General features: G+C 37.2%; 1 protein-coding gene across 4 annotated transcripts; it reads right to left on the reverse strand.

Annotated features, from left to right (window-relative positions):
- Positions 1-2,182: 2,182 nt before the first annotated feature.
- Positions 2,183-58,840, reverse strand: LOC131063386 (small ribosomal subunit protein bS16m/bS16c). Of its 4 annotated transcripts, XM_057997189.2 has the most exons (5): positions 58,692-58,840; positions 58,370-58,557; positions 58,239-58,284; positions 28,116-28,238; positions 2,183-2,888 (listed from the first exon to the last, which is right to left on the reverse strand). In XM_057997189.2, exons 2-5 carry the CDS (start codon positions 58,503-58,505, stop codon positions 2,666-2,668), a joined length of 528 nt encoding a protein of 175 aa, XP_057853172.1. In that variant the 5' UTR covers positions 58,506-58,557; positions 58,692-58,840; the 3' UTR covers positions 2,183-2,665. The 4 variants fall into 4 exon arrangements, with proteins under 4 accessions (XP_057853172.1, XP_057853173.1, XP_057853171.1 ...); XM_057997190.2 differs by lacking the exon at positions 28,116-28,238 and having other exon boundaries at positions 58,692-58,834; XM_057997188.2 differs by lacking the exon at positions 58,692-58,840 and having other exon boundaries at positions 58,370-58,684.
- Between the last annotated feature and the right edge of the window lie 13,249 nt (positions 58,841-72,089).

Genomic DNA, 72,089 nt, shown 5'->3' on the forward strand with positions numbered 1-72,089 from the left:
CCTTATTATTAAGATGCCAGTTAGACCTGTGGTGGTTGTGTGGATGTGTTTTCTGGATGTCTGTTGATCTTATATGAATATAGGCTGAGTATTTCTAACACTACATTTTCAGTTGATCCAAAAAATGCTGCAAACCTGCAAATTATGTTCTACTCTAAAACATCTATGCAGAAGTGATCAGGTGTGTGAGGTTCAAATAGTAAGGAGATTGATGAAAGAACAGAACTAAAAAGATACCTGGATGTAATTGGATTGAAGACCATAAAATAGTACATGCCTTTTGTGTAGGAAACGGGCCTAATATTTTGTGAAAAGGCTTTAGAAACTTTCAAGCAAATGCAATTGGCAGGTGTAAAGCCAAATTCTACAAACTTTGCCAACATCCTCCCTGCTTGTGTTAAAATGGTAGCTTTGAAAACAGGGTATGGACATCCAACAAAGCAGAGACAAAACATGGCCGTATTCCTGAAATAAATGTGGTCTCATGGCTTGCAATGATTGCAGGATATGCACGAAAAGGATTTGTTGAAAAAGTTTTAGAAACTTTCAAGCAAATGCAATTAACAGTTGTAAAGCCAGATTCAACAAGCTTTGCCAGCATCCTCTCTACCTGTGATAAAATGGGAGCTTTGGAACAGGGCATGGGCATCCATCAAAGCATAATGAAGGTGGATTTTTGTCGAATAATATGGTTCGAAATGCTCTAGTAGACATGCATGCAAAATGTGGAATCATAGACAGCACATGTGAAATGTTTGACAGAATGCCTCAAAGAGATGTCATGTCAAGGAATGAAATGAAATGATTGCAGAATGTGCACAAAATAGATTTTGCAAGGAAGCTCTCAAAATGTTTGAATTAATGAAGCATTCTCAAACACATTCTAACATTGTAAGCTTTGTATGTGTTCTCACTAGTTGATGAGGGATGTACATACTTCAATCACATCAGTAACCCAATAGGTGTTTGTAAGCTTTGTTTGTGTTCCTGTTAGTGGATGAGGGATGTACATACTTCAATCACATCAGTAACCCAATAGGTGTTTGTAAGCTTTGTTTGTGTTCCTGTTAGTGGATGAGGGCTGTACATACTTCAATCACATGAGTAACCCTTATTGCATTACACAGTTGATCAATAGGTGTCCATGGTTGACCTTCATACCCATGCTGGCTATCTTGGGACACCCTAAACCTTATCATTAGGTGTTTGTAAGCTTTGTTTGTGTTCTCGTTAGTGGATGAGAGCTGTACATACTTCAATCACATGAGTAACCCTTATTGCATTACACAGTTGATCAATAGGTGTCCATGATTGACCTTCATGCCCATGCTGGCTATCTTGAGGACACCCTAAACCTTATCATTAAGATGCCAATTAGACCTATGGTGGTTGTGTGGACATGTTTTCTTGGTGCCTGTAGATCATATATAAATATTGGCAGAGTATTTCCAACACTACATTTTCAATTGGATCCCAAAAATGCTGCAAGCCTGCAATTTATGTTCCACTCTAAAACATCTATGCAGAAGTGGTTAGGTGTGTGAGATTCAAATAGTAAGCAGATAGATGAAAGAGCATAACTAAAAAGATACCTGGATGTAGTTAGATTGATGACCATAAAATAGTACATTCTTTTTGTGTAGGAGACAGATCACATCCACAGACACAAGGGATCTATTGACGGATGAAAGAGTGGAGTTTTTTCCCAGGTAAAAATGTTTTCTTGAGAATACACGGCTTTTCAAGGGCTATGAGTTCAATCCAATGATGTTTTTGAACTGTGCTGCCTCATAGGGCAATGGAGGATGCCAATGGGAGTGGTGGAGGATGTGGTGGAGGATGACTGTCTAAAGGAGCAATGAAGGATAGCGGTGGAGGATGCTAACTGCCCAAAAAACTTTCCGATAACCTTTCTGGCGTGAGACATCATCAAACTTCCAGTGGGGGGGTCCCCACCCTAAATAGCCTATCGACTAATTATAATTTTTGTGGAGTTTGACCTTTGTGATGACACCATGACTAGTCATTTACTCTAACAACATTAAGGCAAGAAACCCCACTTAGCATATGAGCACCTATAAGAAACTTGATTGCAAATATAAAGCAAAGATCAATCCCAAAAACAAGATTCACATGTAAAGTATGATTGATGTTATCCTAGAAAACAAATAAATGAAAAAAATTTAAAAGGTTTCTTACAATCTTGTGCTAAAAGCTCATTAGTTTTGTCTTGGCAAGGAAATTTTAGTGTCAGTAAATTCTGCGTAAACAGAAATTTCGACTATTAAATGTAGAATTATTGAACAGCCATTTATAGGCTAGCCAACCAAATAAAATATACTTCAAATTACAAACTCCTCACCTATAAAGATCCATAATTAGCCTGTAATTTGACAAAATTATTTTCTTATGCATCATTACCTACCAGGGAAAACAAAATTTCCCATCCTCAGCATATTCATAATTTACACATTTTGCTGATTCGCTAGCCACCCACTTTGAAACAGTATATATAGCCCGGCCTTCGCTATGGTAGTCTACTAACCATATGCAAACTGGATAAACAAATACTGGGTGGACCAATTTTTCAGTTTACATGGACAATAAACTAACAATTTCTATGTCAACAGCAATTTCATAAAATCAGCTAAAACTATAGCAACATTTAAAGCTCTTCTGAAATGGTAGTGTCATCCTTTATATCAGAAATCTGCTTTATATCTTCCTCAGGGACTATTGGACGGCCTGTCAAAGGATCAACTGGGCGTTCATCACGAGGGCCACCTTTCCGCCGCATTACTAACATTGGAGGGGGTGGCAATAGTCCTGCTCTGAAAAGAAGGCATTGAACTGGATCTGAAGGTTGAGCACCAACTGACAGCCAGTACCTGCCAAGAAATCCAAACATTTATAAATAAACTTTCAAAGAATTAAATCCTATTACTGAAAAATATTTGCATGTAAAGTATAATATTAAAATGGATACAAACGACGCTACTACTGCGAAGGATGCAAACTATATGATTGAATTAAACTATAAATGGGCAACCCAAATGCAGTAGTGCTAGTTTCATATATATGCAAGGAATCCAGTACAAAACCACTTTAGGTTTTTCACCTCTAGTCTCTTATCCCATGCCCTGGCCTCAGAATTCCAACCAACGGGATTAATCCAATTACAAACCAATCATATAAACTCCATTACATATTTAAGACTTTCAAAGGCATCTTTGAGGTCATATTAGGATGACGTCAATGACTATAGCCATTTACACTAATGGTATTTACATGAAATGGGGACCCACTTAACACACAAGCACCTCTAAACATTTGTTAGTAGCAACGAGAAATGCCATCCACTACTTAGGGCTATTTACCCTCTAGCCTCTTTTCCCATTGGTTAAATTTTGAAGCATGTAAAGCCTTATTAAGTTGCACTTGCCTCACAATTTTAACCGAGGTGTGATTTACCCAAATACAATCCAATTATGTAGTATTGAAATCTTCCACAAACATTTTCTAGTTAGAACTTAACTTTTGTAGGATTTGTGTAATGTCCCTTTGAGGGAAAATCCTGATTCTTGCCTTAAAACAATAATATATACTCAAAATTGATAACAGTTTCATCAAAGGTTAAGGATTTATGATAATATTCAGATCAATAAATCATAGTACAATACTTAGAACTAATCAAATTGTGAATTCTCCTGAAATGCTTATAAATCTGCTGAATTAGAGGTTTTCATCCCTAACTCAACAGTGACAATACCAAGGGTTTCGTCCCTAGCTTGCCAAAAAGCATGAAAGGATTTCCTTCCAACTCTTAGCCTACCTTGGAGGGTTTTCGTCTTCCTCAACCAATATTTGGGTTTTCATCCAGGCTACGTAAGAGCATGAAAGGGTTTTCGTCCTTCCAATTCTTGTGGACTTGGAAGGAATTTTATCTTTTCTATTTGCAAGACATTACCTTGAATTCAAAACTGATAACTTGATGTATTTGCTAGACTATTGCTGATTTAATGCTTTTTATGAATTGTCACTTGAATGAATTTCTGGTTTTATTTATTGCTGAATGAATTTCTCACTTGATACTTGAAAAAATGAGTTTGTAAGTTGATTGAGTTTGAATAATTTATGTCTGAATGATTGATGTTTTGCTGCTTGCTGGTATGTTTTGATTGAATGATGGATTGATTTGCTTCATTGCTTGTCAATGAACTGATTTGCCCTTTATACCCAATTCTTGAAGTAGACACCACCTTTCAAAAGAAATGAATCGCCACCCTTCATTTCTGCCTTTTGAGAACAATAATTTATCTCCAAATTGATTCCTTCATTCCCAATTGACTACTCAATGATGATGATCCATGGATGTCCTTCTCAAATGAAATGATCTCCCTTTTATATCTAATGTTTGAGGGAGTCACAACTCTTCATTTCATGCTTTTTGAACATTCATTAAACTTAATTAAATTTTAGTTATATTATATTTGTTTTTAATTTATTACTATATTATTTATTATTAAAACCCATTTCAAAAATGGGGCACTACAATTTGACAAATTTATTTCAAGTTATCTAGAATCGTGAAATTTCTCCTTTGGTTAAATTACAAGGCAAAGTGATCCACTGGCCATGCAAGCACCTCTATGGATTCATTAATTGAGGCAACAAATACTAACTGTAATCAACCACTTTGGAATTCTCTCCCTATAGTCTTATTAAACTATAAAAATGCCTACAGACTATAGATTTTGGTAATCGTGTGGGCTAGCAGAGAATTTTATTATTAAGTTTTATCTGGCTTGAGATACTGGGGGAAATATTGGTGATTTGCAGAATAAAAATATATGAGGGTATATTCTAGTGACTAATGGGTAGAAAAAATAAATGGATTATCTAATATGAGGTTTTTGACAAAGCCAAGGAGGCTATCCAACATTTTTATGGGTCCAACAAAATGAATCCCTTTGGTAGACAATTGATCGCAAGTGTAACAGACAACACATGCATATTGTTACCTATTCCTTGAATCTTAATACTTTTTCTTTGATTCCTTCAGGGCTGATGATGGTGTTATAGATGGCTTCAACACATGCATAGAGAAGACACTGGAGGTTTACAAGGCAAAGGGGAGAATGCTTTTTTTCTGCTGTATGCATTTGAAAGAGAATGACTTAGCAGCCAGGTGAAAAATCAAATCAATAATTATCTATAACTATATTTGTAGAGGTTAAGTGTAATGTCCCCATTTTTACACCATCTTGTTCTATGAGCATTAGCTAGTTTCCTGTGTTTTCCTTAAGTTCCCAGGTATGCGGGAAGTGTTCCAATGTTCTTGGAGAGCTCGGGTTTCAGTTTCTTTGTTTCCAACAGCACTCTAGGTGTTCAACTGGTGTCTTCTTGGTGGCAACGCTCTTTATATCATTTTGGGCCTTCTAGATTGTTCTCCACTAAGTTTGGAGAACACTATTATTTTAAGTGATGTTTTTGGCGCTAGGCAATCTTTCTTCAACTTCAGTGTGAATTGGTTTCCATTTCCAGTGCCTTAGCAATTTTTCCTAAGGTGGTTGGAATTATTTTAATATTTGCACTAAGTAATAAAGTGACATTATATCATTCAATTAAGTGTTTCACTATTTTTTTTAAAAATGAATGTCCCCCAAGTAAACACCAAGGAGAGATAAGTGGGGCCTTTGCATATGAAATGTTTTTAATGTTTCAAAAAAAGTCTTTTTGAGCAGATAGTTGTTCTTTCAAAAAGCAACAAAAAGCAAAAAGTGATTTTTCAAAAAAGTAGTGAAAAAGCAAACAATGCTTTTTCAAAAAAGTGGTGAAAATACAAAAAAAAGTGCTTTTGAAGAAGCAATGAAAGAGCAAAAGCTTTTTCAAACGAAAACGAAAATGCTTTTTCCTAAAATAGCTCTCAAAAAGTTATTAAAGGAGGATTGATGCTCTCATTTGGATTATTCAAAGTTGCACACTTAAGGAGATATTGTCCGAATGAACAGAAGGGTTCTTGCAGGTATTGTTGAGAACGAAAACCCTCTGCAATCTTGCTGGTCATGGTGGTGAGAGACCCACCTTAGCTGGTCTAGTTCCTTCATACAAGAAACATAGTGGTTTTGATAAAGTTTTTGGATTTGGGTTTGCACGAGTATGAAGATCTTAAAGGTATTTTGAACACAAATTTTGAGTATTTCTGTTTTGGAGTGTTTGCAAGGATTTTCGGTGGTTTTGGTGTGGTTTTCAAGTTGGTTCCAAGTTTTCTGAACTTAGTTGTACACTTTCCCTTGTTGGCTTGAACCTCACCTTTTTTATTGTTGTGCTAAATGGAGGAAAGCAATGGAGATGGATATTTTTGCTGAGTGATACTTAACCCTAGGTGACCCTTTGGCATGTATTTTTCATGGGTTTTCAGCCCACATTAATTTTCTAGAGCAGATCACCCTATTTGGTAGGCCATGCAAGTGAAAGAGGGATATTTTGGAGTTGGGTCAGACTTTTGAGGGTGTTAGGGAACTGGTAACTTTCCTAAATTGGACGCCAAAATCTGCGAAAGTGTAAGCAATCAGTAGAAGTCAGCTTTAGAAGGTTAGTCTAAAGTTTGGAAATTTTAAATCAAATTCCCCCTGTTGGACCAGCACCTCTTTTTCTATTGCAGAAGTTTTGGGTTGATTTTCAAACCTCAGAGAGGGTCTTCTTCATGGAAAAAGGTCAGTTTGTTCATCTGAGAGCTAAGGAAGTGAATTTAGCGTGCTTGAGGGCATTCTAGACCTTATTGCTGCACTTGGGAGACTTGTCCATTGGCTAAGGAATGAATATTTTAGTGGGCTGTTGACTGTCCTCAAACTGAATATGCTACTACAGTTCTGAAAGGGTTTGATAGTGCTCCATTCTAAAGTATTTTAGTCAGTTGAACAGTTGGTTGACTTGTATCAACATTTCATGTTGTCAAACTTGCTATGAATGTCAAATATTCAATATTACTGTATCAGTAAAATGAATAAACATTGAATGATCCAAATCAGAATTTTTTCTTATTAGCAAAACTCTCTGTTTTTCATTTGTTATGTTATCTCTCTATTGGCAAAAGTTTTCAAAAAATATCAGAGGTGCATATTACAGTGGTATCAGATCTTTTTTTCATGCAATCTTGTTGGGTTGTGGTTGCTTGTTCTGGTCTTCAATTGCATGTCAGAGTTTTAGTAATTCTTTGTCGGTTCAATGGCTTTATTTCAGAACCTCTCTTGAAAGTTGCTAGAACAGAGTTGAAAAGATGTACAAAATTGATAAATCCTTGTGTGAGATGATACAAGGATTGCTTAATCTGATTGAAGGGCCCAAACATTAAAAGGGAGTATCTAAAGATAGTTGCAGAATCGAAAAAAGTTGAACCAAAAACAAATGATGATGAAGCTGAAATTTCAAAAGCAGCTGTAAATTAAGACTACATGAGCCCTCCTAAAGAGAATAATATAGCACATCCTTGTGAAGAAGAGTTAGATCATGGGAAAGATTGGCCCAAACAAGATGCTGAAAGCAACCTTCAAATTTATGACAAATCACTCTTTGAGATGAAAGAAAAGATATCATTTTAACCCACTTTATAAGGTAGAATTCCAGGATGATCTTGTCGAGAGTCAAGTGGAGGAGAAAGATGCCTCACTTAACACTAATGAAGGTTTGTAGCATGCTGAAATTTTCAAATCAGCAAGTGTTGATGAGCTTTCTTGAGCAAAATGTTGGCTTTGAGCTTATTGCAATTTCAGACCAACAGCTGAAGGTAAGCAAATTAATCATTTTCTATATTATAACCCAAGGCATGAAGGTAATCATGAGTGTTAAAGTTTAGATCAGATTGAAAGCAAATAAACAAAACAACACAAAGAACACAGAGAACACCAAAGTATCCTGGGAAAACCTTCCTCTTGAAGGTGAAAAAACCCAGCAATGAATTCTCAGATCATATTAGACAAGAACAACCATGTTTTTACATGTATGTTTCAACTCTTGAAGCTATATAAGCAGACTATACACAGCTGAACATGAAACAGAACTGCTAGGGCATCAATCAGCCTTCAATATGATTCGCACATCCTTCAATCTGTTGTGACAGGATTCGCTTGTAGAGGAATGACTTGGCTAGACTGTTCGCAGTCCAAGAAATGAGTTCTCTGCCACAAGGAAGGGATTCAAAGCTCTAGGATCAATTCGCTGTTCTAGGATCAATTCGCTAGACGAGGATGGATTCGCTGCTGATGAATTCACTACAGAATGAGGTGGTTTGCTGAATGGTCTCTTGCTCTGCTCTGTGAAGAAGTTCACTGAATACTTGATTGATTATGTTCCAAGTGCATCTCATATATATATGTGAGAGGCACTCATTTACAATGAGTCGCCCTCAAGAAGAAACAATAATAATAATATAATTGCAATTTACAATATAAAGTGGCGGACATATAGGGTCGGCCCTATATAGGATATTCATTGCAATTTACAAAATCACTTATAACATTGATGAATGTAAGAGTCCATAACTTGGACCCATAATTGTCTACGGTCGATTAGGCCAATTAGACAATTATGTAAGCTGTGTCGGCCCACACAAGGATCCAACCATAGCTACAACGTCAACAATGAGAGCAGAGGATTGATGCTTTGTACTTTGCCATTACAAAGTTGTTTTCATCAAAGGATGCATCATAACAAAGGTGAAAGAATCTATGCATGTCTACACAAGAGTATGGGATCTGGGGGCTCTATTAAGATGTTGGGCATCAACAATAAAGGGCTGTCTACCACAGAAGAATCGCAGTTTGCAAGTTAAAACAATAGCATATCTCTCATCTTGTCATGGCATTGAGTTCACTTTGGTTCAGTCATGCATGAAGTATGATGTTGCATCTTGTATAAATGAAATCACTAGAAACATAGGTCCAAAGAAACCTTATAACAGCAAGATCGTGAAGAAATCTTTCCACCTGATTGTGAAGAATTTTCAGGGGTTGAATCATTTCAGCGGTGCATTGTTTGTTAAGAAGGTATCTATACTCGAGGCTTTTACAAAATTCAAGTTTGATTACATTATGCTAGATATTGCTTTTGAGGGAATGATATTTGTCATGCTTCACATCTTTGGGGCTGCCATTAATAATGTTCATATCAAAAAAATTATAACCTCCATACACTCCATAATGTCATAAATTTTGAATGAATATGAAATTTTCACATGGGCTATTATGATGCATGAAGACTTCATCGTCTTGAAGACACCACCACTAGATGACACATGAGATGATACCATGATATGCAATATGATGGATTAAGCTACTTCATTGTGGAGCATTGATGCAAAGGTTCACCAGCTAGGTATATTGGAGTTTTAAAATGACAGAGGGACTATTCTATGGAGGCCTATGGGATCAAATTTCAGATTTGATGCAGCTGTCACCTTTTCAATCAGCCATTACATATTTTAGTTGCTTGCATATAGGTGGATTTGCAGGTTTTTCCAGTCAAGGAATGAAGGATTTATTGGTTAAGTTTAGTGATCAAGGAATTTCCTGTCTTTGGAGGAGTGTTTTCAATATTTCTACGCTCACATCTCCCATGCATATTAGAATTATTCATTATTGCAGCTACTGTCCCAACTTTTCATTACTGATTTTGATGAAATCAGCCACTGAGTTGATTTCTTTTGAGGACTTACAAGTAATATGGCAGAAATTGGTGGACAAGGTAAGGTTCACATCTCATAAGGTGATTGATGAGTTCTTTTATTATGCATTAGGAGGCATGATCTTATTGATATTTTAGTTTTCATAACCAGACATGAGATGGTGTTTGTGGATTCGCCACAAGGAGTGGAGTAATCTTATGACTTTGGTGGAGCCACTTTGGAGAGTATCGATGAGCACACAGTTATACCGAGAGAGGGGGCGGAGGTGTAGGGGGCGTTGAATCAGTATAATGACAAACTTTTGCTTCTTCAACTTAATATCATAAGCATATAACTTAATCTCAAAGCAGATGCATTGCATATTAACATTCACATGAGATCTAACTATCATATAACACAAATGGAAAATAGAATATACATGGAAACCCTAACAGGAGAAAACCACGACAAATTAATGCTTTTATGTAAATTGTTCTTTTACAAAGTTTGTAGGCACAACCTTCTAGAGGCACCAACCCCTCATTCAACTTTCCACCTTATCAATGTTGTTTCTACAACGGATGATGGATAACCTTTTCTTCCACAAACTCTCTTCTTCAAACTGCTATTATGGTAATAATAAATCTGCCACTAGACTGATTACAATCTCCTCATAGAACTTTTCTAAATCTGCTATATTATTTCTCACATAACTTTCTTAAATATGCTTCATGATGCTGCTCCAAACTCTTCTTTATCTCTGCATAAAACCCTCCTAAAAGTCTCATAAACTCTTCACAATTACACTTATGGAATCTTCATAAATCTGCTTATAAAACTGATCATAAATCTGCAAATTATCTTCACTAATGGCTACTTATCAATCTTGTGTATATGCTTCATTCTCTTCCTTATTCGCCACTCACTCTTCCCAAGATCTTACTCTCTTTAATATCTTAATACCTTCATGGAAGGATGCAACTCTTCAAATGGATACACCCATTTGAATGATCATGTCTTTAACATATCTGTCTTAATTCCTTACAAATATCAGCAAATGATCTTTAAACTTTTATCTTCATAATACACTTCACTTTTGATCATCAAATCAGATTCTCCATGATCTGCTTAATGATGCTCCACAACTTCTACCTTTTCATATGATATTATACTTAGGAATTGTTTCAATCGCTCCCTCATCTCTCTACACAATTCCCATTACATATCTTCATATTCCTAATAGAGGGATGCATCTCTTTTAAATGATGATGTCCTTTCCTCAATCGTACCCCTTGAACACAAGTTACTTGTTTAATAAACAAATCGCACTTAATTATTACTGATGGTGTCTTTTCTTTTTAACAAACCAAACACACTTCGCACCCTTTGCAAACTTGAGGTTAAACACTGAGATGTTCATTAATAATCTTTATAAACATAGGTGTACCGCGTAACTAATGCTTATATCATCGCTTCTTTTTAAAGATTATTTAGTCGCTGCATAAGACTTTTAATAGTTGCAAACCACTGCATATATGTTTTCCATCTTAGCATAAACATGTTATCCACTTGATGTTTATTAACATATTGTCTTAGTTGGTCACCTTTCCTTGATGTGTGATATCACTGTATCTTTAACAAGTCTTCTATTTGAGTGATTCTTTTCATATCGACTTCATGCTGCATATTATTTGCAGAATATATGGTGCTTTCTTTATTCTCCTTCTTGTGCCCTGTTCAAGTCAACTTCACTTTGACTTTAACCTAGTGGCTTATTCCTCTCCTTTTGCGGTCAATGATGTTATGTGTTTGTGGTCTATGTAATGGCTCAAAGATAGTCATTGTCTTTTAAGTTCCACTTGACAATAGTATACTCCATGATTGTTGCAGCTACAGCTAACCTCCCACAGAATTTGTCCTTAGAGTTTTTTCACTTAAACGATGTCCACAAATTTCATCTTAGCAATGGTAATTCAGTTGCCTTTGACTTCATTTCTAGTCCTTTTGAATCTTTGGTATTTCTTTTGACATTAATGACTGGCAATTATCTTTATACTTTTGGCATAGATCTCATTTGTCATCAATGATGATGATGACAACTATTTCATCTTCTATGAACTCATTGACAACCTCATACAATCTTATCAATGACAAACTTTTGACAATCTTAATTGAGTGTCCTTGACATCAATGACAATATTTCCAACAAGTATCTATATCCAGAATCATATGCATGGGTTGTTGGGAATTAAAGATGATGGGAAAGGCATACCATGGGAGATTATGGATCAAGATGGTGAAAGAAGCGTAGTTGTTACCTCTCTTTACACTCATCTTATGAGTCCATTTCTGTTCATACAAAAGGATTGGAGGGAGATTTTGAGTAAAATATGGTACACTACTGAGTTAGTGACTCTTGGGAAGGCATTTTTAGCCAAAGGAATGATCAAAAACTTCATTTTGGCTAATGATTTTCAGTGTTGCAGCAATTGTTCTTTTCTGGGTGATGGAATTTGAAGAATCAGACTTGAACAACAGCAGAACTAAGCATTTTCAGACTATTCAACCTCTTAACAAGGCTAGTTTTTGGTTTCACATTGAAGGAATACTTGTTGTAGCTAACCAGGTTAAGTGTTGGATGGGAGTTTATGCATCAAATAGTGGTTGTTTCTTGTTTTCCGCTTGCACTTACGGCTGGGACAGCAGATTACTTTCAGTGACAGCCATTAAGTTGGAGTGCAAGGTGTCAACAATCAGGAAGTTAACTTTCTCGAGTTTTTTTCCTATGCTGCCATGGATTTGTAATTATGGAAAGCAATTTGCTAAGGAGTTGACTAAGATCTTGCAGTGTTTGGTTGCTCTTCTTGCAAGAGGATTTCAGAAGATCACTTGTGCAGATGCCTAGCAGTACAGTGTTGTGAGCAGATGGAGCTACAAGCCTCCTATTGTGACCTATTTCACACATCGCCCCATTGCAAATGGGGACCCCAAGTAGTTTGTTTTTTAGGGTTTTTGTCTTAGCTCTGCAGTTTCATAAATCTTTCTTTTTCGAGAGTTTAGAATTAAATTTTTGAGAGGTCATCTGAGCCAAATAGAGAATTCTTGCCCTGATCAGCATCTAGACATCATCAAAGAACTCAGAAGGCCCAAAGGACGAAGATCGCAATTGCTTTGAGTCAATTTTGACACCTTCCTATTTTTTTTAAATTCTGCTTTTTTTTTTGCTTTTTTTTTTGGCACTTTGGGACCAATCCGGGAAGCAACTTTTTTGGCTTGCTTTTTGCCTTTTTGTTTTTTTTTTTTTTGCTTTTTTCTGTTTTTTTGAAAGTAGACCTAGGGTTGGGTCCCACAGGTCATGGCATCAGTGCCCATGTCTTCAGAATCGAAAAATTCTCTCTAAGTGTAAAAAGCAAGGAAAAATCTCAGGGCTAGGGTTTGTTATAGAAGATCAAACATGGCAGATCAAAACTTGAACATGGCAATGGAATAAAGGTGGCACATGAACCTATGGCAAAACTTTCTCCAAGTCTGCCCAAGAGGTAGCATGGCTTGATAACCTTGAAATCTGCCTAAGGCTTATATGGCAATGACCAATCAACATCAAAATCTGCCCTAGCAATGGCCAAACAGCAGCAAACTCCACCCTAGCATATTCATGGCATGAAGGTCAAAAGGAAAGCATAGCTTAAGGTTGCTAAAGTCTGCCCTAGAAAAACAACTTCAAAGTCCACCTAAGAAAGGATGGCATCAAGGTGGAGAGTATGGCCAATAAGCAGTCAAGTCTACCCTATGAAGGATGTCTATTAAGTCTTCAAGTCCGCCCAGCAGATCAAGCTTAAAGTCCACCTTGGAGAAGATCTAACATGATGTCAAGTCCGCCCAGCACTAAGGCTAACATGTCCAAGAGCACCTCAAGTCCGCCTAGGCCAAAGAGGAAGATGTCCAAAAGCAAAGTCCGCCCAGCCCAAGAAACAATGTCCAATCAGCTGTGAAGTCCGCCCAGCACTTGATGGCATAAAGGTTATAAAGTCCGCCTAAGAGGAATGAAGGGATGGCGAGACATGTCTAAAGTCCGCCCAAGCATATTGGCTAATCACCAATGAAGTCTGCCCCATCTTGTCATAAGAAGCCCCAAGTCCACCCAAGACATAAAGACATAACCAATAGAGGGGTAAAGTCCACCCAAGGTTAGAAAGATGCTATGGCAAAACAAGTTGGAAATCCGCCTAGACATGAGAAGAAGAAAGAAAGGCATGGAAAGCTTGTCCAATGAAAAGGTTAAGTCCGCTAAGCATATGAAAGAGATCGTCCAAAGCCTATCCAAGTCCGCCTTGAACATTGGAAGTTGGCAAGACACACTACAAAGTCCGCCTAGGGAGATTAAGAAGTATGTCTAACCAAGATGAAAGTTCGCTTATGGCTTAAAGATTAGACATGAAGATGATAATGTTCACCATGACAAAGAAAAGGAGAGAAAACGACTAAACAAACAGACAATTTTGATAAGAAACACGTGAAATTCACTATTAGAAGATCGACCAAGATTGAAGAGGTTGGAAAAAAAAATTCAAACACTCGGAATATTATTATATTTTTCCAACACTTAAAATTATTTTCGAAGGGAAAATAAGTTCAACACTTAGAGAAATTTTCGAAAAGTTCAACAAAAATTTTCGAAGGGAAAATAAGTTCAACACTTAGAGAAATTTTCGAAAAGTTCAACAAAAATTTTGAAATTCGAGAGAAGAGTCTAGAAGATTCTATGCCAACTCGCCTTAGGTGAGGAATAAAAGTTTCCATTTCGAGAAAATAAAACAAGGCTAAGTTTGATGAACCTAAGGAAAATCTAAAAAACGAAAAAAACAAAAAAACACGAAGCTCCTAAAAATTGAACTTCTCAACTCTATATCTATTCAACTTGTCACTTTCAAATTCGTTATCAAGTTTGGAGCTTAGAGATTTGATTTTTGGAAGAAGTTTTCTATCGAGGTTGCAAAAAAATTGGTTTTGAGGAAGAATTTTGAAGAAGACAAATTTTCTAAGTAGAAGACAAAATTTTCAAGAGAATAAGGTGCTTTTTCTGAGTTTAAGACAGAATTTTCAGAGTTAAAGACAATTTTTTTACCAAAATCAGTCAAAGAAAATTCCAGAGATTCAAAAAAATTCATAGTTTTGACTGATTTCTTCTATCTTAACCACTTATTTCTCAAAATCTGCTAAATACTTGGCCAATTTTCTTCCACTTTTAGTCTGATTTTTCACAGAATTATAACCATTTGACAAGCTGAAAGTGAAATTTCAAGTTAGAGTTCCAAAATCAGGGTTAAAATCTTCAATTTTCACCAAAATAATGTTAAATTTTTATGTCTTTTGCAGGTTAATGACTACCAAGGGAGTACCTTCGAGAAAAGCCCAGATGAAGATCGTCAGTAAATAGTTACAGCCAGAGTCAAAAATCATTTCCAAATGGAAAAATGTCACAGACACCAACCTCGGACATGTAGACTTCAAAGAATTTAGAAAGAGAATGTACGGGCTAGATGGATTTTTGCCAACACCCATTGCTCGTCGAATGATGAGAAATGGCATCGTTTAGGCAGCTGGATTTCCACCGGCCATGGAATGTGCAGAACTGATGGTTGAATGCGCCATACACTACAACTCATATGAGAGAGAAATTGTTGCACTAGATGGAAGAATCTTGGCTCGTCTCGGAGAATTGGCCATTCAGGAAGCATTCGAGATTCCGAGCTACAACAGAAATTCCTATAAAACTAAGGAGCAAACTAAAAGACTTTATGAAGATCAACCTGAACTATGCATAACAAATATCAATAAATTGTGGTTAGAAAAGCCAAGACCTGGTCTCAAGAAGGTGCCAAAGAGGTTATTCCGCACTGATTTCAAAGAAGACTATGGCGATCTCATCTTACTGATAACAGAGTAATGGGCAGCCCTCAAGGTGCACCATTCGAGACATGCATGTATTATTTCATTGATGAGATCACTTCCGGAGTCAAGATGTTCAATTGATCCAGAATAATCAGTGACAACCTGGACTAATAGTTGAGGAATTTGGAATGAACAAAGTCCTTTTATATGAGCTCTTACATCGTCTACTTGTTGGCAAGAGACTATAGATATACAAGACTGATTTGCAAAGGCATGGTAGGCAATGTCGAAAATGAGTTCAAGTCTTATGACTGTTACCCGTAGCTGCAGCTGAGCGAGAAGGCCCACTTCAGACGGGATGATGCTTTCTTGATGTATATCACCAGATCGCTGCAAGGAGGAACCCACCAGAGGCTTACTCCAGAGGCCAAAAGTCTAATAAGCAAGTATGGTTCCTAGTTTATCCAGTTTCCTAGATTCACATACATAAGAATCCAGGGGTTCACCGGATGTCCTTATCAGCTTCCGATTTATCCCACCACTAGAATGGTCTTACTGGAAGTCCTTAGGCAGTTGGAGACATATCAGGGCTTCCAAATATCCAAGACAGCTATTTCCTTTCCATTTTTCATCGGAAATATGCTGGAGACTTGTCATACAGCGCAAACAGCTAAAAGTGTCAGATTAGAAATGCAGTGGTACCCGTTCACACTCTATCAATCTCGAGCTGATTTTGATCCTCATAACCACATTGGATCAATAAATGGAGAAAAGTACAAACACAGAATTGACTTAGAAGATTTTTGGGCAAATGTTGCAGATGAGTTCTAAGTTAGGAAAAGACTGTGGTCCAAACTCCCAGTAAGCTTGATCAAAACAACTGAACTCTTCTGAGTGCCTGAACAATTGGAGGACGATGGAGAATACACTCAGTCGCGCTTTGATGAAAATTGGCCTCTCCCTCCTGTGCGATGGTCAGAACCAAAACTCGTTGATCTAACCACCTTGATGCAACCAGTTTTCAAATATTCACAGTGGTGGGTTGACTAGCAAGTCCAAGGGTAGAAGCGAAGAGGTGTGACTCTCACGTATAACCTGATGGGTGCCATGGAACCATACTCTTCCAATGAAGAAAGTGCCAGGCCAGTTGAAAGCATCAATTCAAGAAAGAGGAAGGAAGCAGTTGATGACTGTTCAAGGTCAAAAGGGAAGGAAGTCATGCATGAGGAAATTGCTCAAAAGAAGCAGAGGTCAGAGCCACCCCATTTTGCTACATCTAGGAATTTGGAAAGCCTAATGATTATAGAGGATCAGCCACTTGATAAAATAGAAATTCCCTCTCCAATCCATGGGGGAAATGTGATGACAGTCCAACAAGAAGATGAAGAACCTCCATCTCCTACAAGCATAGAAATATTGGAGTCAGATAATGAAATGGATATTCTGGGCAATGAATTTCAGGACGGAATGATTTCCGCTCTTCGAGGAGGCCAGAATATGCCATGTGAAGAGAATGATTAGGAAGAGGAAGGCATTGAGCAACCTGCGATTCCTGATTGGTTGAAAGAAACTCTGAAAATTAAAGCACCAGTGGAAGTCTAGGAAGAAGAAGATGACATTGCCGATTTCTTGGCTAGATTAGGTGAAGTTGCTGCTAAGAAGCCTGCCAGGAAGTTTTCCACAATCCAGAGAGATGAGACAGGCTACCGTATAGTTCAAATTGTTGTACCAAAGGTTAACAAGTCAAAAGAAGACATAACTCATCATGAATACATTACCACTTTTGACTTGGGACCAACTACCAAAGGTCAAGAGGTGGAAGACTTAGACAATTCAGTCGCTTCCATGAAGGCAAGAATAGACAAAGAAGTAGGAAAGAAGAGAGAGTACAAAAGGGAGATTGAGCGCCTGAAGGAATACATTCAGCACTTGACCAAGCCACTTAACCAAGGCGATGCAGCAACTCCTCCACTTTTGAAATCCTCGCAAGAAACAATTGAAAATTTTGAAGAAGAAAAGATGACAGCCAAAGAAGCTAAAGAATGGATGGCAAGCAATAGAGAAGAAGCAGCCACATTCGTGGACAAATTGATGCTGACATATGGACAGACTTCCTTCTTGCTCTCCAGAATTGCGAGCATAGCAGAAGCATGGGCCGACCTCCGGGATATTCAGGACAGAGTTATCCCGTGCCTTAAGAGTGTTGAAGGGTATGCCTAAGCAGGAACTAATTGATGGAAAGATAGTTGCAGCAGGGACCGCATATCACTTCACCATCGCAGGACTAGTCCTAAAGCAAAATTTGACCAAGGCATCAAAATTTTTGTCCATCCGAGATGCCTTCCAAAAACAGGAGCTAGAATGGGAGATTGTTTTTGCTACTTGTGCAGGCGACTTGGATGGATGGGAATACAGGATCAATATGCTGTCACATATCACCATGGAAGAGGTCAACTCAATTGTGTCCATATTCATTGAACACACTACTGCTCGTCAGGATAAGGATGTGCCCTCCTAAAAGATAGCTCTTCACGCCACTTGTCTGGCATGCACTTGTCTTTGGTTTTATTTTGGGAAACTCTATCTAGGGTTGTGTTGTCTTAATCTCAGTCATTGATCTTAGATCGATCTCGGCCTTTCATTCATTTTTCAGATTTCTATATAAACTCTCATTCTCCCATTTCATTGTGTTGTGGAGAGATTTATGAAATTATTGCTTACAGCTACTTGAATAATAAAAAGTTTGCAGATTTTGCTTTGAAGTCTTATTGTTATTAAGTGGTTGCATGGTTGCATATCTTTCTTCAACAATAGAATAGATTTGTTTAGAGTAAATTTGCTTTCAAAAGTTGTTAGATGAATGAAGGATTTGATAGTTTAGATTGGTGAAACTCTTGCTCATACTTTCTTTGGATGGATGATTTTTGTTCAATGTGTAAAGTTAGCCTGAGCTTGTGATGTGGATGCTTTAACTTCTGCTTTGAGTAAATAATGTTCGATTGATGGTATTATTCACAAGCATGAAAATCTTAAGCACAATCCTAGAAGATTGCACCCACTTTGCATAGTTGTCCTAGTGTGGCAAAACAAAGTGTTGTTATTAGTATCACCCACTCTTTACCGTCTCTTGAGTTCGTAGGAATAGTATAGAACTTCTAAACCCTTATCCTTTTTATCCTTTTTTTGAAGAAGTTCAAAACTGAAAATCCAAAAAAAAAAAACAGAGCAGCTATTGTTAAATCCATCTAAGTCCTAACTTGTGAATGATTCTAGTTTAAGTGTAACTATTGTTAAATCCATCTAAGTCCTAACTTGTGAATGATTCTAGTTTAAGTGTAAGTCCCCCTTGTATTTCAGCATACATCACCAAGGAAGCTATCCAACATAAGGTCGCCCGTTCACACATATAGACCTTGGAGTCGCTGTGTGGTCTTTCTCGCAATCTTGGCACATGTAGTGATTTTGTTGAGGAGAGGGTAGAGTATCCTTCGATATTTTATTCTAATGTTCATTATATGATAAAACGTACACCAACACCTCCTAGACTTAATTGGGATATTTGAGTCTCATTGGGTTTTATTTAAGATCAATCAGTTTATGAGCTAGTATTGCTTGAGGACGGGTAATCCTTGGGGAGGGAGAATTGTAATGTCCCCATTTTTATGTCATTTTGTTCTGCAAGCATTAGCCAATTTCCAAGGTTTTCTTTAAGTTCCCAAGCGTATGGGAAGTGTTCCAATGTTCTTGGAGAGCTCAGGTTTCAGTTTCTTGGTTTCCGATAGCTCAGAATTATAATGTCCCCATTTTTATGTCATTTTGTTCTGCAAGCATTAGCCGATTTCCAAGGTTTTCTTTAAGTTCCCAAGCATGTGGGAAGTGTTCCAATGTTCTTGGAGAGCTCGGGTTTCAGTTTCTTGGTTTCTGATAGCAATTTGGGTGTTCAGTTTGTGTCTTCCTGGTGGTAACGCTAGTTGTAGCATTTTGGGCCTTCTAGGTTTTTCTCCACAGAGTTCGGAGAGAACAACTATTTTTAGTAAGTGTTATTTTTGGCACTAAGCATCTTTCTTCAACTTAACTGCAGGTTTTCTTGACTGAGCTGTACACTTCCCCTTGTTGGGTTGAACCACCTTTTTGGTTGCCCTGTTAAATGGATAAAAGCAATGGAGATGGGTATTTTTGCTGAGTGATTCTTAACCCTAGACAACCCTTTGCCATGCATTTTTCATGGCTTTTCAGCTTGCATTAATTTTTTAGAACAGATCACCCTATTTGGTAGACTGTACTATTGAAAAAGGGCTGTTTTGGAGCTGGGTCAGAATTTTGAGGGTGTTTTGGGGGCTAGAAACTTTCCTAAATTGGATGCCAAAATCTGAAAAACTGTTAGCAATCAGTAGAAGTCAGTTTTGGAAGGTTAACTGAAGTTTAGAATTTTTAAAACAAATTCCCCCTGTTGGACCGGCGCCTCTTTTTCTATTGAAGAAATTTTGGGTTGATTTTCAAACCTCAGAAAGGATCTTCTTGCTGGAAAAAGGTGAGTTTTTTTATCTGAGTGCTTAGGGAGTCACTTTGGCATGATTGAGGATATTCTTGACCTTATCGCTGCACTTGGGAGACCTGTCCATTGGCTAAGGAATGAATATTTTAGCGGGCTGCTGACTGTTGTCAAGCTGAACATGCGACTACAGGTCTGAAAGGGTTTAATATTGCTTTATTTTAAGGTATTTCAGCGAGTTGAACTGTTGGTTTATTTGTATCAGCATTTCATGTTGTCAAACATGCTATGAATGTCAAATCTTCAATATCATTGTATCAGCCAAATGAATAAACATTGAATGATTCAAATCAGAATTTTTTCTTATCAGTAAAACACTCTATTTTTCATTTGTTATGTTATCTCTCTATTGGCAAAACTTTTCAAAAAAAAATCAGTGGTGCATATTACATTAAGGATGTTCTTGTAGTTGGTTGTGATGTATTGGACTCATATTGGTCAACACTAACCATGCGTAGTGAAGTTTGATCGTCACTAACCACAAATGGTGTGGTTTTGTAGAAATCAAAGCAGAATCAAAGGGCCACTCTAATGCTTTAAGGAATTTTGAGAGTGATCATAGGGTTGCAGGTTGATCATAGACTCAAATTTGATTGAGGTCCCACTTTGGGTCTTCTAGGGATTAATTTATTTTAATTTTAAAGGGGTTTAAAAGAGGTTTCCCTCTATTGATATCACTTTCTTTCAGTTTGGGGCAATCATTGATAGGAGATTCACACTATGTTCACTCCTCTGTGAAATGCATAGCTATGAGCTACTTGTTCTTTCTAATGAAGGACATCTAAGTATCGATCTTGGTTATGGGAAATGATATTGTTGTCAAGGTAAAAAAATTCTATGGCATGTAATTGCTTTTGTGTGAGTTCTTTTGGAGTTCTTTTACTTAGGTTTTGTCTCAAATGCCAACTTTGCTAAAGGATCAAGGGAAAAATAGATTTGGATCTTCAAAGACTTTGGCTAATGCCATATTGTCACATTCAAAAATTCCTTTAGCATATGTTGCATCATTAACACTGCACAGTATGTACTTATCACTAAAATCATTTGCTGTGGAAGCATATCTATTTCTTTGAAATAATGTGGAATGGAGCAAACCAATGTGGCTCGAGGGAGTGTGGTTGTCATGCACCTATTTTGCCTTCATTGAACTCATCATCATCCAAATCAGCTATTTGACTTGTAAATCAGAAAGTATGTTTTAAATTCTAGATGTGGAATGCTAGCAACAATGTTGGAAGTAGGAATGATAAATCCCCCTATTGGGATGTTCACAATGATATCAAAAGGGTTGGGTTGAGCTTCATGTTTATATAGAATGTCATTGCGAATGCATTGAAGGCATTGATTTTAGGAGGTAATAGCTTGCCTACGATGTGTTCAAGTTCATCCTAAGAGCAAGCTACAAGAGGGTGATAAATTGAAGACCTTTTAGTTCAAACCTGTTTGGGTCCTATGTTGACTGGCAGTCAAAGTTATCCTAACAGTTTTTGGATTGTTTTAGTACAATTCATGACAACTTAAGTCATGTTCCCTTGAGGTCTTTATAGCATCCTACTGTTTGAATGAGCCATAGTGAGGTGACACTAGTGCTAGATCCTTCATCTACAAAGGGCTCTAGAATTTGATTGTCATCAACGAGGACACTAATAGATAGAACAGGGTCATCAACTCTATGGAGGATTTCACCATTCAACATGTCCTCTAGGAATTTATTGTTTTTATGTTGCTAGTTGTAAAAGCAGCTTCAATTGTTGACTTCAATGTGTTGTTGGGCCTTCCATAGCAAATAGTTAGTGAATGAGGATTGACCTATGATGTTGCAATGAAACATAGTACAATTAATGAGATTTTGCAGAGTATCATGTTGACCTCTTTGATGAAGTTCCACAATCTCTAATTTTGATAGGTCAAATATTTGTACTTTATTTAGAAAACTTTGTTTGGGTAAGTTTTTGAAGTTATCACCCCTAAGTTCCAATTCCACTGGTAAATGTGGGTTCACCGTAATGTCCCCACTTTGAAATAGAATTTAATAATAAATGATAATAATAAAATTCAAATAATATAATTAAATATGATTAATAAAAAATTAATTAAGTTAATGAAAAGTCAAAAGACATGAAAGGAAAAGTTGTGACTCCCTCAACAATGAGATATAAAAGGGAGAAGAGAACCTCATTTGAGAGGGGGATAGTTTAGAAATCAGAAGTGCAGATCTGATTTAAATAAGAAATGCAGATCTGATTATGAAAGTTTGTGTCCCTTTCAAAGGGCAGAAATAATCAAGAGTTGCACTCTTTCAAAGGGTGCTAATGGTGAAAGGGTGTGTCTCTTGCCAAAGGGTATACATGATGAATAGGTGTGAGCTCTCCCTCACATTGAGAGATATAAAGGAAAGGAATCAAAAGCATCTAGTGAGAGCACCATCGATGAGATCAGATCAGGACTGTTATTAAGTTACAGTCAGAACATCCTTGTTCTTGGTGGTATCTGTTGCTGTGTTTTTTACGCACATGCGAACACAGAATAAAATACCCAAAAATATCTTATCCTCTTTACTCAAGTGCTAAAGATTGGCTTAAGGATCACTTGAAACAACATCAAGGTTCTAATATGCCGGGTCACGACGTGTGGATAAGCACAGATGGTCGTTGTAAAAACTGTTTCATCAAGGGGCATTTTTGGTTACGAAAGATTTCATAAAGTACTTTGCGGATGATATGCAGTGAAGTTTCTTCCTACCACTACTTGAATGTTTGTCAAAAAATGGCAAAAGATAAGGGTTTAGAGAGACTCTGAGCTATCCTAAGAATAAATGGATGAACAATGACACAAGTGAAACTCTACTAGTCTTAGCATCGCCATACAAGAACAACTTCACTAGAACTAGTGCAATCTTCTAAGGATATTTGGAGATTTTCAAATCGCTACTAAGCATAAATACCATTGCTTGAATGCATATCAATGATTGAGCAACAATCGAACTTAAGCAATTTCAAAGGTTCCAGTTGACCAAACAAGGCTCACTTACAATCAGCAAGAGGCTAGTGGTATGGATTACGAGTTCCACAATACATCAAATGCAACATTCAATCATTCAATCTAAATACTTAAACTAATATCCAATATTGACTTGAGAAGTTAAAGAACCATGCAATAGGCTTCAAAGATTGAATAGAAACACCATAACTTCAATGTTTTATTAATCCAATAGCCAAACAACAACAATTCTTCAAGTCCTTCTCTTATCACTCTTGACTTCTAATCAAAATCTCTATTTCTCTACTCACTATTCTAGCACTATTAACCTTTACAAATGAAATGAGTGGAGTTTATATAACACTCTCAAATACAATGAAGGCTGAGATCGAATGGAGATCAAGGGCCAAGATTTTGCCACCTAAACCCTAATTACGGTTTGATACAAATGAAACCCTATCTAGATAAACATTGTCATGGAAACAACCAATGAGAAAATAGCATGTGCTGACACAAAATTTGAGGAAACATCCTCCAATGAGAGAACGAGCTGCCAAGTAGGATCATAACAAACTGTCTTCTAGAATCTTGTTTCCTTTCTCACGTTCCTTTCAGGCATATTCAATGAATGTGGTCACTATACCATCTATCTCTGTCATCGGGATCTCAGGCAGAGACTTCAGTTGTTCCTCCATGTGCATGACTTCTTCGAAAGCTTTGACGATGGCATTATCCCATTCAGGTTCGAGTTCTTGAGTTTTGCTTTCTAAAACCACGAACTCAAGCATATCATTCAATTGTTCCCTGGTGATCATTCAATCAGTCCTATGGAAGACGACTCTTATCCTTTCCTCCAACTCTCTAGCTTCTATGATCGTTCCTGGATCAATCTTTCTCTCAAAAACGATCTGTGCTACTTCCACTATCTTATCATGAATTCGATGCATATCATCTTGAACTTGACTGCATCCATTTCCAATATCCTCAAAAATGACTCTCTTTGTTCGAAGTAGACTCCTCCATCGTAGAAAGCTAGATGTAGATCCCTCTCTTGTGATTTTCTCTCTTGACAAAACTTCTCGGGATGTTTTCCTTATTACTTGAAGCACTAGAATGATGACATCTCTAGCATGAGCAAATGCTTCAAAGGCTTCTATGAGGACGTTCTCCCAAGAACCTTTATGACTATATCTAGTGTCTTCATTGTGCCCTTCATGAACTTGCTAACTCTGGTGTATGCATCCTCTATCCATGTATCCACCAACTGTGCCGAATTCCTCATCTTCTCCATATGATCAACTGATTTTGGAGGAAGCAAAGGTGGTGGTGTGGCTGCTGGACTCTGATGTCTTAATGGCTGCTGAAATTGCTGGGCATAGTTACTCCACGCACTTATCTCCTTTTCTAATCTTATATTCTTTTCTATTTCAGCTCTCAACATGTCATTAACTACCTTCAATGAATCAGTTGCGTCACCTATAGCTTGCTCGGAGATGAGTGGACCCAAATCAATGGTCTCCATATCATACTCATCTGTTGTAATCTCGCCTTCATACTTCTCAACCCTTGGAGTAGCTATTTGTAACTTCCTTGATCCCGAATCATCTCTAATCACCTTGGACATCTTCGTAGCTTTCCTCTTCTCGGTGACTTCTTGAGTTTGGTTTAGAAGACTCGCTATATCGTATGTTTGTTGTTTATCAACTACTATCACTTCTTGAGCTAGTCTTTCTTTTAGCCATTCCGGAATAGAGGATCTGCCTTCTTGAATTTGTGCTTCTTCATGCATTTGTTCATCTCTAGGTGGTGAGGTAGTCTCATCATTGTCCTCTCCTTCATTTCCTTCGATCTCTTGGGTGTGATGAGTAGGGTCCTCCTATTTCTCTGATAATTTCTCCTTTCCTTTATCATTGTGGACTGTAGATTCCGTTGATTCATTAGCTCCTTGACTCAACTCTTTTTCTACCCTTTGTTCTTCATGTCTAAAGGAAGGCTGACTTGTATTTGATTTATGCTTCTTTCTTGAGGACTCCTTTTCTCCACGATCCTCCTTTCTCTTAGACCCTCTTGAGTGAGATGGTTGACTAGCATTCCCACTTGCGCTTGCTTCATTTTCATCATTTGCTCTTTCTTCTGAGTGGAATGTTAGTGCTATATTTTGTTCTTTCAACTTCTGGTGTTGTGTGTCTATCCATATGCGGGTGTATTCTAAAACCGGTTTCATCAATTCTTTCAAATCATCAACCTCTATGTTGACCCGCTTGATTTTAATCTCTTTGTCTTCCTTGGCGTAGGCTCTTGAACTTGATCAGCAACATGAAACAACTTGCATTTCCTGATGAAATAGAGAGATAGCCTGGAATACATCTACTTCTTCACTTCCACATCATTTTGAACAATCATCCAATAGTCTTCTAACTGCCACTGGTGTCCATATTTCTTTCCCAGAACTGCTTTTAGATTATCATATGGGTTGAAACAATCTCTAGGCGTGAATAACTTGAGTGAATGGAGTGCCAATATTCTCTCGGCATCTTTTGTTGCATGGATGGAGGGGCAAACTTCAATAGAATCTCCAAGTGTGATAGGAAAAGAAACACCAACTCCATGCTTATGCCTATATGCCTTGACATATGCTATCAATTGTCTCACCACCTCGAGTAACACCACTCTATTTGTTGGGTAGCGCAGCAACATGTAAGGAGGAGAAGGACATCCTTGAACTCTGATATATGTGAATTTTAGAGACTGGATGAACCATGCACCATGTTGTTCTACCAATGCTTGTGCTTCTGGAGAGAGTCTTCGCTGCAATCCACCTCGAAGCGTCCTCGTGATATGCATAGTGAATGCATCATTCACTCTCCTATAGTGTTGCTTTGGTGGATGCTTAAGCTGTGGATAACAATCATTTACCTTAATCTCTCTGGTCTCCTTCCAACTACGCCCGTGTGCATAAGTCCTGGATACTCATAATTTCTTGCAATGGAGTATATGACGTAGGAGCTCATATAGAATGTTCTAGTGCGCATCAGCCTCCTTAACTGTAGATCAATGTTGTTGTTGATGAGCCTTGCCCAATTGATTGCATTCTTGCCATGAGTAATAGTCTCAATGAAGTAGAACATCCAGTCCTCAAAATATGAAGCCTTAGGTGCACCAACCAATCGATGGAGTAAGGTGGTGAAGTCTCTGAATTCATCATTCAAGTCTATCCTATGTAGTCTATTGAGCCATCTGCTTCTACCACCTCTACTCTTCTTCAACCAAAAATTGTCAACGATCTTCGCACAAGCATTTGGATCATCATCATAGGCGGACTTAGCTGCTTCCATGCTTATGTAGACCATGTCTTTAGGCTCGAGTAGATGAAATGTTTCGCTGATTGCTGCCTCTGAGAGATATGCGAGCACTGTTCCATCCTTCGCCACAATTCTTCTTGAGGTAGAGTCATAATGTTGAGTACATTCCACGACCAGCTCGTAACATTGCACAGCAAGAGGAAAGCCAGCTGCGCTTATGATCCCACTTTCAATCATCTTCTTGGTTGTAGCAATAGGTTCACTTGTATATAATGGGTGTTGGAACTTCTTGGTGTCGAACTTCCCGAGATTGGTATCTCCTATTTTGCTCCAATGCGAAGTGATCTTGCTTTCGAATGCACCACTCTTCGAGTCTTCCTTGATGAGTGCCTGACGGGAAATGATTTTGTTTGGTTTAAGAGCTGCCATCTTTCACCTATGAGAGATATGCAAGTTAGAGTAGTGTTGACATGTATTTTGTACACCATCATACACAAAATAAAATACCTAAAGGCATCTTATCCTCTCTTGAATAAAGTCTCTAACTGCTGAAGATTCGCATAAAGGATCAGTTAGGAAGACTCCAAGGTTCTGTTAGTAGGGTCTCTACGTGTGGACAAGCTCCAGTGGTATGATGTGATTTGCTGGGATCACAAGGGGACTTACATGTGATGATTGAACTTCCGATCTGCTTTGCTGGAACACAGGCTCTGACTAACTTAGATTTGAAAAAAAATGAAAAAAGGATAAGGGCGAAGAGAGGATCTAATCCTAATACTAAGAATGTAGGAGCAATGACTTGATTTTTGATGAAACTCTAACTAGGTCTTGTTTTGACATCAATGGAACATCTACACAAGGCTAGTGCGATCTTCTAAGGGAAGCTTTATGATGTTCAAATCATCACCGCAGGCATAGATACCATCCAAGTTGATGCATATCAATGAAGAAGCGACAAATTGAAATTGAGCTTAGGCTGAATGATTCCAGTTGACTACACAAGGCAAGTCTGCAATCAACAAACTGCTAGTAGTATGGATATACGAATTCCACCATTAATCAATCGCATTTCCTCCATTCATCTAATCATCTACCATCTAAGATTGAAGACTCAACAAGAAACCATGCAAATTGCAAGAAACGACACACTTCACCATTACTTCAATGAAAATGGAGTTTGTTTACAATCAATGGCAACAATTTCTTGCCTTGTCCTCCTATTCTACTCTAATTGCTTCCAACTATTCTCTAACTATTCTAACTATTTACATACTATCTCTAACAATTGCTAATTAGCCTTTACAAATGAAATGCCTAGGCTTATATAGTGCCCACAATACAATTTGATGGCTTAGATCAATTCAAGATCAATGGCCAAGATTCAACAATGAAAACCCTAATTAGGGTTTGTTACAACCATTACATAACATTTAATGCTTGACCAATGATAAAATTGTATTGCTTGGACACATGTCCTCTCCGGAAAAATCGACCAATGGATAGCTGGGGTAGGTACATCGGAGTTTGTGCCACCTTCCATGAGTTAGGTTTGAATCTGGACATGCTGAGGTGGACCACACTGACTGGAGGAGTGATGACTGGGATGCCACCTCATCTGACACTTGTAGCTTGCTAGATATTCAATTTGATGTCGTTAAGAGGCTATCTTTAATTAACTCTTGTCCTAACTCCTTGTGTCCTTGATGTGCAGGATGATGATGTACCTCACCTTGGAACGTTGGATTGAAAGAGGTTGCCCATGTCCTTACTTGATCGTCCTGGCGAAGACCGTCCTGGCGAAGACCGTCCTGGATCCGGCTTGATTTTCCTTGAAGAGATCTCCATTTGATGCCTACACAACATTTCAAAATTAGTACCATGATTTTGCAATACATAACATAAATTAGAGAGCAAATTTTAGGAAACTTAATGATAAGTCCTTTATTAATCATTTCCTAAAAACGACTGAGCTTATTGAAATTCAAAATTTCAAAATTCAAAATTTAAGCTATGACGATCAACATTCAAAATCAATAAAACAAATATCACCATACCTCAGTTGAGAGCTAACTCTAGAATGCAAAACAAGGAATTTGCCTAGGCAAAATCAAAATTAGATGGCTTCAACGTGATCTCCTTTAAATGAACGATCCCTTTATCAATTCATCACCCTTGAGGATATCTTTGACGTGGTCTTTGGCAAGTTCGCCCAACTTGAGACTAAGCTTGCACTCCTTTGATGATGTCTGCGCCCTCCTCTTGGATGACAATTTCGCACCTCCTTGTCTTCTCCAAATCGCATGCTAATGAAGGATGTTAAATGATGATTTGAAATGAATAAACCACCTTCCCTTTATAGGCGCTTACCTTCATATTGATCTTAGGCCGACTTTGGTAAAAATATTGCAAAAAAAACGATTTTTTTCATAAATAACAAGGCCGACTCTCCAAACCAAACACTCCATTCGATTTTTTTATTAATTAATTAATTAATTATTAAATGCCTTTCATTTTTAATTAATAAATTTCGATTTTTACAAGGCAAAATAATTAATTGATACCAAGCGCAATAGTTAAATGCTAATTTTCATTAAATTTTCGAAACATATCGACTTTTAGCATTTAAAATAAATTCAAAAATACTTGCTTTGGGCGCCAAAACTTGAAAACGGAAGATACGTATCTCATCGCCCTGGTCCCTTGGAGAGGGACAGGAGCGATCCTAATGTTTTGGCTCAAATTTGCAAACATTTGATCTTCGTTCTTCGTTCATTGCCTTCCAAAGGACGTCCTTTACTTCGCCAATCCTTGCATTGTCTTGATTTTGAAGGAGCATAAGTGTTTTTGTAAAAATCGCCTTGGTCCTTGTCCAAAGGACAGGAGCGATATGAGTTCCTTGCACAAATTGGTAACACTTTGACGTTCAAAACTCTTGCATATCATCTTCAAATGACACCTTATACCTTGTGTGACCCCGAAAAACCCTGACTTGGCATGAACTTGAAGGAAAATGAAGGATCCCATACAAATCGCCCTGGTCCCTTGGAGAGGGACAGGAGCGATATAGCTTCTGTGTTCAATTTAAGGATCTTTTAACGTTTGAAGTCTTTGTATATCACCTTCTAATCATGCCTTGGACCTCATACGACCTTGCAAAACCTTGACCTTACGTGATTTTTGAGGGATTTAGCCAATATGATTAATATCGCTCTGGTCCCTTGGAGAGGGACAGGAGCGAACTTCAAGGTTTTGAGCTTGTTCTTGCGTTCTTCAACTTGCCATTGCTTTCAATGCGTAAAATGAAGTCCCTTGATTCTCCTTAATCACTTAACACTTGATAAACTTTCAAAATCTTGGCCTTTATAGGAATTTCGCTCTGGTCCCTTCCTGAGGGACAGGAGCGAATTAGATGTCTTGGTGCAAATCCTTCATCTTTGGCAATTTTTGATGCTTTGCGCTTGATGGAGATGTCTTAAAATGTCTTCACCACCTTGTTCTTCGTCTTGGAGTGCCTTGAATTTGGAGGAACGACAATATAACCATTATATCGCCCTGGTCCCTTGGAGAGGGACAAGAGCGATCCTGCTCTTGTGGGCTTCATTTTACTTTATCACCTTCAAAATTTATCTTCAATGGTCTCGCCATACTTCATTTCATTCATTCATGCCTTGAGATCGGTCGTAACTTGGCGAGAAAATCATCTATAACAAAAATCGCTCTGGTCCCTTCCTGAGGGACAGGAGCGAACTTAAGCATTTTGGTCCTTTGATGGCATTTGGTAATCTTCAATTTATCTTCAATGAGTTCATTTCACCTCCTTCCTTGCCTTCAAACATAAACTTGACTTGATCTTTGCCCAGATCGTACCTTATGAAGAATTTCGCTCTGGTCCTTCAGTGAGGGACAGGAGCGAATTTGACCCTCTAGGCAAAAACTTCATCATTTCATTGTTTTTGATCAAGTCTGGATGCTCTATCATGCTCATTTCGTCCTTCACCATGCCTTTGCTGTCTCGATTCGTCCAAACAAGGTCAGGAATGGCTCAACTAAGCATTTTCGCTCTGGACCCTTGGTGAGGGACACGAGCGATTCGCCTTGGTCCCTTGGAGAGGGACAAGAGCGCTTTTCGCTCTGGACCCTTGGAGAAGGACACGAGCGAAATTTGACTTTTCGAACTCTCTATCAGGATAAATTTTATGGAATATAACATTTAAGTATAAGTGACATTCTTATACTTTAAGTTATATTCCATATATACTTTCAGGATGTTTGAGAGTGGTTTCAGACCTCCGGGAGTTATATTGCAAAATCTAGTTTTTGGAGGTTTTTTCAGTTTCCAGACTTAGTCAAATTCAGGATCAGGGCATTCCAGACTTAGCCAAATTTCAGGATCAGGACCTCACTCAAGCCGGACTTGCTATCCATGTGATCCCCTGGACGACGTTCAAAATGCAAAGGCTAGCTAACAAAACCTTAAAAAACCGAAAGAACAAACCCTAAAAAGCAAAAAACATGGGTCCCCATTTGCAATGGGGCGATGTGTGAAAACGTCACAACAAGTAGTGGTGAAATATTGACGCAACGAAGCCTATTTATTCAACTATGAAATGAATCTTATATCTAAATATGAAATCAATTACTAAATAAGACTGATTTACTCTTCTAGATGAATTAGGGACTGCTCAATAGTGAAATTCGCTTCCTTTTTGACAAATTCGCTCCTCTTTTGCTTAATTCTGATGTTCTATGATGAATTTGTCCCCCTAAAACATCAGACCTGCATCTTCAATGATTAAATTTTGTCTTTATGCTGACAGAAATTCGCTTATGTGCTGATGAAATTCGCTGGCCTGCTGGAGAAATTCTCTGTTGGAGAGGAATAATGTTTGGATTGATGTTGAAATGATTGTTTTGACCTTTCTTATATAGGCGTTTTAGGGTAAAGGACATGTCTTTTAGGTGCAAGGCCGATGACTTATTCTGATTAAATTAAACAATAAATTTCATCTTAAGCAGGCCGACTTGTTCTGATTAAATTAAACAATAAATTTCATCTTAAGCAGGCCGACTTATCCTTTTGAATTCAAATTTTAAAACTTGCTGATGTTTGGTTAGTGTATTAAGAAAATTCGCTCATCTCCCTTGAAACATGAAGTTCGCTCATGTGGGGTCAAACATGAAGTTCGCTCATCTAAGTCAATTTGTGAGGATCGCTCATGTGCATTCAAACATGAAGTTGAAATTCGCTCATGTAGCTCAATTCATGAAGTTGAGATTCGCTCATGTAGGCTTGAACATGAAGATCGCTGATGTAGCTTTGAAGATGAAGATCGCTCTAAGTGGTGTGCACATGAAGTTTCTTCCAATCACCTTGCTCATTAAGTTCGCTCTGCCTCTTGAATTCATGAAATTGACTGTTTTGAACATTGAACTCGCTAATCTCCATTTAATCATGAAGTTCGCTCATGTGGGCTTGAACATGAAGATCGCTGATGTGCAATGACCCTTAAAGTTTGTTTCAAACTAAATGCTTTCAAATCTCTTTCGTTCTTCCATCATGAAATTCGTTCATCTTCCTTCAAAGGTGAAGTTCACTCTTCTTTTCTAACTCCTGAAGTTCGCTCCACTTGTCCAGCTCGTGAAGTTCGCTCTTGTTCTCCAACTCATGAAGTTCGCTCCATTTGCCCAACTCATGAAGTTCGCACCATTTGCCCAACTCATGAAGTTCGTTTCAAATCGAATCCATTCAAGGTAAATGCTATCAAGTACTCTTCGCTCCTCTACTTCCAATTTCGCTCATGTGTGCTCATTCATGAAGTTTGCTCCACTTCCTCAAGTCATGAAGTTCGCTCCATTTAAAACTTGAAGATGAAGTAGATTACAAACGAGCTTGTCTCCAATCAATCTCGTTGCATGCAGTTTCAATCCTTGGACTATCTCATTCAAACGCTCAAACTCATATTTACACATATACTCTAACAAGGCACTCAAGGGAAATTCGCTCATCTACCTCTCAACATGAAGTTCGCTCATGTGGCCTAATTCTTGAAGTTCGCTCCCCTCTAGCCAAACCTAAAGTGTGCTCACTTGGCTCGAACATGAAGTTAAGGTTTTGGGGGCTTGGAGAATGAGGTGAATTGAAATCGAATATTGCCTATTTGCACATCACCTTGATTCATTTTCTCCCTTCAAACTTGCAAGATGAGGCCTCTTGGAAACAACTTTGGCCAAGGATATTTAAAGTGAATTTTGCTTCCTATGAGAAGCAATTGGAGTTTTACCTTGAACTCTTGGAGTGTCACTAACTAGCAACTTCTTTAGACTCTTCAGCTGAGCTCCTGATTGACTCACATGACATTTGGACTCTATAAACTTACTCATTTCACTTGTGAAAAGGGGAGAGACTAGACTAAGAGGCTAAGACTTGAAAAAAAAGGGGGGTCCCCATCTTGATGTGGCGATGTGTGAAGTGGTCACAACAGTATCCATGGGGATTAAGAAAACAAAAGGAATGGGCTGGAGATTAACACAGCACTCAGAAATCAAGAAAAGGCGACAAAGGTATTCAGGGACTGGTATGATATAATCCACTCTCAATATTTTATGACACTGAAATATATTGAATCTCTCATTCAAACAATTTAATAATTGTAATCAATCACAAGTACAACCATAGTCTTGTACCATAAAGAAGGAATAGATACAAATAATAAGGTTACAAAGAAATGATCAATCTGTTATAATTTCAGCATTCTAACAGTGTATCAGTATATGATCAGCATTAGTCATTGACAGAACTAAAATATTATATTGGCCTTTCATGTATTTTCTCACTTACCATGTATTATGCATATCAGTTTCATATAAATAGAATCTAGTGCCCATTCTGATTTAATATTAGTGCCTGGATATTACATATTCAAACTCATCATGGAGGGAAGGATGAGGGATGTAGGAAGAGGGTTAAGGCTGCCAATTAAGTAGGCCACCATGTTGGATGCCTAAGTTCTGCTATCAAGGCCAAGAGGGTCAATGTTCCGCTCTTGGGCTTAGTTCGGTTAAGCTGAGAATTCCACTACATTCCCCCCTACCGGACCTACCTTGATAAGTTGGTAGCAACACAAAAGATAAGGCATGGATATGAAAGTAAGACCAGCATCCTGCTAAGTAGGCCACCTTGGAAGGGGCCTAAGATCTGCCAGCAAGGCCAAGAGGGTCAATTTTCCATTCTTGGGCTTAGTAAGGTTTAGCTGAGTCACTCTTATCATGTCCTCTCCCAAACCTACAATAGGTTTAATATGATTATTGTTAAGCAGAATATTGATTTACATGTTCTAATTGACAGCATTAACAGCTTAATTTGTATATACATATGCACTTGTGTTTTATAAGTGATGATTGCAGGGCTTAAAAGTCAAGAAGTTGTTGGAAAGATAATTATTACAAGTAATTCTCTTAACCCTAATCTCCTGAATTTGCATTTGTAGGGTTTAATTTGAGGCAATTAGAGTAGGGGATACTACATTCACATGTTTAAATGGCTTTGCTGTGGTCTCTTTAAAGAGATTTTCTTCTTGGAAATTTTTCTTAGGTTTAGATGCAGTTATTTATGGGTTAAACAAGGTCTTTTGGGGAAGGCTTGTGCTTACAGTTCACTTTGGTTGCATTTTTTTATTGACAATTTAACTAAGTAATGATTCTAGAAGTCTTAAATGTTATTTTTAACAATTCCAGATTAATATAAACTCAGAAAATCAGAATTTGTTTCTAACTAGATTAATTAGATTAGAGATTTATAGTTTTCCAGATTTAAGCATAGCAAAGAAAGAGAATAAATAAGAGCAAGACACAGTCGCCTTGGGAAAACCTCCTAGGAGGAAAAACCCAACCAAAAAAGATCCTCAGATCTGATTATGGATTAGATTCATATGATGATTACACACTTATTTGGAGTACAGATGTTGCTGTCACAAGAAGGATGGCAGAGCAGTCTACAAGATTAGCTCACTGACAGAGATCATGATTGCTGCCACTTGAAAGATCTTCGCTGCACCTTTAAACTGGTTCGCAGTCCTTCTATAGGGTTTGCTGAGCCTTCAATGGAGTTCGTTGTGCATCAACAAGGGTTCGTTGGCTTCTAATGGTGGTCTGCTGCCTTCTAAGTGTAATTCGCTGAACATGAAGATGTTTGCTGATGTATATATGTAATCGCTACCTCAACCTTTACATGAGCAGATATGTATATATTTCGCATGTATTGTAGTGAGTATAATGAAATGAATTTGATATTCATTTATATGAGGAGCAAGATTGATTAGTTAGGTCGGCATGCTTTTATATTTAACCTTTTTATTTATTAATTCCCTTTTTATCGAAATGCTTTTAATGAGATAGGGTAGGCCCTATTTTGTGGGTACTCCTTAGAGTGTGGCGTGTGGTTTAGAGTGTGTCGTGAGAGAGGGCCCAGCCCTACACGCTAAAGGACGGACCAAACCCTTAGGCGGATTCCAATGTTGCCTAAGGCAATTGGAATCCGCCATCCCTAATTACAAACAACACTCCCTCTTAATTAGGGAGGAGAATTATAATCAAAATCTTCCATCTTGCACACAAGCAAAGAATGGATTACATAATCAGAACATTGTAGTCTTCCATCTTGCACACAAGCATATAATGGATCTACATACTATAATCTTCTAGCTCGCACACAAGCATAGACTGGATCCACCTTACATTGCCCGCAGAGGGTGGAGAGGATCTTTTCTACCATCTTACATTGCCCGCAGAGGATGGTTAACAATTACACTTCTCCCTAAGAAGATTACAATACCACCTTACATTGCCTACAGAGGGTGGTTATGTATCACTGAGGTTAAGACTCCCTCTCAATCAGGGTTTCATTTTCCACAATACTGAGTTTGTCCCTGAAGTACACAAATTTCACTTTGGACAAAGGCTTGGTAAGAATATTTGCAACCTGCTCATCAGTGCTGACATACTTCAGCTGAATGGCACCTCTTTGTACCATATCCCAAATGAAATGATAATGAGTTTCCACATGTTTTGACCTGTCATGAAACACTAGATTGATAGACATTTTGATGCAACTCTGCTTATCACAATGAATAACTGTAGGATCCCAAGGCTGACCAAACAACCCAGCAAAAAGCTTACGAAGCCATACTGCTTCCCTAGAAGCTACACTTGCTGCAACATACTCAGCTTCAGCAGTACTTAGTGCCACTGAGGATTGTTTTCTGCAAGCCCAAGAGATCACTGCGGATCTTGAGCTGAAGCAAATGCCGGAAGTGCTTTTCCTGTCTTTGACGCTTCCAGCCCAATCTGCATCTGAATAACCTTCCAAGGTTATTGAATTGAAGTGTTAAGTGGATACGTCAGCCCATAACCAACTGTGCCTCGCAAGTATCTTAGGATATACTTGACTGCAATAAGATGAACATGTTTGGGCATGCTCATGAACTGGCTGAGAGCATTCACTGCAAAGCATATGTCTGGTCTAGTGTTAACTAGATACATCAACGATCCAATCAACTGCCTATACTCTGATGGATCTGCAAAATCCAAGTTAGCTGCAGTAACACTTAACTTCTTTAAGTTAGATTCCATAGGAGTAGACATAGGTTTACAATCCATCATTCTAAATCTTTTCAAAATATCAATAGTATATTTTCCTTGACTTAAAAAAATTTCGTTAGATCTTTGCCATACTTCTAGACCTAGAAAATAATGCATTAGACCTAAGTCTTTCATTTCAAATTCTGAAGCTAGTTCTTTCTTACATCTAATAATAAGTTCATCTTTACCAGTAAAAAATAAATCATCCACATACAGAACTAGAATTAGCATTTCATCATTGGATAACTTAAAGTAGAAGTTAGAGTCAGCATCATTTTTACAAAAACCTAGACTTAACAAGTATTTATCAATTCTTTCATACCAAGCACGAGGAGCCTCTTTTAAGGCCATACAGAGCTTTTTTCAACGTGCACACATGAGTTATTCTATCCTGAATCTCATAACCCTCAGGTTGTTCAATATAGACCTCTTCCTCAATGACACCATTAAGGAAGGCGGTCTTAACATCCATTTGATGTAGCTTCCAATCTCTAGCAGCAGCAATAGCTATTATAGTTCTAATAGAAGTATATCTAGCAACAGGAGCAAATGTTTCTTCATAGTCTATGCCTTCCTTTTGAAAAAAACCACGAGCTACAAATCTAGCCTTATATTTTTCAATACTACCATCAGCATTATGTTTAATTTTAAATAACCATTTAGAGGAAACAACAGATTACCTTTGGGTCTGGGCACAATCTCCCAAACATCATTCTTGATGATTGACTGATACTCTTCATCCATAGCTAGCTTCCAGGCATGATGGTTCAAGGCTTCTTCAACATTGCAAGGTTCAGATTCAATGAGATTGCACATTAATGCAACGTAGTTGGAGAATACTTGAGGTCTCTTCGTTTCACGGAAGGTGCCACTGGGAGCAGCAAATCTTTCAGCTTCTTGAATGGTGTTTCTTACCCAAAGTTGCCTCTTTTTGGTAACAACAATGTCACTAGGAATGTCAGTGGGATTCATGGGCTCTGGTGGATCATTATGTTCTTCTTGAGGTGGAGGTTCAACAGGCTCCCTCTGAATCTTAGGGTTAGTATCAACATTCATATCTTGATTGTCATTAGCTTCATCAATAACAGCAGAACCTTTTGATTTCTTAAAAGCAATATCTTCTTCAAAAGTAACATCCCTACTTACCTCAACATACCTTTGACCAGGGATATAGATCCTGAAGGCCTTGGAGGATTCACTGTATCCGACTAGCATGCCTTTCTTCCCGAAAGGTTCCAACTTGGTTCACTTTTCCTTGGGCACATGAACATAAACAGGACTTCCAAAAATTCTGAGGTGACTGATGTCTGGTTTGGATCCTATGAAAGCTTCTTCAGAGGTCATGTTCTTTAGAACATGGTGAACATCTATTATGGATGTATATGGCTGTTCTAGAAGCTTCAGCCCATAGAAAGGTCTGCAAATCTTGATCATGAATCATAGCCTTTGCAGCCTCAACAATAGTCCTATTCTTTCTTTCAGCAACTCCATTTTGTTGAGGATTGTATGGAACACAAAACTCCCTCTTAATTCTTGACAACACAAAAATCATAAAAGCTACCGGAGGTGTACTCACCTCCATTGTCAGATCTTAAACATTTAATTCTTTTACCAGAGGAGTTTTCAGTTAATGCCTTAAACTCTTTAAATTTACTTAAGACTTCATCAGGTTCTTTAGATTTCAAGAAGTAGATCCAAGTTTTCCTAGAGAAATCATCTATGAAGATTACGTAATAAAGATATCCACTAGGAGATGCTATAGACATAGGACCACATAAATCAGAGTGAACAAGTTCTAGTTTATCTTTAGCTCTATTTTCACTTTTATGAAAAGGACTTTTAACATTTTTACCTGTAGCACAACCTTCGCAAGTATTATCATGAATTTGACTGAGTTTAGGCATACCTTTGACTAACTTTCCAAGAGAGGGAAGAGCTTGATAGTGCAAGTGTCCAAGTCTTCTATGCCATAGCTCACAGGATTCGGGAGCCTCATTAATGAGGGCTTGAACAAGGTTAGTAGAGAGTTTATAAAGACACTCATATCTATTACCGATTACACGAGCAAATTTAAAATTAGATTTCTTAGGCCAAGCAAGAACTTTTCCCTCAGAAAATGCAATTTGATAACTTTTATCTTCTGGAGCAGAAATGGAAATTAAGTTTCTTTTAATTTCAGGAACAAACAAGATGTCACTAAGGTGCAGTGAAATACCAGAGTCTAAATTTAAAGTAGTGTCAGAACCTCTTACCAAATATCGAGCATCATCACCAATTACCGCGTGAAGGCCGGAATCCTTTTCTACTAAGTCTAAAAGATGATCACGGTAGCCTGTGATGTGCCTGAAAGCACCACTGTCAATCAGCCACGTATTACAGTCTGTAGGTATGTTGCTTGACAGGGCAGAGATGAATAAGAAGTCATCATTTTGTTCTGAGACTTCATTTAGGTTGGCCTCTCTTTGAGTAGGATCATTCTGACATTCTTTAGCATAGTGACCAAATTTGTCACATCCGAAACATCGAACACGACATATATCTCTTGGTTTCTTCCAAGGGTGCTGAGAGCTAGATGGTCTGAATTCCCTATTTCTCTTTGGATAATGCTTCTTCCAATTTCCACATTTCTTGCATTGGGCAGCAAGCATGTGTTGGTCATCTACATGAGGACTTTTGGTTTGCCCTCTTGTGATCAGACGAGACTCTTCTTGAATGCAATCATTCTTAAGGCGATCAAGGGTAGGTAGCTCAGTTCTACCACTTATGGTTTGAATAAAGGAATCCCATGAGTGGGGTAAACCATTTAGAGCAATCATGACAAGGTCTTTGTCTTCCTTGTTATGTCCAATTAAACCTAGCCAATTCTTTAGTTCTGAAATTCTCATGAAGTAGGAAATAACAGAATCTTCTTTTGCCATTTTGATATTAAGTAGTTGTTGTCTTAAAGTAATTGCCCTACTGAGATTGTTAATTTCATATGTACCTTGTAGATGGCTGAACATTTCCCTTGCAGTAGTGAATGAGGCAATAGAGGTGACTAGGTGGTCTTTAACTGAATCAATGAGAATCTTTGTGGCCTTGACAGCATCCTTTTGAATTGTTTTAGCTCAGCTGCATCCGTAGATTCAGTTAGTTCTTTCGCTTCTATGAATTGAAGGAGATCTTCTTCCTCTAGAGCCAACCTGATTCGAACCTTCCATGCAGTAAAATTGAGATTCCCATCAAGTCTATCTTCAACTTTCAGCCCCATTGACCTGACCTGTAAATAGACAACAATCTGGAAATAAAGAAGTACCAAATTCTGAAAACTAAAACAGATCTAGCCTATAGCTCTGATACCATGTTATTTTTAACAATTCCAAATTAATATAAACTCAGAAAAATCAGAATTTGTTTCTAACTAGATTAATTAGATTAGAGATTTATAGTTTTCCAGATTTAAGCATAGCAAAGAAAGAGAATAAATAAGAGCAAGACACAGTTACCTTGGGAAAACCTCCTAGGAGGAAAAACCCAACCAGAAAAGATCCTCAGATCTGATTATGGATTAGATTCATATAAAGATTACACACTTATCTGGAGTACAGATGTTGCTGTCACAAGAAGGATGGCAAAGCAGTCTACAAGATTAGCTCACTGACAGAGATCATGATTGCTGCCACTTGAAAGATCTTCACTGCACCTTTAAACTGGTTCGCAGTCCTTCTACAGGGTTTGCTGAGCCTTCAATGGAGTTCGTTGTGCATCAACAAGGGTTCGTTGGCTTCTAATGGTGGTCTGCTGCCTTCTAAGTGTAATTCGCTGAACATGAAGATGTTTGCTGATGTATATATGTAATCGCTACCTCAACCTTTACATGAGCAGATATGTATATATTTCGCATGTATTGTAGTGAGTATAATGAAATGAATTTGATATTCATTTATATGAGGAGCGAGATTGATTAGTTAGGTCGGCTTGCTTTTATATTTAACCTTTTTATTTATTAATTCCCTTTTTATCAAAATGCTTTTAATGAGATAGGGTAGGCCCTATTTTGTGGGTACACCTTAGAGTGTGGCGTGTGGTTTAGAGTGTGTCATGAGAGAGGGCCCAGCCCTACACACTAAAGGAGGGACCAAACCCTTAGGCGGATTCCAATGTTGCCTAAGGCAATTGGAATACGCCATCCCTAATTACAAACAACATTAAATTGCATCTATTACCATCTTGGCTCCATCAATTGTGATGTTTTGTTGGATAACAAGAGAGGCTTAACAAGGAACCAATTCTACATTACAGATATCTTTGGTATTCGATTGATTTTTTCATAATGATGAAGATTTTGTTGAAGGTTTCTTGATTTGCAAAAGGGTTGTGAATTCTAAATGAGCATTTGCTTGATAGATTAGTTCATGTTTTTCTTCTATTTGGGCATTTTGTTGTATTTTAAGCTCACTATGTCTAGGAAGAGGTCCTAGCAATTGTTATGACTAACTTTGCACCCCTCGAACATTTATTTAGCAATTCAAATGACTCAAGTTTTATGTCAGCTTACTTGGTAAGTTACGTGCTTAAACCTAATGTTTGAGGTCCACCACATCATTATGCTTTTGTTGGGATGTAATAAAATACAAAGAAAAAAAGAGTCCATAATTTGTACATTAAGTCATGCCTTTTTGGTGCACCTATGTGGCATCAAATGATTTTTTGCATTTTTTTATGTGACTCGTTTTAAAAAATATTTTTCTTTAATTTTCAAAAATGCACATCACCATTAATAGGTTTGAAGTCACAACTAATAGCTTTAAGTTCAAATAAGTAAATGTACTTTAATGTTCAAAATACTCACAACAATTGTCTCCCCTAATAAACACATTGGCATCATAGATCTATGAACTTTTTCAGAGAACTAGGTTCAACACAAATTTTTTAATATCTCAACATTTTTTGTGGGAGTGCCCCCAATTAATATGCAATCACCAAAATTCATTTGGATCATAACATCGGGTAGTATTTTTATTGTGCTTAAAGGTCTATGTGGCACAAGGCACACAATGCTGTCTTTAACACAAATCTCTTCACCATTTTGTCAAGTAGCTTTCATACAATCTTTCTTGTACATGCAACTGAAATAAATTAAGCTGAAATCTTCCACGACACTAGGAACTTGCTGTTCTTACACAACATAATCTACAATTCCCTCTACAAGTCAACTTGCTGGAAATGAAATCCAGGCTATATATTACCTCGTTGCTACCACTTGAATCGACTCCAAATAAGAATGGATTAAAGTGTGCTTTAGTGGTAGAACATGAACTATTCATGGAGCAATAAGACAACATTAAAAAACTGGAAGAAAATAAAAGCAGATACAGGTGACTCAAAGATTTTACCCTAAAACCCCAAGTATGGACAAAGAGAGATTCGTAGTTTCAACTTATCGCCACCTCCTTTCAAGAATGGGATATTACAAACTTAAAAAGAGCTGTATGAAGCATTAATCTTTCAACTCTTTGTTACCTCATTCTCTTCCTTATGTTACTTCTTTGCAATTTATAAAAAAGCAGTACATAGATTATGAATCAATGCTATGCTTTCAATTACTGCCCTCTCTGCTATCTCTCATTTGCTCATGCATCTATAAAACTCCCATATTCATATTGCTTAACCCATACCCTTTCCTTCTTGTTTACATAATATTGGAGATGTTCCTTTGTACCCCAATTGTCAAGAAATTGCAGCAACAACATTTCTTGTATGTTTCTTCTCTTTCTATTTTCCTCAATTGAAAGTACCACTAACACAAAGGATAAAGGAGTTGAGAAGCACAAAGTTAGCCCTATCAATTGCTAGGTCCTCTTTCTAGATATTGAAATGGTAATACTGCCAACTTGGACTCAATTCAAGAGTGGTATGTATGCACTTAACCACAACAATCCTCCAGTATTCTTCTCGATACATTATTTTTTCAGACAAAACGAGCTCTTTTCCTCGAGGCTTAAGCAATTCGATAACTCCTACTAAACACGAGTGTTAGTAAATAATTTCATATTCTCTTTGCCACCAAAGGGGTTCAGGTCTATAGCTAATACTTTTCAGAAGTTAACAGCATAAATGATTGGCAACTCACAGAACAATTGAATAGTTTATGACTCTAGCATAATATCAGTCACATATTACCGCATAGTGCAAAACTAGTTATCACCCTACAACTAATTTATTTCTTTTTTGCTAAGTACTACTCCAAAGCTAATTCATTTATACATGATTGATTATTCCTACACAGCTAATTTATTTCTGCATAGTTAATTTATTTCTTGCATAACTAATTATGCATGCAAAACATAGATATTCTTGTGCCTATTCTAAGTCACTGCATTCAAATTCGAATTCAAGTTCGGCAACCATAAAATTCGGATGAAATTCGGTCAAGGCAAAAAAAATCGGAAAAAAGTTCGACATTAAATTCGCCTTATATAATTATTATTTTTTAAATATAATTAATATATCTAATAAATTATCAAAATATTTAAGATCGCAAAATAGATTTAAAAGCATTATAAACAAATTAAAAATAAATTAAATATATTAAATATTAAATTTTTAATAAAATTTAATATAAATTAAAATTACAAAACAATAAATTAATCTACGTCTCTTTAAATTTTAATAACTAAATCTATATTAAAATAACATTAATCTTGGTCGAAAATAAAAGCTTTTCAGTTCATCTTTCAATAAATATAAAGTAGTATTCGGTAACAATAGAATGTCTTTACTAAAAAGAAAAAAGAAAAAACCCGATGGATGTGCATTGAGAGAGAGGAAAATCGTGTTTGGGCAAGGGCACGGGAATAGCGGCCAGGGGAAAGTTGCGGCTGAGCAAGGGCACGGAAATAGCGGCGGCGGCTGGGCTTGCCACGAATTTCTGCCGAATTTTTCCGAACCTGAAACCAGAAATTCGGCAAATGCGGTGACTAAGTGCCTATTTGAAGCACATGCAACACAAGCAGGGTGAAGTTCGCCTTACCTCTCCTGAAAAAGATAATTGAGTTTTATCTCAATTACCTTCCTGGGACCCGGTCACAACCGTGTTGTTTGGCTAAGTGGTCAATATGGACTATTTATTCAAGGGGCCTGGTGTTTCTTGATTAAATTCTAATCTAAACCCTACTCCACAAAAAGATGAAGAAAGATCAAAAGATTTATGGGGAATGCAAGAGAATGATGTAAATTGACACATGCAACACAGACTAGGTGAAGTTCACCTTATTTCTCCTAAAAAAGATAATTGAGTTTTATCTCAATTACCTTCCAAGGTCCTGGGGGTCAGGTCAGAACTGTGTTGTCTAGCTGAGAGGTCAATATGAACTCTTTGTTCAAAGGCTCTAGTGTTTCTTGATTAAATTATAATCTGAACTCCACTATACACAAAGATGAAAAAAGATTAAAAGATTTAAGGGGAATGCAAGAGAATGATAAATTGACACATGCAACACAAGCTAGGTGAAGTTCACTTTACCTCTCCTAAAAAAGATAATTGAGTTTTATCTCAATTACCTTCCAAGGTCCTGGGTGTCGAGTCACAGCTGTGTTGTCTGGCTGAGTGGTCAATATGGACTTTATTCAAGGGACCTGGTGTTTCTTGATTAAATTCTAATCTAAACCCTACTCTACACAAATATGAAAAAAGATCAAAAGAATGCAAGAGAATGATGTAAATGCTTTACTTGAATGTTCATTCAATTGAAATCCTAAGAATTTCCTTAGCTGCATTAAAAATAGCCTCTATGACACAACTACTAAACCCTCAATTTTTATAACTCAGAGATTTGGGATCTATTGACTAAGCCTATATCAGGAGGGTTCAAACTGTAATGCCTCTAGTGTTTGCATTCTCACGTTTATATTTTGAGATCTGATCCGTATAGCGATACTTGTATATTATCATTCAGGATTCTGCATACCACCATTCTTTTTGTATTGGCATCTGTTTGGTGCACTTTACAAGACATTTATAGCATTATTATAGTGCGTTTATTATGCTGTTGTTATTTTAGTTGATTATGCACATGTATGACTGTGTGACTATTTTCATGCTTAGGATGTTTGACCCCATTCGGAAAATTGTATGTGCTTTAGCTATCATGTATATGCACAGGTAACTTGGTGTGTGTTGAGTGCTTATAGGAATTGGGAATTTTTCCACCTGGCTTCATAGGTCTGAGTTATTCCCCAATGGTGGTTATGAGGAGATATCAAATTGGCCAATTCCCATTATACCTTACTTGTTGTGCTCAGTTATAGTATGATTTCCCATATTGTGACCAGTGTTATACCCCAAATACCATGATTAGTAATGCTATGAAAACCCTAACCCCAAAGTGTTCACCTTGTAAAGAGTGTATGAGTGCTTATGTTAACCTACGTTTTTTCATAAAAATTTAATCTGAAAATGAGTTTTGTGGTTTTAAATGGTAATCTAATGTTTGAAATCAAAATGTGGTTTATGTATATTCATGTTTAAATGTTTTGAATAATTAAGGTAAAATATATGCATTTGAAAATTAAAAAGTAATATTTGTTATTTGTTTTCAAAAAAGGAAAATGAGTTGGGTTTTAAAACGGGAAAATTGGTTCATTTCTATACTTGGTCTATTTTGGAAGAAATTGTGGGGAAGAAAAACCCTCTTTTGCTAGAAATTTTGTTTGTGGATTGTGAAGGCATTTGTAGAGGGATTGGAGTGAAATTTGTGGCATTAGAACAGGAATTGGGAAGGGTTCTTTCTGTTGTGTGGATTTGAGCTCTCCTCTTGTGTTTTTGAAGAACTTGAAGATTGAAATTTTAACCAAATTGAAATAGGAACTTCATTCCTTCTCCATCTCTCTCCTTTATTGTTTCTAATTGTTTATAAAAGGTTTAATATATTAGGAAAAGCATTTCCTTTATTCAAAGTTTTGCATTTGATCGATCATTTAATTTGTTTTCAGAAATTCTGTAAATTTTCCAAATTACGTCATTACCATGCCCAATTTGCATATAGAATAGTTGAATTGTTGATTTTATCTTAGAAAATGGGCGTTGGGCACTTTTGAATCAAAAGGGTATCTTTCAAATTCTCATTTCGAGATTTTTAATTTTGATGAATTTTGAGCTATTTTCATAGAGTTTTGGCATTTTTGGTTTTGATGAAAATGAGAAAATGCGAGAAAATAGAATTTTTGGCAAATTATGAATTGTAATGTGAAATTAAATGTATATCTTGTAAATCATGAATTTGGATCTATTTGGATCGTGTCACATGTCGTTATTGTCGATTAAGAAAATTGCACTTTTGTTGTGAAAAATTGTGAAAGATGAGAAAGTTGTATTATTTAATTTTGATTCCATGCTCATTGGAGAACATGACGAGCCTAGGGTGTAGCTATTAGAGTCGATTAGGGGAGTGGCTTCCAATGAGGGCCAGGGTACAAAGTGGCCACCAAGATAACTTACTCGGAAGTTGTGATTAATAAGTGAAAACTAAATAAGACACTAGTTATGAATTAACTAAGATAAAGGATGCCCCTCTCATTCCTAGAGCACTTGTATGGGCTTAGGATGACTTGGGAAGACCTAGCTGTGCAACACAATCACACTCCCTTTCTTGACCTTTAATATCTAACCCCTATGTAGCTTGAGTAGCACCTAAGAGATGTAGCATTCCTTTCTATATGGGTGTTTGCTTCACTTTATTTGATGTCGTGTATTCTTCGTGATTGGTGTGAGTGCAAGCGTTTCTTGTAATGTCCCCTTATTTGGTTATTTAGAAAGTAGGGACAATTATCTATTAATAAGAGATATTTTCAAATGAATACAACTGTTGAACAATAATAATAATATTCAAAGGTACAATATGTGAACTGGAGGACAGATAGATGCAATATATGGTATAACCCTTAATGGTTTGTAAAGTTATATTATCTGGATCTGCAATTTATATTTACAGAAATACGAGCCCCTTTCTGATATTCTGATATGAGTATACAACAGTTCTGTGGTAAAGCTGATAAACCTTCCTTTTTCTCCCAAATTGACGTAGAGGGATTGATAAGTGTGATATCAATGTCCACTTATGTCTTTGCTATATCTGGTATGTTAGTATATATGTAATTATAAATGTGCTGATATCACCCTGATTGATTGGTTGCTGTTCCGATCGGGAGATATATACTTGCAACAACGGATGTGCTTTCTCTGGTCTAAGTTGTGTTAATGTGTGTTGTGACCATTTCACACATCGCCCCATTAAAATGGGGACCCCCTCGTTTTTGCTTTTGTTTTGCCTATTCTTCTCTCTGCTCTTAGGGTTTTGATTAAGTGAGTGAGTTGTCTAGACTAGGGTTAAGCCTTAGGGGTTTCTATTGGATATTTTCAGGCCGAGTCTAGTCAGGTTTTTTGAAGGTTATTGAGCATCCTCCCGAGGGTTGCAAATTTTGAAATAGGATGAGCCTGTCGGGAAGGTCAGGTATGTCTCAGGATAGGTCCAGTCAGGGTTTTTGAGGGCACATTCAAATTTTGTCTAAGTGTTAGCATTTTAATGATGGAATTGTGCTTTTTTTTTTTTGTCTGGGTAACTTTTGACCAAATTTTTGATGGCTTGATAACCGATTCCTGGCCTTGGAAATGACCTAATTATGCCTTGTGAAGTGACTGAAGACCTAAATTTTGGATATTTTGGCTTATAGAGGTAAAATCGCTCCTGTCCCTCTCCCAGGGACCAAGGCGAAAATGATATTTGGTGCATCTTGGTTATTGATTTGTTTTAATTGTTTTGTGCAGGGTCGCCAAGGGATATGATCGGACGTGAATTGAAGATTTTGAAGATTTTGAAGACTCAAAAATGACAAGTTTTTAAGGTTTAAGGTGAATTTGCTCCTGTCCTTCACTGAAGGACCAAGGCGAAATGGTTTACTTAGATCATTTTTGGCCTTGGTTGATCGAACTGAAGCATCAAGGACGCAAGGAAGGATGAAGTGAGCGTAATTGAACACCTAGACTTAGTCAAAAGCGATGGAAGGTTGGGCCTTTTACCTAGCAAGACAAGTTCGCTCCTGTCCCTCTCCAAGGGACCAGAGCGATTTTCTTCAAACACACCTTCTTGGACTTTTTTTGGACTTGGGCTCTCGTTCACGGATGGCACAAAGATGATATCTTCCCCAGCAAGGGAAATTTGAAATGAAAAGTGGAAAGATTTGGCCTTGAGGACAAAAGGCGCTCCTGTCCCTCACTAAAGGACCGGAGCTTGAATTCCAAATTTGCATTATCCTCACAAGATTTAAGTGATTTCGCGATTTGAGGAGGTCAAGAGAAGTATGTTTTGCCCGTTGAATATAACTTGAATGAGTCACAAAGGAGAAAATCAACCCAAGTTGCAGTAGGCGCTCCTGTCCCTCTCCAAGGGACTAGAGCGATTTTCAAAGGAAGCTCCTGTCCCTCACCCAGGGACCAGAGCGATTTTCTCAAGAGACAAGTTTTTGGCAAAGGAAAAGCAAGTTTTACGTTTGAGATGAGTGAAGGAAGGCGTAATCAATCCGTTGAAGATAATTTTGAAAGGTTGCAAAACACAAGTGAAGCTCATAATAGCCAAGGCGCTCCTGTCCCTCACCCAGGGACCAAGGCGAAAAATACATTATCAAGTCTTCCCTTCCAAATTTGGTCGAATCTAGGCCAAGGCACAAGATGGCGATGATATTTGGAATGCTTCAAGGAAGAACGAAGCTGCAAAAACCACAAAACTTGATGAAAATTGGCTAGGGCGCTCCTGTCCCTCACCAAGGTACCAGAGCGAAATCTTCAAGTATGCCTAATTTTAGAATGCCACTTTCGTTTCCAACACTCAAGATGGAATAAGCAATGACGTTTTTCGCCTTGAAGGTTATTGGAAGTTGATATGATCATGAATGTGTGCAATAATGCAAAAATCGCTCCTGTCCTTCACTGGAGGACCAGGGCGATTTCTATAGAATCAACCATTGTCTTCCAAGACCACGCCAAAGCAAGATTATGCAAAGTCAAAAATGTCTTTCGAAGGACGATGAACAAGGAATTGACTCCAAGAATTGACTATCTTAAGCACAAATGCAAAATCGCTCCTGTCCTTCACTGGAGGACCAGGGCGAAAATCTTAAGAGGGTCAATTTTGCCTTGAGAAAGCAAGCAAAACATGCATAGAACGAACAAAGAAGATCATTGATTGCCCTGCAACATGAATTGGCGATTGGAAAAGACAAGGACCAAGGACAAAAGGTAAGATCGCTCCTGTCCCTCACCAAGGGACCAGGGCGAAAATGTTTTAATGCAAGCTCCTTCCAAAGGTCGCACGAATTAAACTCAAAGTTCCAAGCAAGAGTGCCATTTTGGACGTCCAAGAAGAAACTTTGAACGTGAAAGGCAAGAAATACAAGGTCAAAAATGAAGGGGTGCTCCTGTCCCTCTCCCAGGGACCAAGGCGAGGTTCTTACAAATCAATATTTTACCATGCCTAGGCGCCAATGTCCTCTAAGACACATTAAATGCCAATTTCGCTAAACTCCAAAATATTTAAAAAATTAAAATGACATTTAATAAGGGCGCATATCATTTAATAATTAATTTAAGCCTTTAAAAAATTGAAATTTTTAATGATAAAGGCATTTAAAATTAATTATTATTAAATTAAATTCAAAATAGAGCGCTTGGGGACATTATTTTAATATTTTTTATAAAGTCGGCCTCCTCTTTTATTTAATTTTTATTTTTTTGCCTATTTTCCAAGTCGGCCTATGGGCAATTGCAATGATGAGTGCCTATATAGTTGTGGTGTTTTGAAGCATTTTTATCCATCATTTAATCATCTATCCAAGTGCGATTTGGAGAAGCAAGGAGGAGTGCGAAATCTGGTCTAAGAAGGAGTGCGAACTTTGTTGGAGGCTAGAGGTGGAGCGAATTTTCCTCAAGGCATTGAAGACAAAGGTGGTGGAGTTGAGGCTCGTGAGGAAGACCATTTTGTTGAAAGGAGGCGCATTTGCTAGAAGACTTCGATCTTCATTTTGCCTAGCGAATTTCTTAATTTTGCATCTTTTTTTAGAGTTAGTTCTCAAGAAGAGGTATGGCGAGATCTCCCTTGTTCAAATTTTGAAATTTTGAATTTCAAATTGCATAGTCATATTTAGGAAATGATAATTCAAAGATTTATCATGAAGTTTCCTAAATTTAAAACTTAAATCCAATCTATATTTCTACGTTGCAAAGTATATTACTCATTATGAAATGTTGTGTAGTTGTCAAGATGGCGACCCCAAAGGCAGGAGCATCCACCAGTCGTCCAGCCCTCATGAAGGAAGATCAAAGGAATGAAGAATTGGAGACCAAGATCGTGTCAAAATGGAGCAACATTGGAGATACCAACTTGGGAAACTTCAGTGTGAAGAAGTTTCAAGAGGTCCCTTACATTGGAAAGCCATCACTTGTCGCAAGGAGAATAATTGAAAGTGGCATTATCAAGGTGGCCGGCTTCCCTCCAGCAGTTCAGTGCCATGAGCTGATGATCGAGTGTGCCTGCCATTATGACCCGCAATCAAGATCAATCATGTCCAAGGAAGGAAACACTTTGGCTTACCTTTCCGAAGAGGCTATCAGTGAAGCTCTCCATCTGCCAGAACGTAAAGATATGATTTACAAAAGCTTGGAAGGGGCTAGGTCCATGTACGAAGATGATCTAGACACTTGCTTGAGCATCATCAATAAGAATTGGTTACTCAAAAGTCGTCCTCGCCTGAGCAAGATTCCAAACACGCCACATAGGATCGACTTCCAGGAGGAGTACAGAGATTTGATAACTTTACTCAATCGAGTTACAGGGGCTCCTCAAGCCTTCTATTTTGAGAAGTGGATGTTCTACTTCATCCAAGTGATAGTTCAAGGGAAAGGAACAATTCATTGGGCTAGAATTATTAGCCATTGCTTGGACGTACAGTTGAGAAGACTGAAGGCTACCAAGTCCTTCCACATGAGTTCATACATCATATATGCCTTGATCAGGAGTTTTGAATATGCAGGACTACCTCACAGAGGGGCGATCGGAAGAGGACCGGGGGAAGTCAGAGTTTGTGAATCTTATGTTCATTTGCATCATCCACCTGGAAGTAACTACAAGGTAGTTAATGATACCTTCACGATGAACATCACTAGGACATTGCAAGGTGGGATCCACAACCGGATATCTCAAGATGCACAGGAGCTTGTGAAGAGGTATGGTGCTTGGTTTATCCAATTCCAGAAGTTTACATATATTAGAGTTCATGGGTGTCCTTCACCTCCATATATGTTGCCAAGATATCCGACAGACAGAATAGTGTTACTTGAGGTGACTAGGCAGTTGGCGGCATATGCAAAGGCATTCAGACACGGGCATGGAAATGGAATTCCTGTGCCTATCATACTAGGGAATTCAGTTGAGGTATGTCCTAATGCTTTAGCCTTGGATGATGCAGAGAAAGAGTTGGCCTTATATTCATTTTCATTCTTTGCCTTGAGAGAGAATTTTGATCCTTATGGATATATAGAAGAAACAGTTGGTAGAAAGTACAAGCACGAATTTCAGATAGAGGACTTTCTGATGAATCTCTCAAGTGATTTAGAGGTGAAAAGAAAGATGCATTCCAGATTACCTTTAGATCTCATCAGGAAATGCAAAGTTTACAGAGTGGCCGATCAAGCCCAAGACAGTGGCAGACATCTCCAATCATCTTATGACCGAGAGGACAAAACAGTGAAGATATATTGGAATGAGCCTGAGATTACAGACTTGAGAACTTTGATGGCCCCAGTTTTGTCTTGTACTCGCAGATGGGTGGATATACAACATCAAAAGTTGAGAGAACAGAACATATCGATGACTTTTGCTTTGGAGGAAAGGCCAGGGGAAGGAGGAGCAAGCACAAGCGAAGGCAACCCTCATCCTAAGAGCACAAGTGAAGACAATCCTCACCCTAGATGCGTAAGTGAAGGCAATCCTCATCCTAGAAGTGCGAAGAGGAAAGAAAGACCTGAGAAAAGGGAACCCTCCAAGAAAAAGCAAGAGGCCCATCGAGATCACTCATCTGGCACATCTTCTCGACATGAAAAAAGGACAAGTCAAGGACAGGAGAAGAGGGTACTTGAAGTTGAGGAATCTATGGAATCAATGGTCCAGAATGATAAACATGAAGAAAGGCCAGCACCTCAACGTTCATCAAGTCAATCTCCCCAAGTCAATGAGCTGCATGAAGGCAAGAATGATGATGAAGTGACATCTCCTCTCCGAGAAGAGGGATCAGTACCTAAAGAAATACAAGTTAGAGAGACAAGGTCCGCCATTCCAGATTGGTTAAAGGAGAGGCTAACAAGGGTGATTGTGATCGAAGATGAAGATAATGTAATTGATTTAGAAAGCCTTGTTGGAAATTCTCAGGAAGTAACAGAAAGGAAGAAGGCCACCAAAATGTCCAAGATGATCAGAGATGAGACAGGGTCCAGGAAATTGCAGATAGCTACACCAGTAGTGGACAAATATGAAGGTGAAATCCTTGCAGAAGAGTATGATGTAGAAACATTTGAGCTTGGTCCACTCACAGCCGAGCAGACACTAGATGAGGCCACTGATTCATTCGAGGCACTTAAAGACAAGCTTAGAGAAGAAATGGAAAAGAATAGAAAGCTTGAGCGAGAGGTCGGTGCTTGGAGAGGCTACTTTAGCCATCTCAATCAGCCTTTGGGACATCAGGATCCAACAGTATCTCCTGTGCAAGCACTTCCCCTTGAATTAGTTGGCGAGGCAGAAAGAGTTAAGAGCTTGGTTCAGCTTATGAGCTCTTGGATTGACAAATCCCATACCGTTGCTATTGAGTTCGCAACAAGAATGATGCAGACTACCCATCGAGCTATCCAGGTCCTTGAGATCATTCATAACCTAATGATAACAGTAGCCGCCTTTGCCCACACTAGAGATGTTATCATTCCTGTTCTGCAAGTAATCAGGCAAACACCAAGGAAGATCTTAGCACAAGAAAAGATAATGGATGGAGGAGCTCATAATTTACTCCAGTGGTCAACTCTACTTCAGATGAAGGAAGTTCTTTTCGAAGACATTAGTACGAAATGCAATCAAGTTGAGAAGGTCATTCATCCGATTCAGGACAAGGTGTTTGAGGTGTTATGTTCTATTCTTGGCAGGAGGATTGAAGATGAGACAGATGTGAATCTTCAAGAGTTGGAGGAGAAGGTCAAGGTCATCTTTTGCAAAGATGAGAATGTTATCACAGATGAGCAAAGAGATCAAATGTTCGCCACTATGCTCCTGATTGAGAAAATCAAAGAACTCGAGCCTGGATGGGACGTAGCTCTTCTCAAGGCTTTCGATCAGGTCATCCACTTGGAGGAACGAATGAGGAATCTTCCAGAGATTCCTATTGCTGAGATTGAAGGAATTGTGTCCAGATTCACTGCATACGCTAAGAAGGAGCATTGGAAAGGGAACAAGGTTCTAGAAGAGAGGTTGTTATAGATGATGTGGCACCTTAATTATCATTGGTCTATGTTTCCTAGATTTTTGTGCCAATTGAATATATGGCTATGCATTTAATATTGTTCAATAAAAGGGGAACTTTTTGTAATAAACCCTAATTAGGGTTTAGGTGTCAAAATCTCAGCTGTTGATCTTCTTTTGATCTGGGCCGTTCATTGTAATTGAGGATGCTATATATACCCTCATTCATTTTCATTTTGTGATTAGAAAGGAGATATTAGAATTAGAATTAGAGCTTTTGAAGAGAAGAAAGTTATTTTGTAGCAAGATTGAGCGTTGAAGAAAGAATTTCAAGCAATTGTTGTCTATGTTGACTTTGAGATCAATGAAATATTGAAGTTATGGTGTTTTATTGCAATTCTCGTGGTTATCTTCATGGTTGTTTACTTTCTTGAATCATTCTTAGTCGAAGTAGTGTTTAAATTTGAAGGACTAAGTGTTGAGCTTGATCTTTGGTGAGATTCACATTCCAAACCACTAGCTTCTTACTGATCGTAAGGACGCCTTGTGTGGTCAACTGGAAATATTTGGATTGCTTAAACCTTCAATCATTATTGAATTATGGATATGTACCTTTATGGTAGTGTCTATGATTCTTGATGATTTGAAAATCAATAATCACCTTAGAAGATCGCATCAATCTCAGTAGAGTTGTAATTCCTTGGCAACACTGAAATTGGTCGAATCTTGCCAAGTCTAGCCTACATTGAGTCATTCTTAGGATTAGATTAGGATTCATCTCTTGCAAACCCTACCTTTTGGTCTTTTTGAGAACTTGTTAGTTTTAGGAAAATTTGTTCCTGAACGGAAACGTAAGGCCCCTTGATGAAACAGCATTCACAACGACCACTGGTGCTTATCCACACGTAGAGACCCTACATTACAGAACCTTGGAGTCACCCTGATTGATCCTTCTTCGCGATATCTTCAGCAATCAGAGGCTTTATTCAAGAGAGGATAAGGTACCCTTGGGTATTTTATTCTGTGTTAGGCATTGTACAAAATACACGTCAACAATGTGCAACCGGTTTCTACCAAGTGCCGTAATCTTTTATCTGCCACCTATACAATGCCTCTCGGAATGATTGTGAATGCCTTCTTATATCTTTGTGGGACTGATAAGTTACGCTGCCAAGAGACATGTCTTATGTTAACGCACCATTTTAGTTATCGATTATCCTTAACCAATCTTTATCTTATGGTTAGCGCATATGTTATCTTATTCAATCCGCCTTAGTAGTGGTTGCTTCTGATTATAATCGCTGCCAATCATGTTGTTACTAGTCATTGGTTGGCATCAATCAATGCCTTCCCTTATGCATCCTAATCCATATTCAGTTTGCATCTCTAATGCAATCATTCTTCATTCCAATCATTATCTTATGACTAATCAATAGTCTCGGCTCTATCAATCTGTAACATATTCGATAAACACCTTCCTTATCAGTCCTTCACATGCCGTGATACTTAGTTATAAGCAAACAAACATTTATTTGGTGATGTGTACATGGTTTTGAGCACATGTATGCCAAGTCAGAGCTTTCTTCCGATAAGTATTCATTTGCTCAGACTCCTCTTAGTCGCCACTATTTGCAATTATCCAAGTCGCTACAGTTAGTGCCACTATGTCACTGTTTGTGGTTAGTCATCCGATAGTCTTGCTGCTTGGTGTTTTATGATGATTCTATCGAAGGTATCCTTTGTTGTGGAGTCTCCCCACACTGATGCTACTAATCGATGCTTCCCATAGATTGATTGCCCTTCCCTTGTCAACGTGCTAAAACACCTCCTTGACTTACTATCAAACAGGAAGAATTATAACAAAAGCAGATTACCTTTTCCATATACTTTATGGCCACAATTAGTGTCTACCCATAATTTATAATACATCTAACTTCTTCATGTAAGATCCTCAGATTTATTATTTCAATTTTGTCTCTTTTAAAGACTTCACAAAATTGAGGAATACTAGCGATGTAATGTCCAATTTTGGGGACATTACATTTCTCCCCTTGTGTATTATGTGAGTGTATGTGTTTGGACCATGTGTTTATCTCCTCGCATGGTGGAGTGGACCTAAAGGTTCCACATAGTTGGGTGGTGTGGTAACCATCATTGGGGACCGGAGACTCAAGGATCAAATGTAGCAATGGATTCACCTTCTCTTTACTTTATGTATTAAAGTTAGTTCAATTTAAAAGCAAATTGTGATATTTTCATATTGGACCTCTCCTTGAGATGGCTTGTAACCAAACGAAATGATAGTCGATATAATCATGTTTACATGACTCAGTGGTGGAGCTAAGCACAAGATTATAAATAGATTTCAAGCTTATGCAAAAATGATTAAAAAAGTGCAGGAATATTTCATTTGGGGCTTAAAATGAACCTATCTTTTCATTCCTATGTGTTTGGGCAAACTAATATTGCATCTAGAGGGCCCTGCTTGCCCAAAAACCACCCAGAAATTGTCAAAACTTTTCTTAAGTTTATTAGGGTGGCCCTGTAACCAAAGGGGTGACCTTGCGCCCTATTTGGGTGGCCCTATCATAGCTAGCAAAATTTGAAAATTGTTTAACTTTCATTGGGTGGCCCTAATAAGACAAAGGCGGTCCTGCACCCTGTTTGGGCGGCCTTGTTCACCATAGGTAAATCCTTCGTAGCTAAAGTAACTAGGGATATTTCTAGCCCGTTGATGTGGTCAAATAATTTTTACATCATTCAACTAGCTTGTGCCGACCGTTTTTTCCTTCTGTTCTACCTAAAACCTAGTGAAATGTCACTTTTCTAAAACAAGAGTATGCCTTATGTTTCAAGGGTGGTTTTGCAATTGAAAGTATTCTGCATGTGTGACATTGCATTGTGATGTGGTGTCGTGAGATGTCCTTGTGTGCATTATTGCATTAAGGTAGTGTTTAAAGTTGTCTTTGAGTGCACTATTGCCACTAAAGTTGTGATAGAATCTAATCCTATTATTTCAAAAAAAAATTATTCCATGTTTCTTAGGTAATGTCCCGTCGGTTACATGGCAGGGCATTACACAAACTAGCATGTTTCATTATATGATCTACTACAGTACCAAAAGTAATGATGGGTTAATTATTACAGATTTCGAATGAAAGTCAGTTACTAAATAAGCATCAACAAAAGGCATCATTGAATGATATGAATCATAAATCAAAATGTCCATTCAGCCATCACAAGCATTTAAATTCAATTGCTTTTCAGACCATGACACCAGGATACCATTCTGGAGGAGGAATCTAAGGAAAAAGATAATGCAAAAATTATAAGCAATTAATGCAAATAGAAGTTGGCCAGCAGCTTGTCAATTAATAGCAACAGGCTCCTTTATGAACAAATGGATGAAGTAAAGATAGAATATCTTGAATGCTGAACAAAATCACTATCTGAAGCACAATCCCAAAGGATTGCCAGAAAACCAGAAGTGATGACCTTCACGAAGTGGAGAAAAACCTTTATTGATTCAAACAGTCAACTTCAGATAAATGAAAAATTGGGAATTGATATATTAATTGTTCTACTTAATATATAGCTCTTTGATTAAAAAATTATGGGTAACTAACAAGCTCGAATGGGTCTCAGACTCTCAAATCAAGGAAAACCAAGAGATACATTGCATGGTGAGCATCCCTACAACAATTTCTATGAAAATTCTTTGCCCTGATAGATTGTGCACACCTGTTATATTTACCTTGAAATGTGATCCAACAGAGCTCAAATTTGAGGCCTGCTAATGCATTCATATGGAAGAATCACTAAGTCTTTTGATAGAAAAGTTTCATTGGACTTTCTGAGAAAATTTCAACAAGGTCAAAGGATATAAATTAAACAAGTCAAAAGTAAGATTTATAATCTGCTTTAAAGGGTCATTGGGATTGATGTCACAGTCAATGCACATGTAGCCCAAATATGCAATGTACCACAGGGACATGTCCCCAGGGCTTTTGCAGCGTTTCAGGGACGGAACATTTTGGGCACAGTAAAACAGGGACAGAGAATCTGCTCTCTGTCCCAAAAAGTATAATTTTCCAGAGACATCTCCAAGATATCTCCCCAAAGTGGGGAATGTCTCCCAGCGCATCCCCATTTTTTGGAGACCTTATGGAGATGACCTGCCATCCCTCACATCCAAGGGATGCCAAGACATACCCCATCACTCTAAAATTTAAACGTGCAATAACAACAAAACAAAAACACTCAAAACCAAAAAAACTCTAATCCTTTATGGGGGGGGAATAATAAAATGCTATCTCACTGCCAATAATGCTAGGTCACATTCATCATTTTTCTGTTCTCATCATTTATCATGTGCATCGTTCCAATTTACTTTTCCAAGAAAGGAGGTGGCGGAAACATGCCATGCACCAAGGATTTCCATGTGGCTTCAAAGGCCTTAATTTGGGCTTTTTGGTGAGGGCTCTATGGTTGACCACCCTGTATTGCAACAGGGAACACACCAGAGGTGCCTCCCCTCAGCCCCTCAAGGATTGCCATCCATAGACCAACACATCCTGATTTGAAAAAACAGAAAAATAAAGTTTGCTTTATGTTGCACAAGATGAAAAATAATTTTTTTTTTCTTTTGTTTTTCTGGAGTAATTGAATTCCATTGATACTTTTCATTTGTACTCAACTTTGAGTAATAATAATGTGATATAAAGCATTTTGATTTATCATTAACACTTATAATTTGACAATTGAATTAGCAATTTTTTTTTGTGTTCCCAATTCAGTATTTAACTGTGTATATTTTGTACAAATCGTGGTTGAGCATGTTTATAGGGCATCCCCCTACTGTCCCCGAAATCTAGGAAAAGAATTGCCTTCCCTGCATCAGCCTCCCCTGGTCCTATAAACTAGTACAAACACTGCAACGAAGCATTACAACCTGTATGTGCGAGGTTGCTTACTATTGGACCAAAACTCTGCCTGGTAACTGTGATTTCACACTACTCTGTATGATTGATGAAAAAAGTTTAGATAAGAGGCTAGCCAAATAAGCTAGACATGGAGAAAGTAAAACCACATTTTGTATCCAAATTTTTGTATTCATCTGAGAAACCACAGCAATCAGATAGAGAATTCTATTCAACTCCAACGCCAGCGCAGAAATTAAGTATTGATGAACCAACTCGGGATCAAGCAGGTGGTAGGACCCAAATATGAGCAACATATGAATGTAACTAGGGAATGGTCAGCAATAAAAATGAGTATCTGTATGGTTGTTCTATAGCATTAGGTTTTAAAGTTTATCCGTAAGATAGAATGTTTCATAGTGATGCAATTGTATAGTTTTCAACCAATCTTCATCAAACCGTATTTCATGTGCAGTTATACATATTGTTCTGTTCAGACTTGTATGCAAACACTACTTCCCTGGAGCAACTGACTTATTCAAAATGGAGCTCATCATAAATGAACACAAAAGATCTCAATGCCGACCATACAAAAAACTCGAATCCATAACAAAAATCTCACATAAATCTAATGTTCAAGATGCTTAAGGTTTAGAGTTCCCAATAATGTTTTCCCGGTATACAAGTATAGCACAACGCATTGAGAAGAATTATAGTAAAGGACAAAAAAAAGCATGAATCTTGAGGATAAGGATCAATAAATCTTACTTGGTTCTTTCAAAATTAATACCCATGCGCTTCCCTCCGTCCTTCACTGCTCATAACCGTCGCCATCATCATGAGGGGGTAAGGAGAGAGAAATAAGAAAAAGAAAGGAAAACGAGGAGAATGAGAAAAACCTGGGAGAGGATTGTAATAGCCCAAAATCTCAAGATGTTTTCCATCGCGTTTAGCCCTGCTGTCAGCGGCCACCACGCGATAGAAGGGCCGATTAGCACATCCAAACCTCGCCAGCCTCAGACGAACAACACCCATATCCTGTGCTAAATCTTCACCTCTCCCTTCCCTCACTTCCCTTCCCCTTTTCCTGTAAACGAAGGCGCATCCAGGTAAGAATACCAGGTTATTTATTTCTCTCTCCACAAAAGCAAAGGTATTCCATATGCTGGAGATGAGTGATAATATAAATCTTTAAATGACTGTAAAATAGCTACTCCAAACCTTTACAAGCTATTTTCAATGTAACACACTCGATTCAAAATATTTCAAAATGTGAAAGGAGAAGAGACGCAAAGCATTTAGCATTTAGCATTTAGGTTCTATGTGGTTAGTTTAAAGTAGATAAAAGTAGAGAGGAAGATACAGGGGAGAGAAAGAGGGAGAGCAATAGATAGAAAAATAGAGAGAGTTAAAGGAAGAGATAAAAATGGAGAGATAGAGAGAAAGTAGAGAGAGTGGGTGGGTTCTTGATGATCATTAAATTTTATATTGGGAGAGTGAGAAAGTAGAATTTAATATGTCTCGTAATAAATTTTAGAGTCTTCGAAATGGAGAAAAGCATTTAAAAACTAGGAATTGCACTTTAATATGCAATGGGTACGCTAAAGAGGTGTAGAAGTATAATTAGAGAAAATTTTAGTTTATTTTTTTCATACATTTGTGCAACACATGAGGTTGATTAGTAGGCCATTTGGAAAATGATGTTGTTTAGGCAACAAAGGTCTCAATGGAAAAGTGATAGGGATAAATGTCTAAAGATGGAGGAGGAAAGAGGAAGATAGAGTGAGCGAGGAAGAGGGACTCGAATATATAGAGAGATAGAGACATAGAGGGACATAGATAAAGATAGAGAGAGATGAATGATGAGATAAAGTGCTAGAGAAAGATATAAGGAGATATAAAGAGAGGGGGAGCAGGAGAGAGAGATAAGCTAACATATATATAGAAAGATAGAAGTAGATCTATAAATATATAAGGAGATATAGAGAGAGGGAGATAGAGAGATAGAGAGATAGAGATAGGGAGGGAGAAACGAGTCTGTGTGTTTTCTTTAAATAATTATTAAAAGGGTAATTTGTAAGAAAGCTTACTCTACCAATTAATAAGCAACTAAGTGCAGTCATAATAAGCAACTAAGTGCAGTCATGGTAGCTTACTTTTTACTCGTATAGTAGATCTTACATTCAATAGGAAATGGCAAGGGAAAAAGTAAGATCTCTTTGTCAAAATTCAATTCTAAAGTAGTTAAAATAATTAAAGTGAAGAAATACTATAAACATGAAATTAGAAATTAACAAATCTTTGAATAGTTATAAAACAATAAAAATTTAAAACAAATAAAATAAAATTTTAAATTATCTTTATTTGCAAGAGAAACGTGAATATACTATAAAACATTGACTAATACATAGATATATAAAACAAAATCTCAAATATTAAAAAATTATTATAAATAGATATACAAAACAAAATCTCAAATATTAAAAAATTATTATGAATGGATATATAAAACAAAATTTCAAATATTAAAGAATTAGAGTGTTTAATTTAATTTCTTAGTATTCTTTAACTTTCTTAATTCTTGAACTATCTAATATGAATGTTATATCATCCACATTTGGTCAAAAGTTGTGGGACAAATCCATATTACACTTATAAAAAAACATTGCATATTTGGATTTTATGAAAAGCTTTAATACAATGATGTGAATGGTTTTGTAACTGCATTATAGGCATCCATTCTTTACTTTGCTCTTATTTTATCTTTTAATTTTATGTAGAATAAAAGCAGTTTACAATCAAGAATAAGGGTGTAAATGGTGAAACTATTAAAGAATTAAATCAAGAATTACTATTCTAATGAGATAAGTATTAATATTGGATAGATATTTGATGTTTATCCTTGTCTCACAATTGTCTCACAAGAGGCATTAGATAAATATTTTGATATTAGAAATCATATCTATATTTAAAATCAGACTTTGTAGGGGATTGATCTAGGCTGGTTATGGTGGAAGGGTTGCAGTATTTTACAATATCTTGAGACTTGATGTTGTATTTTGCTTTTTATAATGAAATACAATTTACGCCTCGGCCTTTATCGAGCAAAAGCAAGTGGTTTACAATCATATTGAAACAATTTTCACATTGGTTATTAATATCCTATTTTCAAATTTATTATGAAGAAAACTAAGTGTTATGAAAAAGTAATGGGCAACCATATTGGCTAAAGAAAATGTTGGCAACAAAAATGGTTAAAAAGTTAGAAAAAAAACAAAAAAAATCAGCATAACATATGATAGGCAACATTGCCAAGAAATTCAGCCTACTTCTTCTGAAGGACGTGGCAACAGACTTCTGTAATAAGTGGCTTCCACATGTGCCATTATTAATTTCATATTTGCGTAATTTTAATGTTTGTTTCTAGAATAAAATTATCAAATGCACAACATGGTACAAGTTTGTCCGGATATTGCTACGTCAGTGGGCCTCCTTTGTCAATTTACTGACATTTCATTTAATGCATTAAAAATAAGATTGGTGTTTTTTTAAAAAAAGGAAATTTAATATCTTACTCTCACCAATAAAAAAAACTAAAAATGTCTTTTTTACAATAATTTAAAATAAAAATTAAATATAGACTATAGACTTTTTGTTGAAATTTTTTAATTCAATGTTATGATTGGATGAACTAATTGAAAAATTAGATTGCATGAATGCAATAGTATCCTGCCTTGGTAGGAACTAATAAGTGTTTTTTTATTAATAGTTTTGAACTCACAACTTACTAGATGTCTATTACATGGACATTTTCATTAAATCAAATGTCTTTTAGCAAAACAATTAATGTTGTCACAAATTCTTATACAATATGGTTGTCTATAAGATATTCTAGGGTAAGTGTACTAGTATTTGTTATAGCTAACTTTGTACACCCACAAATTCCAAATGATACATCAGATTTTGATGATTTTATTGTTGTGTCTATATGTGACTTAACTACTTATAGCTATTGTTCTGGCTTCTAGGTAGTAACGACACGTGTTGTGGAATCCGTTAAGCACGAAAGGGCCAAAAAGTGATCATTTCAAAGTGTCACCCAATATATGACCCCTATTGCGCTAGACCCATTCAGAAGACAACCAAAATTTTAAAAAAAAACATCCAATTACAAAATTTAAAAACACCTAATTCTAAGTGTTTATTCATGTGGACCACCCAAAATATAAACTTTAATGTTACAATGAGGGGCAGTTTAATAATTTGACCATCATTTTATGTCTACCCTCGGCCACATATACCACTTGCATGACATGCGTTGTTGGGCATTTTTTAACACTAAATTATTTATTCTCATCGTTTTTAGGGATTATTTTTCCTACAGACTTCTCACCTTCCTCTTCAACTTGCGATGCACTACAAAGACTCCTCTTCAACCCATAGTCTCCTCTACTCATAGGTAACACACTCAAATCCTTCATCCTTGCATTTTGTTGTCAACAATAAAACAATTTCTACTCATTCCTACATGTAGCTTGTTGTCTTTTCCCATCGTTTATCTCCATGTCATCAAGGGTTTCATTGAAATTATTTCTTTCACTTTATACTATGAAATCATTACATGGAATGTGAAATAAATAGAATGTTGTCTAGTTTTATTCTGAATTCCTAGTTTATAATCTTGAAATTTAATAGGTATAGGGTTATTGTCACAATATTTTGACTGGTTTCAAGATTACACATCATGCATGTTGTTTGCGTGAAAAATATTGTCGACCCATAATTTCTCCTGACATTTTTGTAGACAGTGATATGATTTTATCTATTTTCCTCCACTTATTTTGTCAATTTTGCATCACTATATGGAAGTCATGTAGAGTTTCGTTATATTGTAAAATAAAATTAGTGATTATAAAGTAACTACGATTCTCTCAGCACTACGAGGGTTTCAATTTGGCATCACTGTACGGTGTCAATGTTTTCATTGAAATGATTTCTTTCACTTTATACTATTAAATCATTAGATGGAATGTGAAATAAATAGAACATTGTATGGTTTAATTTTGAATCTCTGGTTTGTAATCATGGACTAATGGGTATAGGGTCATTGTCCCAAAAAAATTTATTGATTTCAGGATTACACATCATGCTTTGCCTCCTGATTTCAGGATATATATTGTTTGGTTTTATTCTTAATCACTAGTTTATAATCTTAAAATTTAATGGGTATTAGGGTTATTGTTGCAATTTTTTGACTAGTTTTAGGATTACACATCATGCATTGCCTCCTGGTTTTAGGATTACACACACACACACACACACACACACACACACACACACACACACACACACACACACACACACACACACACACACACACACACACACACACACACACACACACACACTTTTGTGTGTGTGTGTGCGTGCGCATGTGCGTGTGTGTGTGTGTGTCTATATATATATATATATATATATATATATATATATATATATAGAGAGAGAGAGAGAGAGAGAGAGAGATTGGGGATCATTTTCCCCATGGACTTCTTCTCGCCCTCTCTAGCTTGTGACACTTTGCATGTATATACATAGATATAATTTGATGCGCACACATAATCTTACACACACACACACACACACACACACACACACACACACACACACACACACACACACACACACACACACACACACACACACACACACACACACACACACACACACACATATACATGTGTGTGTGTGTGTCAGATTATGTGTGTGTGTATCATATTATATCTATGTATATACATGCAAAGTGTCAAGAGCTAGAGAGGGCGAGAAGAAGTTCGTGGGGAAAATGATCCCCAAAAAAGTCGAGAAGAAAAGAATTCAGGGCTCAAAAAAGCTTGATAACACATGTCAAGGAAGAGGTATACATGGTCAACGGTGGACATAAAATGGTGGTCAAATTATTAAATTTTCCCCTTAACATTAAAGTTTATAATGTGAGTGTGCCCACATAGATAAACATTTAGAATTAGGAGCTTTTTTAATTTTGTTATTGGATTTTATTTTTTTAAGTTGGTTGTCTCTTGAATGGGTAATGTTGTAATAGGGGTCATGTATCGGGTGACACTTTGATATGTGTGTGTGTAGTATGTATATACAGACATATAAACTTTAATGTTAGGAGGGGGGTAATTTAATAATTTGACCACCATTTTATGTCCACCCTTGGCTATGTATACCTCTTCCTTGGCACATGTTACCCGACATTTTTGAGCCCTAAATTATTTTCTTCTCGCCATTTTTGAGAATTATTTTTCCCATGGGCTTCTTCTTGCCCTCTTTATCCCATGACACTCTAAATACATATGTATGTATATAAATACATAAATATGTGTATATACATACATACATACATACATACATATTTTTTGGAAAACTGCTACCATAGGGGTAGTTATCTCTTTTATATGTGTGTGTGTGTGTACACACACATAAACATACAAACATACATACATACATACATACATACACATATACAGATGCATATACATATACACGCGCACACACACACACACACACACACACACACACACACATATACATGTTTATATGCATGTATATATATAAACATATATATATGTGTGTCATGTATATACATGTATATAAACATGTATGTGTGTGTGTGTGTGTACGTACGTATGTATACACATACATACATACATACATACACACACACATATGTGTATGTATGTGTATGTATATACATGTATATATGCATATATGTGTGTGTGTGTACATATATATATACACACATACATACATACACATATGTGTGTGTATGTATGTATGTATGTATGTATGTATATATATGTATACACACACACACACACATATATACATATACATATACATACATGTGTGTGTGTACATACACATACATGCATATATATACATACACACACACATGTGTATATATATACATATATGTGTACATATACATATACATGTGTACACATATACATACATATGTATATGCACACATGTATATGTGTATATATATATGTGTGTGTGTGTATGTATATACATGCATATACATATATATATATATACATGCATATACATATATATATATATGTCTATATATAAATATACATGTATGTATATATACATATGTATATATATGTATATACATATATGTATATATACATATGTATATGTACATATACATATATGTATATATACATATGTATATGTACATATACATATGTATATGTACATATATGTATGTATATATACATATATGTATGTATATATACATATATGTATATACATATGTATATACATATATGTATATACATATATGTATATACATATATGTATATACATATATGTATATACATATATGTATATACATATATGTATGTGTGTGTGTATACACACACACACACACACATATATATACGTATGTATATATATGTATATGTATATATATATGTGTGTGTGTGTGTATATGTATATATACATATATATATATACACACACACACATATATATATATGTATATATATACACACACATATGTATATATACATATATATATATATGTATATACACACACATATATATACACATATATATATGTATATACACACATATATATGTATATATATACACACACATATGTATATATACATATATGTGTGTGTGTATATATATGTACATACACACATGTGTATGTACATATATATACACACACACATATATGTATATATACATATGTGTGTGTATATATATACATATATATGTGTATATATATATGTACACACACACACACACACACACACACATATATATATATATACATACATATATACATATATATATACATATATATATATATATATACATATATATATACATATACATATATATATACATATATATATATATACATATATATATATATATATATATGTATGTATATATATATATATCTAGATGTATGTATATATATATACATATATATATATATATGTATATATATATATAGATATGTATATATATATATACATATGTATATATGTATGTATATATAGATATGTATATATGTATATATGTATATACATATATACATATCTATATATACATACATATATACATATGTATATATGTGTGTGTGTGTGTGTGTGTGTGTGTGTGTGTGTGTGTGTGTGTGTGTGTGTGTGTGTGTATACATATGTGTATACACACATGCAAACATATGCATATACATACATACAATTATGAAAGTCCACATGAATAATGCTATGAACAATGAAAATGTTGTTGTTTATAAACTTGCAATATTGCATTTGTAATAGGTGTAAGTTGATGTATACAAGGTTTGAATATATTTATATTTGATGTATGTAGTTGGAAAGCTTAACATGAATGATAAGATGCAAGAGAAAAAAGATGTAACAATAATATGATTAAAAAATTGATAATGTTGTTGTTTATATATTTGATGTATGCAATTTTGAAATCTTAACACGAATGATAAGATGTAACTATGATATAATTAAAAAATGAATAATGTTGTTGTTTATAAATTTGGACCTTGTGATTTCTAATACTTGACTAGAAATAGTATAATTTGTATGCCTCGAAATATTTTAGGCACTAAGCACACACACACACACATATGAAAACATGAATTTAGTTAATCTAGGTGTACCAACCTTAATTAGCACCCTAAATCAGGAATGTGTAGAGGTTGTATTCCTAACCTCTAAATTTGACAGAGGATATTAAGCGAAAATAGAGGAGAATTTTTAATAAAAATGACACTAGAAATTCCCTCTTATAAATCATTCGAATGTGGAAAATGAATGCATTGATTTGTGGTGCTTGATTTTCAAATTTGAATATATGTGGGAAAGAATCTAGTCATTTCATATTGCAATTGCCCTTTATGTTTGATTTCTATGGTAGCTTGATGAATTTAGTTTTATATTTGAACCAATACTTCTTCTTTTGTCTATTGGGGAGCCTTACACCATTTACCATATGTACAGTCACCAATAGTAGATGTATTTAATGCATGAAGATGTGAGAGGATGAGTGGGAGAAAGTGAAATTGATTGCCCATAAAGTTGATAGGGATTTTATATTATGACATATTAGGCACCATTAACTATGCACATGTATATGTAAATACAATATACTAGTATACTTATATTCTAAAAAAAAAAAAATGTAAAATAATGCCGAGAGATATCACATAATTGTCTTGCATGTTTAGTTTCATATACGTAGAGACAAGTGGCAATGATTCTATTTTATTTGGAGTAATAAAATAATGCTTGCATGCATTTACCTGGCATCTACACGTCAAATTTATTCAAAACCAATTTTTTGTTTATGGATATTTGTATGTCATTGTACATGTCTCTCGGCATAATTACAAGCTTTGAGCAACTTGCATAGAGTGGTAATTGTAAATGTTGACTACTAATTTTGCATTATACGCTAACAACCTTATGGGAAATTCAGTGATGGGGGACCTTTGCGCGAAGTTCATTGAATAACCTTCGGGTTTGAGAAGTCAACTCTTCATACAATGGGAGGGATAAAAGGGAGAAAGAATACTTAAAGGCTACACTAATTAGGCGATACGCCAGAATATTTTGGAACATTTGAAGCACAGAAAACCAAAGTATTTGCAGTTTTAAGGCCCATTCAACAATCTACATGCCCAATACAGTTAGACAAGGAAATCAAACAAGGCTTAACCAACATAATATGACATACACCATTCATCTAACAGATAAAAAGTTTAATAACATAGTTTAATCCATAGAGTCTCACAACACATATCATAGAAGTTACTGAATTGGAAAATAGCACAAAAGTTAATCTATTAAGCTTCAAACAAAAATAACCATAAAGGCCACAGGCACAAACTGATATATTTATCATCCACAAAAAATAATTAACATAAAGGCTTGATTCACAAAGCCAAAGTCTAGTAATCTTTTCTCAAATTTTGAACCTCTAAAACAATGGAAGGAAGGCTAATAAATAGCCCTTGGGCGCCTAACAACTACCAGCAGGAAAGCATCAGAAAAAATCCCTGCAACCGCTCCCTTTTAGGAATATCCTTGTGTGGCGTCCATAGAGATGCATGCAATCAAAAAGTGAAAATGACCTTTTGATATCATTATGTTAACTGCATCATGGCGACCTCTGTACCTGCCAAAACAAGAAACCTGCGGCGCCAACAAAATTCCAACTCACGAATTGATGAAGGGACACGCGGTAACTCGGAGGAGACTCAGAGCCGAGTGCAAAAGGAGGACCAGTAAATGAAGCACGGAGGTGCCAAGTGCCACTGCTAGCGCACGAAGAATGGTGAGGCTCGGAGCACTTACGCCAAAGGGAAGACCCGCACCACGCGACAACTTCGTGCTTGCTCAATGCAAAGTGAGAAAGGCAAGCCGCTTAGAGAAACAACGTGACACCACATGACACATGCGGACAAATGGAAGAGAAGGCCAAAAAGAGAAAGGGGGATGGAAAACACTTAACCATAACGCCACCCCACGAACAACTTCAACAAAATATTAAGGTGACTCAAAGGGGAATTTTGCCTGCAGAATGCTAGGACATAAAATTTATGGTTCGAAGACCAAAATTAAGCTTGAATTGGGAAAAGCATATCAAAGACCTGTTGCAGCGGGATCCAATCGTCCTCAGAAGGCAACGCCTGAGCTTCCAAGATCTAGCAGTTCTGGTCCAAATAGATAACTTCATCACATGGTAAACTTGTTGGTTCCTCATGGACCTTCTTCAGAAGCACATAGAGCTGAGCCAGGGGGTACAAGAGTTGCTCGACTTCCTTCACTGAAATAGGACTACTAAGGTGTTGTAGGAAATTCTGATCTTGTTGCAGCTGATCAATTTGGCTCATAACTTGCTCAACCCCTAAAACAGAGCCATCTGCAGGAAAAGGTGAAGGCAGGCCAAGGTACACAAACCTCTCCACACGTCGCTTGATATCTAGAACTGAAATCCTAAGGAATTAAGTGTTGTCGATGCTTGCATGGTTGCCTTGTGATGATTGATGAAAACATTGACCCTCCTAGTCAATTGCTTACGATCTGCAACTCCCTTTGCTATCAAATCCTCATCAGAAGAGACATATAGTCATTGAATAAACCTCTGGGCCATGGGGAGCTTAGGACCAATTAAGAGCATAACCCTATCAATGAGAACACCTACTCCAACACAAAGAGATTGTGCTTCACCAAGGAACCTCAGCATAGGCTGCAGTGAAGGGCAATATTGCTTAACCTTCTCCCAATGAGAAACATACAATTCTTCCACAACTGGGGAGAGTTCTTGAGGAACTTCCAGAAAGGGGGAGGAAGTTGAGATAAGCACGCGATTTCATCATCCTTCACTCTTATCTCATTTTACAGATCCTTATTTATATCATTCTCGTGAGTGGCCTAATTCTCCAAAGTGAGGATCTTCGTGCCTCTATCCTGAAAAGCGTCTTGAAGCCGCACTATGCGATCTTGCTCTTGTTGCAATAATTCCTTTTCATTTTGGAGTTGCTTCTCAGTTTTCTCTAGGATACTCTACAGTTCATGCGTGGTTGCTTCAAACTTCCCTCTTTCCTCAGAAAGAGTGACCTGTGCATCACTCAAATATCGAGCATATTCTTCTTTTAGGTGAACCTCTTCCCACAACTGAGCTTGAATCTGGGTAGCATCTCTGAAAGTTGCTTTCAGCTGTTGTATTTCTTGTTCTCTCTCTTGCAATTCCTTTAGTGATATATTCCTCACCTCCTCTTTCCCCTACAGCTGAGAACTCACGTTGTTCAGGGCAGTTTCTAACTTTTCCTTTTTAGAATTTGCTTGAGCTAACAAGCCTTGCAAATGGTTGATCTCAACAATTCTAGCTTTGTCATCCGTACTTTGACGGTCTAAGGATTCTTTGAGGTGACTGAGCTCTTCTTGCATCGTGTCCAGATGATGGCTCTTCTTGATGAAATTTGAAGACACGACCTTTGAAGTCTCTTCCATCATTTCCACCTTATCCATTGCAGTGTCGTTCATGAGATCAATCCCGACAACATGTAGGGAGCAATCATCTGATTTCATTTGGGCCTTTGGCTTGTTGACCTTTGAAAACATGGTTGCAAAGAAGAGACTTTGACTCACCTCATTGAAATGTGTCTGCACATGTGGTCTGGTTGGCTTCTGTCCATCCTTCTCCTTCCTCTTGTTGGCTCAGTTAAGACGCCCAGTCTTGTAGTAGGTGACCTGCTAATAATAAGTATCCGGGGTGGAAATAACTTGACCCGCAAATGCTGAACCGAGAGGAACGACATAGGGAAAAGAGGAAATGGAACCACCAAAGTTTGTCTGAATGGGTTGTACAAGCATGATTGGGGAGAACAGTGGTACAAAGGGAGACGGTCCTAAAAAAGTTGGATCACTGGAGGCTGAACCAACATTAGGGAGAGGAGTGGATTCTTTGAAACCAAGCATACCCAGTATAGGGGTTGTAGTGGAAGTCTGCGGGAAGAACATTGCAAGGAAAATGACATTAGGGGCAGGGAACAAGGAAGCAACCTGCAATGACATAGCCTACTATGAAGGGGTGGTCATGGACACAACATGAGGCTCAATCGACGATCTGACAGGTGCTAATGTAAGAGTAGTAGGGACCTGGGTAGACATGGGTGCAACTTGGGACATTGAGGAAACTGGAGATTGAGAAGAAAGGAGGGGAGGAAGAAGGCATACCTGAAACGTAGAAGTCGTCACATGTTGAGAAGATGAGCCCTTCTTTGCAGAGCCCATAGATTGTTTCTTTCTGGATGGGGGGTCGGAGATCTGCTTCTTAGCTGGTCTTTTTGAAGATTGGGAATGTAGTCTCCGAGTTGGGCTAGCGAAAGGAACTGAAATGTCAACCTCAACATCTTGCTCTTCTACATTTATAATCTCCACCTCTTGTTGTTGAGCCTCCTCGGAAGATGAGTCTTCACGTGGGGACACGTCACTCGCCTCTTCCTCATCATTACCGTGCTTTTGCCATGCCTCTTCAAAATACTTGTCCAAGGGAGTGTTATCCACATTAGCCCTGAGTTGTTGAGTTTCTTGATGGTAGATCCAGAAATGCTCTCTCTTCTTTCATGATTTGCAAATATTTTAGGGAATAGGCTTAGCCAGGTTGTGCCTCTGCAGGGGAGTGTAGAAACTCAACCATGGGGGTCACATAATTTCAAGAAAATCACTAGGATCAATATAGAGGTTCGGGTCATTCACTGGAGGATTGGTGCGACCTTTCCATGAGTTTCGTCGCACATGCTTGATGTCATTCCTTCTATGTTTGTTGGACAAGCACCCATCTGGGTCATAACTCTATACATCGTCAATTACTACCAAGCCAATTTGCACTAGCTTGGAGGTCAAGACCATCTCAGCGATACTCTTTCAGTCAAGGACGATGGGGCCAATTGCCTTGTGGTCTTCAGTTATAGATGTATCATGTTTCCCTAACCCTATAGCCTTCTCAACTTCCACTAGCTGCCTGAATATTTCAAGAGCCAAGGTCCTTTCAGTGACATACGTAGGCAGGCGGAATGGTTCTCAAAAAAACCATATACACGGATGAAAGAAAAATCTCTCCCCAATAACCAATCACAGTGGGGGCGTTCGTTACTCATCCAACTCACTTGAATCTGGTAAAATCGGGCAAAAGGCTCCTGAGGAATAACACCAAAATCTTGAAAGATAGGGATCAGGAAACAATCTAAAAACTGATATGCATCATAGGTGGCCAACAAGATGGGTGTCCAGGCGAACACCGACATCATGTTTCCTTGCTCATCATGGGTAGCAAATCGCATGTACTGACTAAAGAAAGGGAAATTTTGGTGTACAAACAGATGAACTAGGAAAGAAGAAACCTTGAACTGTCGCGACTGCTCAAACTCGAACAACTGCCTTATCATCTCTTTGGATATCAACACAGAGAAGTCGAAATGAAATGGCTCTCTCTGTTTTCGGCATTTAAAAAGCAACCCCATCATGGGAGTTGAGATCTCCCAGTCACTATCATGATCACACAGGAACACAATTTTTGAGGCAATGTCTTTAAGATCATCTTGCTTTAGGTCATTGGGAGCTTGGGAGGTTCAATCACTGAGCTTCGATTTAACGTGGCTTGATAGAAGGGGACGATATCTCACCTAGTGTACCAGTAGTCTTCCATGACATCTTTGTCAAACATCTCTGTAATATCAATTTTGGGGCAACACAACATGTCCCTGTAATGGTGAAAAAGGTGAATGATGGAGAGATCAAGAGGAAAGCTTTTCTTCCCTCCGAGCAGAGATGAAAGTTTCACTATGAATTTCCCTTCAAACACTTTATCCACATTACATTAAAAGAGGGGGAAAATTCAATAGATCCAATCTCGGGAAGAGATTGAATACTAAATGAACTGATAATGAGATAGAAATAACAAGCTAACCCCTCTTTTACAATGGAAAATGATTGAATTATATGTTGTAAGACTAAGTGAAAAAGTAGCAAAGAACTAATTACAACTCAAGATAGAAGCATGAGA

This window comes from Cryptomeria japonica, chromosome 10 (assembly GCF_030272615.1).
Source record: "Cryptomeria japonica chromosome 10, Sugi_1.0, whole genome shotgun sequence".
NCBI classification, from domain to species: Eukaryota; Viridiplantae; Streptophyta; class Pinopsida; order Cupressales; family Cupressaceae; genus Cryptomeria; species Cryptomeria japonica.

What these genes read in the sequence shown, in the direction of transcription:
- LOC131063386 (XM_057997189.2), bottom strand. Translation starts at nt 58,505, where the DNA reads ATGGGTGTTGTTCGTCTGAGGCTGGCGAGGTTTGGATGTGCTAATCGG. An exon ending in CTATTACAATCCTCTCCCAG is followed by an intron (nt 58,285 to 58,369) that starts GTTTTTCTCATT and finishes GGTTATGAGCAG; the next exon opens with TGAAGGACGGAGGGAAGCGC. An exon ending in ATTAATTTTGAAAGAACCAA is followed by an intron (nt 28,239 to 58,238) that starts GTAAGATTTATT and finishes AATGTTGTGTAG; the next exon opens with GCATCAAATGGAGATCTCTT.